Source organism: Pinus tabuliformis, chromosome 2_2 (genome assembly GCF_031772625.1).
Source record: "Pinus tabuliformis cultivar Carrire ecotype Pingquan chromosome 2_2, CPIR1, whole genome shotgun sequence".
Lineage (NCBI taxonomy): Eukaryota > Viridiplantae > Streptophyta > Pinopsida > Pinales > Pinaceae > Pinus > Pinus tabuliformis.
In genome coordinates, this window is record NC_142300.1 from 747,860,600 (window position 1) to 747,932,688 (window position 72,089).

Genomic DNA, 72,089 nt, shown 5'->3' on the forward strand with positions numbered 1-72,089 from the left:
ATTGTATAGTATGCTTTTGGGTATGGATTGGTTGTATCTTCACATGACCAAAATAGATTGTTATGACAAGGCTATTGAGTTCCTGGATGATAATGGAGAGAAGAGAATCTTGCAGGGGAAGAAAAATCCTACATCAGTGAGGATGGTCATAGCTATGCAGGATAAGCACAATTGTAGAAAATGGTGTGTGATGTTTGTAGTTCATATTTCCAGTGAAAAGGGAAAGGATGTTGAGAATGAAGAAATATTCAAGAGGTGCCCTATATTGCAGCAGTTTCAGGATGTGTTTGAAGCAGAGATTCCATAGTTTCCTCCACACAAGGAATTATAATTTTCTATTTAGTTGGTACTAGGGGAAGCACCAGCATCAAAGGCACCTTATAGGATGAGCACTCCAAAATTAATAGAGTTAAAGTTGCAACTGAAGGAAATTATTGTAAGGGATACATTAGGCCAAGTGTATTGCCTTGGTTTGCACCAGTATTGTTCGTGAAGAAGAACGATGGTACTCTTAAATTGTTCATTGATTACAAGCAGTTGGAAAATGTGACAATCAAGAACAAGTACCCATTGTCGAGGATTGATGACATTATTGATTAGTTGAAAGCAGAAACAATGTTCTCAAAGATATATCTACGATCAAGATATCATCTGATACACATCAAAGAAGAGGACATTTACAATACTACCTTCAAGATCAGGTATGGGAATTATGAGTGTTGTAGTTCCTTTTGGTTTAGCTAATTCTCCATCTACTTTTATGCATTTGATGAATAGTGTGTTGCGTTTTTATCTAGACAAGTTTGTTATTATATTCATTGATGACATCTTGATATATTCTAAGAATGAGGAAGAGCATGCTGAGAATTTAGCAGTAGTGTTGAGATTGTTAAGAGAGCATCAGTTGTATGCTAATCTTAGCAAGTACAGTTTCTTTCAAATAGAAGTACACTATTTGGGATATGTTTCCAAGAATGGCATAGCAGTAGATCCGGAAAAGATAAAGGCTATCATGGAGTGGGAAGCTCCTAGAAATGTGGAGGAAGTCAAATCATTCATCGGATTAGTAGGCTACTATAGGAGGTTCATTAGAAAATTCTCATGCATTGCATATCCTATTACATCATTGCAGAAGAAAGGTAAGAAGTTTGAATCGATAGAGGAGTGTGCAGCCGGGTTTGAGTAATTGAAGAAGTTGTTGAAAAATGATCCAATGTTAAATATTGAAGGTCCAAATAAAGAGTTTGTAGTATGTACAGATGCTTGCAAGAGAGGGCTTCATGGAGTCCTTATGCAGGAGGGACAAGCGATATGCTATGAGTCTAGAAAAGTGAATGAGTATGAGCATAACTATATGACTCATGATATTGCATTGGCAGTTATTATTCATGCCTTGAGGATGTTGATATCACAGTGGATTGTGATATCTTTTTTACCAGCTAAATCTGAATTCTAGGAAAACTAGATGGTTGTCTACAGTCAGTTGTTGGAAATAATACTGAGAGGGGGGATGAATCAGTATTATTATGTCAAATATTCCTTTTTCAAAATCAACTGCTATACACTACTTCAGTTAATTAAACCCGCGTATATACGCAATAATGCAGAAGAAAACCCACGTATACAATGCAAACTTTTAATTTACTTGATCTTTCTGATGTTGATTGTTAGTCTGTGATTCAGAAGCAAATAACCAGTAACCAGAAATAGTAAAGCAGAGCAGAAAGACAATCGCACACAAGAACACAAGATATAAGGTGGAAACCCAATGTGGGTGAAAACCACCTGCTGCAATTCGTCTCTATCTTTTCTTTAATTAGAAACTTTTTTTTACAAATGTACTGGTGCAGTCCTTTTACCAGTACGCAGGCTGCAACCTGCAGAGAGCTACAACTCTCTCTCGTTTTCCAGCTTCTCCTGGAAGGGAGCTACAACCCCCTTTAGCTCTTGCACTAGCCAAGATACTAGTACGTAGGTGCTGGCCTACAGAAGGCTACAACCTTCTCTTTCTTTCAAGGACCACGTTTCATAAAATTCAGACTGGATCCACAAATAACATCAATCAACCATCAAGACTTTCTGCATCAACCAATCACCTTTTCACCAAAACTAAATCAACATAAACACCTCTCTGACGACTGTACCCAGATCACAGTAACAATACCACACACCAAAACTGAACCCAGAACACTGCAGCAATAAACAGAAGCAGCAAAAACACAATTCAAAATGTATACGCTACTTTAATGGCCTAAAACCTGCGTGCATACGCTTCTGCGTATGGAACAACCTGCGTATACGTTGTTTTCCTTCACTGAACCTGCGTATATATGCGCCTTAGCTGAACTGAACCTACATACAGATATACAAACATAATTCACTCTTTCAAATATCCAGGCACTGATTAACCCAGATTATCAGATTTATAGATCACGCATGTGCCAGATATAACAGATCAAAATCATGCAAAGATATTATCATTCAAGCCAAGAGATTATGACCCATCAATAGAACTTATCCTTCTTTTCGCTAAGGTTCCTCCTTCATTCAGATCCAGATCTGCTCCACAATGCTAATCACCAATATTTCAGATCTCATACATTATCAGATATTCAATAATAATTCAGATGATACCTTGTCACATGATCTCCTTCCTCTTTTATAGTTTTAGGCCTTCCACAATACCACGGTCCAAAACCATAATAAACCAATACCAAGGGCCCAAAACCTAGGGTCAACACTTCTGACGAGATACCTTGGTCCAAAACCATAGGTTCAAATTCCAAGGACTAACAACCATGGACCAAAAATAAGTTTCCCGCCATGTACGCGCTTTTCTGTGCATAAAAGTGTGTGTATACGCATACGCGACTTCTGAATGTATAACCCACGTGTATACGCGTCTTCGGCAAGGTGAACCTGCGTATACAAGATTTCCTTCATTCTGAGCGCCTGAACTGAGGTCTGACACCAAAGTGAGTTGCCATCAAGGACAACACCTGTACCATAGGGCCACACCTGTGCCAAAATGCTAACAATCTCCCCCTTTGGACTTGATGGCAACCCCACGATCCTCAAAGTCATTCTCCCCCTTTGTCATCAAGGGAAAAGGGCTGTGCTCCTCCTGAGTACATGCTGATATCTCTGCTCTATTGAGCTGAACATGCTCCCCCTGACTGTAGGCAAGATCTGCAAAAAGATGTTCTTCAAGAAGAACCATATACATCATAAAAGACCTTCCTATCACCAAAAGACTCAATACATACAACCATCACCCAACAAAGTGGGGATCATCCACCCAACCAAGTGGGGATACATCAGAATTTTACATATGACAACCAATCACATCAATCATCCCAGGCATAGTGGGGAAACCAAAATAGGCTGTTACATGACCTTGATAAAAAATATACATGACATAGAGACGAAATATCAAGACTTATGCAAATGACCAATAACTACTATCAGCAGCTTCTGACAATCACTGTATATATCAGCAACCATGTTCTCCTTCTGATCGCCTTTCTACAGTTGATCCACCTGAACCAAAAACAGCTTGAGTACTAGAACCAAGAGCTTCTAAGGTAATGCCAACAATGCATTATTAGAAGATTATCTGCTCCCCCTGAACCCGTGCCTGAAGGTCTCTGACAGACCCATATCATACTCTCTTCAACCAGAGTCTGTCCTTGTTGATTTTCTCCAGATACGCGACTGCACCTGCATAAATCGGCGTATGTACGCGGATTCCCCTCATACAACTCGCGTACACCAACTTTTCTTTGATACATACAAGCTTCAACAGCAGGATGAAGCATCAAATATTCCCAGCTTATGTCTGAGATATTCAAAAGTTTCCCTGGGCAGTGGTTTGGTGAGGATATCGGCAATTTGTTCCTTAGAAGGAACATACTCCAACTTGACTTTTTGCTCAAGCACTTGTTCCCGAAGAAAGTGATATTTGATAGGTATGTGCTTGGTCTTTGAATGCATGACAAGATTCTTTGAAATGCTTATTGCACTTGTATTATCACATAAGATAGAGACAGGTGGAGTACATGTGATTTGAAAATCCTGCAAGGTTTGCATCATCCAAAGAAGTTGGGTGCAACAAGATGCAGCAGCCACATATTCCACTTCAGCTGTAGATAAAGCAATCGAACTCTGTTTCTTGCTGAGCCAAGATACTAATCTGGAACCCATAAAGAATGCACCACCACTTGTGCTCTTCCTATCATCCACGCTTCCGGCCCAATCTCCATCTGTTTAAGCATGAAGTGTGAGATCTGTATCTCTAGGGTACCATAAGCCATAGTTTTGAGTTCCTTGAAGGTACTTGAAGATTCTCTTGACTGCCTGAAGATGAGTTTCCTTTGGATTTTCCTGAAATCTTCCAACTATTCCCACTGCATGCATGATGTCTGGTTGGGTACCTGTCAAATAAAGAAGACTTCCAATCATAGATCTATAGGTTGGTTGATGCACTGTTGCCGATTCATCATTTGCACTAAGGCTGCATCCTGTAACCATGGGGGTACATACTGGTTTTGAATCTTCCATGCCATACTTCTTCAGAATCTGCTTGAGGTACTTGGTTTGGGACAAGAAGATACCGCCTTCATTTTGTTGGATTTGCAATCCAAGAAAGTATGTCAGTTCTCCAAGCAAGGACATTTCAAATTCTTTCTGCATCACCAAGGCAAAGCTTTGACTCATAGCTTCTTCATTGCTTCCAAAGATAATATCATCTACATACACAACAAGTATTAGCAATTTGTTATTTTCAATTTTTATATAGAGATTGCTATCTGCTGATCCTTTTGAAAAACCTTGTTGATGAAGATATTTATCCAAACGATAGTACCAAGCCCTTGGAGCTTGTTTAAGCCCATAGAGAGCCTTTTTAAGTCTGCATACAAGATTTGGATCATTCCCAAGGATAAAACCATCTGGTTGCTCTATGTACACTTCTTCTTCTAAGTCTCCATTCAGAAAGGTTGATTTTACGTCCATTTGAAATACTTTGAACTTCTGGAAGCTAGAGAGAGCAAGGAACATTCTGATGGCCTCAAGTCTAGCAACGGAGCAAAAGTTTCTTCAAAGTCTATTCCTTCCTGTTGAGCATACCCTTTGCAAACAAGTCTGGCCTTGTTTCTAATCACTTCCCCATTTTCATTCAACTTATTTTTGAAGATCCATTTTGTTCCTATGACATTTTTGTCTTTTGGTCTAGGAACCAACTCCCAAGTGTTATTCTTTTCGATCTGTTCAAGCTCTTCATCCATTTCCTTAACCCAACACTCATATTTTCATGCTTCTTTTACATTTTGTGGTTCAGTGGAAGAGAGCAATGCCAAATAGCTTGAAGCTTCTGCTATTGTTCTTCTTGTTTGTATACCTACTTCTTTCTGCCCAAAAATTTGAGATTCTGGATGATTCTTTTGAACGTACCTGGATGGAGTCCTTTCTTCTATCCTTATCTGTTCCTCTGGTGCCTCTTGGGGTTCTTCTTCATCATCTGTATGATTTAGAGAGTAGTCCTCATCCTCATTGATATTTTCATGATTCACTTCCCTAGGGATGTATCCTTTTTCATCAACCACTACATCAATGCTGTCAACAATTCTTCCAAGCCTTTTATTGTAACACTTATATGCTTTGTTGTAGGGAGAATAACCAAGGAGAATGCCTTCATCTGCTCTAGGTTCAAGTTTGCCAAGCTGCTCATCAATATTCTTAATATATCATTTGCTCCCAAAAATTTTGAAATGCTTTACCGAAGGAGTTTCACCATACCAGAGCTCATGAGGAGTTTGAGTGATGTTCACTCAGACATTAGTTTTGTTGAGAATAACAACCGCTGCGTATGCATCTTCACCCCAGAAGGTTGCGGGAGTTCGAGACTCATCAAGCATAGCACGAGCCATTTGTTGGATTATTCTGTTCATCCTTTCCGCACTCCTTTTTGCTGAGGAGTCCTAGCTGTAGAGAATTCCCTTCGTATTCCATGTTCTTCACAGAAATAAAAAAATTCATTTGAGGTAAATTCCCCACCTCTTCGAACCTGAATTCCCCACCTCTGTCGGACCTGAGGCACTTAATTTTGTAATCTAATTCATTTTCAGCCAAGGCTTTGAAGGATTTGAATTTTTCGAATGCTTCGTCTTTGTGCTTCATAAGTCCTAACCAAACAAACCTGGAGAAGTCGTCAATGAATAGTATAAGGTATTCTTCTCCTCGAGGTGACCTTGTCCTAAATGGACCACATACATCTGTATGGACTAGCTCAAGAGGCCTGCTAGCTGATCCTTCCTTCTCAGGAAAGTTAGTTCTGGTTTGCTTACCAAACTGACATGATTTGCATATGGTGTTGTCTGGAATTTTGATATCTGGAAGACCACGAACTGCCTGGTATTTGCATGTTTTCCTTATTTGTGAAAAGCTTAGATGCCCCAACCTCCGGTGCCATAACCAGTGTTCATCATCCTTGCTTAAATAGCATTGTTGTTGTCCTTCTTCAAATATGTATAGATTATTTGGAGTTCTTCTGCCTTTGATCACTGTTTCTCCTGTATCAAGATCACAAACACTACGTCCATTTGATCGAAAAATTACCTTGGTTCCTTGATCATACATCTGACTAACACTCAGTAGATTATGCTTCAAGCCATCAACATACAAAACATTTCCAGCTTTGACATGTTCTTTCAACTAAGCAGTGCCTTTTCCTTTTATGGCTGCAGGGGTATCATTTCCAAAAGACACCTTCTTTCCCTTTTCTAATGCAGTATATGATTCAAGTTTTTCTTTATCCCCTTTCATATGCTTTGAACATCCGCTGTCGATATACCATATATTTTCCTGTCCTTCTGCATAGAAGGCTATCCCACATCTTTCTGATTGTGGTTCCTTCATTCTCCATGTTCTGGCACTTGAGGTATGTTCCTTCTGAGTTGTCTTCCAAAACCTGCTCCTGCATTCAGAATCTTCATGACCAAAGTTATTACAAATAGAACATTCAACTTCATTTTCAAGGGCCGAAAAGTTGTTATAAGTCCTTTTCGTGATTCCATTCATATTCTTTGTTTTTGAGCTTCTCTAGTCATGATTGTCTTATAGGCAACACATTGAGCTACTTTGTGACCAAAATTATGGCAAGAGAAACATTGGCCATTGAAGAAACTCCTGCGATTATCAAATCTATCATCCAATCGATTGTAGTTTCTACTGACATCCATTCTTGAGGCAAATTGGGAAGATTTTACCTGTGGCTGATTGTAGCTTCTGTTTGTCCTTAAGGTAGCTTGTCCCCGATTTCCTTGATAGTCTTTATTCGTTCTTGAGGTAAACTATCCCTGATTCACCTGATGATTTCTATTAGGCCTTTGCTCGCTCCTTTTTGCTGCATCAATATAACTTTTGGAGGTAGAAGCTTGAGATGTTTCTCCATTATATCCCAGACCTGTCTTGATTAGTGGAGAACACTGCACATTGATAATCTCATCCAGATTTTCAGATCCTTTAACAAATTTAAGATTAATAGCTTTTGTTTTCTCAATCTCCTTTCTAAGACAAACAATTTCACATTCCAATTCTTCAAGATGTTTTTCCCTTTCAGCCAGTTGATATTGTAGAGAATCAATAATTGCACTTTTCTCTTCTAAGCAAATTTTGAGATTAGTCATCTCTTCAGAAAAACCTTCTACATCTATAGCATCCATGTAGTCATCATCTTCAAAAGCCATTAAAAGTTTATATTTATTACCTCGTTCATCTTCGTCACTATTTGAAAGTCCATCACTATCTTCATGAGTGTAATAGATTTTCTTGTTTGCATTCTGTTTCTTGTTCCATCTAACAGGTTCCTTCCCTTTGTCAATCTTATCCTTGTGAGGACATTTGGCAGCATAGTGACCGACTCTTCCACAAGCAAAGCATTTGAAAGGTAACTTACCTCGGAACCGTCCAGTACCCCGTTGAAGATTTCTGACAAAATTTGATTCTTCTTCTTCTTCTGACATGTGTCCTGACTCATAGTACTCGCCTTTGCCTGAAGCCTTGAAGGCAGCTTCTCTCTTGTCTGATGGTCCTCCTTTCGTCATTTCATAAGCAGTTAGAATACCGTGTAGCTGGATATTTTAAGGCTTTGTAGATTCTCCTTTTCTTCTATTGCAGAAACTTTAGATTCAAACCTAGGGGACAAAGATCTTAGAACTTTTTCAACCACAATAGCCTCTTTTATTTCTTCACCCAAATTTTTCATACAATTAACAATCTCATCTACACGAAGAAAATAGTTAGCCACACTTTCATCATTATACATCTTGAGATTTTCATACTGAATCCTGAGGGTTTGAAGTTTTGCTCGTTTTACCTGATCATCTCCTTCATAGCTTAGGACAATCTTGTCCCATATTTCTTTTGCTGATTTTAACTGCATAACTTTCACGAATTTTGATTGAGATAGACATCCCAATAGAGTATTGACTGCCTTTGCATTTGTTTCATATTTCTTCTTCTCAGCCGGATCTGTAGGAGTTGCTGCTGGAAAAGTATATCCTGTATCTATGATATCCCAGAATTCTGTACCCAACGATTGAAAATAGGCAGTAACTCTTACCTTCCAATATACGAAGTTTGTCCCATCAAAAACCGGCGGCCTGATTGATGCTTCCCTCTCGGAGTTGCTCATGATGAAGGATCTTCCTTCAAGTGATCAAGCTTCTTCAGAAGGACCTGCTCTGATACCAATTGTTGGAAATAATACTGAGAGGGGGGGTGAACCAGTATTATTATGTCAAATATTCCTTTTTCAAAATCAACTACTATATGCTACTTCAGTTAATTAAACCCGCGTATATACGTAATAATGCAGAAGAAAACCCGCGTACACAATGCAAAATTTTAATTTACTTGATCTTTATGATGTTGATTGTTAATCTGTGATTCAGAAGCAAATAACCAGTAACCAGAAATAGTAAAGCAGAGCAGAAAGACAATCGCACACAAGAACACAAGATATAAGGTGGAAACCCAATGTGGGTGAAAACCACCTGCTGCAATTCGTCTCTATCTTTTCTTTAATTAGAAACTTCTTTTTACAAATGTACTGGTGCAGTCCTTTTACCAGTACGCAGGCTGCAACCTGCAGAGAGCTACAACTCTCTCTCGTTTTCCAACTTCTCCTGGAAGGGAGCTACAACCCCCTTTAGCTCTTGCACTAGCCAAGATACTAGTACGTAGGTGCTAGCCTACAGAAGGCTACAACCTTCTCTTTCTTTCAAGGACCACATTTCATAAAATTTCAGACTGGATCCACAAATAACATCAATCAACCATCAAGAATTTCTGCATCAACCAATCACCTTTTCACCAAAACTAAATCAACATAAACACCTCTCTGACGACTGTACCCAGATCACAGTAACAGTACCACACACCAAAACTGAACCTAGAACACTGCAGCAATAAACAGAAGCAGCAAAAACACAACTCAAAATGTATACGCTACTTTAATGGCCTGAAACCTGCGTGCACACGCTTTTGCGTATGGAACAACCTACGTATACGCTGTTTTCCTTCACTGAACCTGCGTATATACATGCCTTAGCTGAACTGAACCTGCGTACAGATCTACAAACATAATTCACTCTTTCAAGTATTCAGGCACTGATTAACCCAGATTATCAGATTTATAGATCACACATGTGCCAGATATAACAGATCAAAATCATGCAAAGATATTATCATTCAAGCCAAGAGATTATGACCCATCAATAGAACTTATCCTTCTTTTCGCTAAGGTTCCTCCTTCATTCAGATCCAAATCTGTTCCACAATGCTAATCACCAATATTTCAGATCTCGTACGTTATCAGATATTCAATAATAATTCAGATGATACCTTGTCACATGATCTCCTTCCTCTTTTATAGTTTTAGGCCTTCCACAATACCACGGTCCAAAACCATAATAAACCAATACCAAGGGCCCAAAACCTGGGGTCAACACTTCTGATGAGATACCTTGTTCCAAAACCATAGGTTCAAATTCCAAGGACTAACAACCATGGACCAAAAATAAGTTTCCTGCCATGTACGCGCTTTTCTGTGCATAAAAGTGCGTGTATACGCATACGCGACTTCTGAACGTATAACCCGCGTGTATACGTGTCTTCGGCAAGGTGAACCTGCGTATACAAGATTTCCTTCATTCTGAGCACCTGAACTGAGGTCTGACACCAAAGTGAGTTGCCATCAAGGACAACACCTGTACCATAGGGCCACACCTGTGCCAAAATGCCAACATCAGTGAGTTTGATTTTGAGATGAAGTAGATTAAGGGAAAGAAGAATAGGTTGCGGATGCTCTCAGCAGGAAAGTACAGTTGAACCATGTTGCAACAGTGACCTCATATGGGATAGATCTACAGGATCAAATCTTACAAGTAGGATAACATGATGACAGGTACAACGAGCTTATGCACATGTTACAGCAGGGTAGAGGTGATCATGATGTATATTATCATCTAACGACATATGGCTTGGTGGGATTTAGGGATATGATATACGTGTCGGATGATAGTGAACTCAAGAAGCTTATCTTGAGGCAGCTTCATGTAAAACGATAGTCACCCAGGATACCAAAAGATGTTGAAAGTAGTAAATAATTTCCACTACTGATCAAATCTGAAGAATGAAGTGGGTAATTTTGCAGCAAGATGTTTGAATTATTAGTAGGTGAAAGAAGAATTTAAACATCCAGGTGGATTTCTTCAACCTATTCTGATTCGATAATGGAAATGAGAGGTTATTTCCATGGATTTCATTATAGGTCTTCTGAGGACATCGAGGTAGCATGATTCTTTCATGGTTTTGGTAGATAGATTAAGGTAGCTCACTTCATTCCAATAAAGACTACTTATTTATCTAGTGAGGTAGCATGTGTCTTCATCAGGGAGATCATGAGATTGCATGGTGTTCCAAAGAAGATTATGTCGAACATGGATGTCAAGTTCACTTCCAAGTTTAGGAATGAGCTATTTGCAAGTTTGGGGACAAATTTGGCCTTAAGTATAGCTTATCATCCATAGATAGATGGACAGGCCGAGAGGGTCAATAGGATCCTGGAGGATATGCTGAGAATGTATGTGATGCATTAGCAGAGGAGATGGGAGGAATAACTTCCATTAGTTGAGTTTGCATACAACAATGGTTATCAGTACCCACTGAGGATGAGTCCTTTTGGGGCACTGTATGGGTAGAGTTGTAACACTCCCATCAGTTGGAGTGATCGAGTGAACGAGGCACTTATTGGACTAGACATGTTGGAAGACATGAAACAAGAAATGTAGGTTATAAATAAGAATCTAAAGGAAGCACAGGATGGGAAGAAGATTTAAGTGACCAACACAAGGAATTTAAGGAGTTTCAGGTTAGGGATCATGTGTATTTGCACATCAATCCCAAGAAGATCTCCTTAAGGATCAGATCATGTGCCAAGTTGGCACAACAGTATTGCGGGCCCTTTTAGATCCTTAAGAGGATTGGACCAGTGGCCTACAGACTTGCACTGCCTTCGACAGTGAAAGTCCATGTTGTTTTCATGTTTAATTGCTTAAAATATATGTAAAGGATGTTGATCATGTAATTGATTGGTTTGTATTGCATGTGGAGCAAGAAGGAGAATTCTAGAAGGAACCCCAATGCATATTGCAGGGAAACATCTCATGCATCGAAATAGAGCACTCGAGCATGTTAAAAAGTAGTGGAAGCACTTTTAACCTGATGAAGCTATATGGGAGATGGTTAATGAGATGTGGGCTGTGTATCCTTCATTGTTTTCCAGTGAAGGAAAATGAGTCTTGGCATTTGTACATATTTATGTATGGTTGATATTGAAAAATAAAACAATGAGCTAAGTTATAAAGATCCAAAAAGTGTTATGGTTGTCATGTTGTGATGTTTTACATGATGGTTTTTCTTCTTAGAAAGATGTTATTGTAAATACTACAACGACATGGGTTATAAAGCAACATAGGCAGTATGTTTTTTCTATTTAGTGGTCTTTCTAGGTCTAGGTGTGGTTTAACACTGAGGACAATGTTCCCCTAATGGGGAGCAGTCTATAATAGCCCCAAGTTAAAAGTTCATGTAATAAAAGTTAATAAGACCATCAGAAAGGGACACTTATTCCAAGATGAATGTTGGGAAAAATATCCTATTGGGAATCACTTCTTGTGTTTTATGGCTAAGGGGAAAATGGAAAAGGAAATGGTTAAGGATTTGGAAAGGAGAAAAGGTATTTTTGGGACATTATTTATGAAAATAATTGAAAATAGGAGAAAAGGAAGGTGGAAAGTCACAGGTTGCATGTGAGGAGGAAAACAAAGGAAAATGATAGAAAATTGAAGAAATTAAAGGACTTGTCAATAAAAATACCTCAGAGTATTAGTTGGTAGGATTTTGTCAGTTTAGTGTTAGAATTTGTCTCATAGAGGAGAAAGCACCAAGAGGAGAAAGAAAGTAAGTAGGAAGGGAAAGGAAAGGAAAAACAAGGAAGTGAAATGAAAAACAAAGCAGGACAAGGAAAGAAATGACGGAAAGGATCAACCAGCTTCAACAGGAATACTTGTAGGTAACAGATCACATGTATGATTTCCTAACTAGTTTTTGCATGCATGGTATGTGAATGTTGGTATGTGTGTCTTTTGTTGGCATTGGCATGGATTTTTCCAGGATTCGACAGTGGATTTTAGTGTAGCCTTACCATTTTCAGATATCCATGGTGTGATGGGATTGTTCTCAGTTTAAGATTTGGATTGTCGGATGGTTTCAGAATCTTGTGTGAGGTGGTCTCAGAAAAATTTCCAAAGGCCTAGGAATCCCTTGACCGATAATGGTGGGATACATAGTAAAGCCTGAGTGTGGAGACAATAAAATTCCTAAAGGATGGTGAAGGAATCTGAAGGCATCCAAACTCAGTTTGGTTTCATGATCTCAGGACCAGTTTAGGTTAGATCACGGTGTGGTGAGGGTGGAGGTGGTTTAACCTCTATATTACCTTGGTTTTTTTATGGATTGATTTACCCATGAGATCCCACATTCATGCATGAAATATGACATGAGGGTGATTGGCTAATAGAAAGATCTGGTTTAGCCAATCTATGGTTGGGGGGGGATGTGGAAATCCCGAACCTAGTTGGCTTTTGCCTATGTTTAATGAAAGGTAAGTTTCTCTTGCTTTGATGAGTAAATGTACATGTTATTATATGAATTTAATGGTTTTTCTCTAATTGTTATTTTTGTAGTTATATATTGGTTATAAGCATGGTTCTATGACAGATCTTAGTCATGGTTATTTTCATGTTTTCACTCATAACCAAATGAATAATGGATACAAGACCTAATTGATGTTGTGAAAGCTAATGTAGGAAGGTAGAGACAGTTCTTGTTAAACCACAGATAAGTTTTTAGTCCCTTATGTTCAGACTTCCATTCATGACCTGTAGGTTGTATATTTACCAAGTGTTTGTCAGAAAGTCAGTCCTGGTTGGGGATAATTAGGTCAAGTCCCCGTTCCAGTTTTTATGTTACAAGCATCGTCTTAATGTTTTTTTATGAGTTGTAGAAGTTTCATAGATTTTTGGGCAGAGGCTAAGCCCCAACGCTGGAAAATAGCCTTAATTTTCATAGTCCCTGACACAAAAATGGAAGAAAAAGGCCATGATCGCATTGATGTAGGCTTATGGGAGCAAATGGGAACCCATAGTCGCATGGAGGCCTTAGAAAGGGAGTGACTATGGCCCTAGGTCAAAGAAAAGGTGATTTGTCTCAGGGATAGGACACCTCGAGAGGTTGGGTTACTCCTAGGGGTTTGGTGGCACCTGAGGGAAGTCAATAAGGTCTAGTTGTGTCGAGTCCATTTCCTTAAGGTCATCTAGGAGGTTAAGTCATATCATAGTAGCCCCTCATCTCATGTTCACCCCAGGTAAGCCAGTGAAAGTGGGTAGATGTGAGAGGAGGCATGTTACAACTATAGTAGTTTGGTATTTTTACTCCTCCCTTACATCCAAATTGACTTCTAGTCTAAATTAATAAGGACCTCCCCACTCTTATAATCCACTAACTTGGTTCAACTCCGTAACATAGGGTATTAAGTGAACTCTCCCAATCATAATTCCATTTTTTCCTCTCAATCACTACAATCACAAGCTATTATTTACTTTCTTTCTCTACTATGAATAATCCATCGTCTCAATTGTTTTTGTGATGCCTCCTCCACATCCTTAATATTCCTCTAATGGAAATTGGTGATGGTTTGGCTACTATTAAAATTTACACAAGGTCTTTGACATACTCTTTTGAACTACTCTTATGAATCATATTGCGGTGATTTGCGAGTTTCATCCTAGTTTACTTTTCTTCACCATGGGCAAACTCATAACCCTTTTGTCTCCTAAAAAGACTAGACTATCTGGTACAATTAAAGGCACTTCCTTGGTGGTCCTGAAAATGTCATATTCCAACACTATTACATGGCCATATATTGTAATAACCCTCAATTCCACACTACCAAACCAATCTCCTATTGGAATAGGTTCATAACATACAACACTGATGGGCACCTTCTCCTTAGAATTAACCATCTTGTAACTACTCTTATCCTTGTGTGGATCACACTAAAGGCACTTCACCATCCCTCTTGTTAAGCAATATTGATTAACATAGCCATCTTCCTTCTCAATATTGTTACATGTACAAAACAAAGGATCCACTTGTCTTCTTCCAAGGATGAAGCATTATCCTCTTTCTCTCTTTCTTGTGTGATAATTGCAAGCCTACAAACTATCTCAATAACCTCTTCTCATTATGGTTAAATTTCTTCCACAATAGAAACTTACCCTTTTGTTAGAGTCAATATGTTGTCCCTATCCTGCAGCAATTGAGAAAACATCCTTGTTAGTTGGTAGTCCTGCACATAATGCTTCTTGAAACATAAATAGCATTCCATCTACTACTCCATCATCATCTATCCTTATGAGCAATCCTCCTTGGGTGATAATTGACTTAGTGACACAACCCCCTCATTTGCATGAGCTTCCATATCTCTCCATGGATGCATGCCCTCTACCTGACTTTGTGAAAAAAAGGAACATGTAGGACTTTTACCCACCTCTCCGTCTAAGTGTTCCACATATCTACTTCTAATAACATGTACCTACATCTATTCTACACCAAAACAACCTGATCATGGTCATCTTGGACATCTTGGACCTCTCCTAGATTATCAAGTCTCATCTATTCCTTCTTTGGGAAAAATTTTATAAAGTATTCTTTGGAGCATATGTAACACTTGATCTCTTAAACTGGTGCCTTTTCTTTAATGAGGGACCCTATCTTGATTGTGTCCTATTTGGAATGCCTCAATGTCAACCAACAACTCAATCATTGAATTTCAATTCAACTAGCTTTAAGACTTCTCCAACTGAATAGACCTGTGGCACCTAGGCCAATTAAATAGACCTGTGACACTAAAGCCAACCAAATCGACCTACAACACTCAAGCCAACTGAGAGAAAACCTAAATTTCCACTCTACCCACATGCTCTACCCTCATTGCGTAGGGCACAACCTTCACCTCCTGCCTTGTCTCTTCATGGCAAATTGTCACACCATGCACTTTTAATAGAGTGCTCTATGGTACGGGTCTTGGCTTGTGTCTTATCTCTCCAATCAATTGTTCTGTTTATACCACCATTCCATATATATATATATATATATATATATATATATATATATATATAGATATATATATAGAGAGAGAGAGAGAGAGAGAGAGAGAGATTTGCCTCAATGCACACCCATTTACCTTTTACTCAGTTGGGTGGAACAAGTCAACATGCTCATTCACCTTCTATAACTTTTTTGTCATGTTTTTGTTGAACCCAATGTACACATCACACTCACACCCACCCTAGCCAATTTCCTTAATCTCATCACAAGTTCTTTTTGACCCACACTCTCACTAGGGGGAAACCCCATATTTGGTTGTGACGTCATGCCAATCAAGCATATGAGCTCCTTGCACGTCATGTCAATTAATTCAATGGTGAGTCATGGGATGTACTGCTTTGCCACTAATATGGGTGTGCCCATGCCATGCCACCATGTCTTTCACCTCACAACCTAGCATGACACTCAATCTTGTCCTATGTGACCTGTATGATTGTGCAACTCGTCTTGTTCGATCATCGTGTTCTATCAATGGTGTTGGACCTCCTCAAGTGCCAATCCATGTGTGCATCGACACCATGCGACCACCCAACATGCGATGGCATGTCGCCCATGTGATGTGAGGATAAGAAAACCCCAAAACATGTTTGGATAACTGAACCAAGCTTAACATCTCCAATGTGCTAAAGCGTTTTCATATTGCCAATGTGTGCCTCAAGGTGAGGGCCCTACAAATATGCGTCCAAATAACCTAACATATTTACACAAAGTGTAACTTCATTTGGAAATGAAAAATTAAAATGATTATTTTAAATGATATTCAAAGAAACAAGCATCTTGTTGAAACCCATGCATCTTGTTGAAACACATATCTGCCAAATACTTTGAGCCATCTAAAACCCAACTTTAAACAAAAAAAAATTCTATAATGTTTTATTTCCTTGAAATGAAATTGAAAAAAATCTCATCTAAAACTAAGTTAACATTTTAAATTTCCTCGTACATAATTCTCATTAAACAAAATAATAATAATTTCATAATGAACACCCTCCTCATCCACTTAACAAGCACCTAAAAATTCCCATCACTTAAATTTTGTGAACTCACTTTTGAATTGTCACCATGAAGACTAACTTGAAAGTTATAAGTTAACCTACGGGGAACATATAAAAATGAAAATCATATGAGAAAATAATTCACCCAAATAAATTACCCAACTTCACACAATTGATAAATCATCTCTGTAAAGCTTAACTTTAGTTATCACACTTTTTGTTATTATTATTATTAATAATGAAGAATTTTAATGTATTTAAATTTCTCACGTCATATATATATAACATTGATAGTAATTAAGAAAAGTGGAAATGTAATCATGGTTTACACAAACTGGAATAACAATAACAATAACAAACTGTTCGAAAAAATATCTTAACAGCATACTAAAAACATGAATCAATTAATTTGGAGAATATCTTATATTCAAATATATGTAACAACTTCCTAAATTTTGAAGATAACAAAATTCTCACTCTACCGTGTACACAATATAAGCAAGACAATCGCAAGCCTCAATGCCTTACATTACACTATATATATTCTCACATTATAATTGCTGAAAGGGTATAAAAATATAAGAAAAAGAAAACAACAGGACTTTGTTATGCTCTCACATTTTCATTACGGGAATAGGAAACAGGTTATGAAAGAAAATGACGCGGGACCACACGAAAAACTAGGAACTCATTAATCTTATCTCCAACTGCATAAGCTGAGCCAAATCGATATGCTTTTAACGTGTCCCTTCTGGTTAAATCGATATCCTTTTTAACGTGTTTCTACTGCTTAAATGGAAAATGAATGTACGGAGACACGGAAGCAAAGAGAGTTTAACACGTTTGTTTGCTCTTGAAATAAAACCAAGAACGAAACGGCTCTGAGGTTCAACGTGTGGATCTATTTACACATCTTCGGCGGCACACTCAGTCCAGGCTCTTGGAGGAAAAGGCTCAGCAACGTCAAAACGAAAGAAGAAATTCTTCCATTTTTCCCTAAAAAATGGTTCAAATTATTTTTTAACGTGTCATGTGATTGTGTTACAGAACAAAACAAATTGAATCACGTATCTCTTGGTTGTAGGCTTCATTCGTCACAACACACACGTATTCTCACCGTGCATTTCAATTTCTCAAAGCAAAATTCTAATTTAAAGCAGTCATTGTGGACTAGCAAAATTCTTCCTTCAAATTAATTAACCCTTCGCCATAATTGAAATCGCGCCGACAACCGTGTAACGTTGACGTTTACGGGATTATGGGGACGCGTTTGGCAATGTGAGCCGCAATGATTATTCCATTGACCCCACCATCGGATTTTTGTGTTTGAGTTTATTTTTATTCACATGTGGGAAAAGCTATTATAATTTAGTTATCGAATCAGTTGTCAATGTAAATATCTCTAGTTGTTATCTTGGATTATGAGCAAGTTCAAAATAAAAAGTTGGGTAGATGTTAAGTGAAACATCCGCGACTCATGTTAAAGCCACTTTTATGGTGTGGCTCCTAAGATATCTAAAAAGAATTGTGCAAATGGGAGTAGGTAGATAGCCTAATGTTATCTTCAATAAAGACATGAGTCAAAGAAAAATAACATGTATGAAACAAAACTACACATCGATGCAAAAATGGAATATCTACCTTAATCTCTGTCCCACAAATAGCAAGGAGCTAAAGAATTTTGTTATGGAGAAGTTTCATAAACGGGTATGGGGAAAAGATTTGGGTAAAAAGAACAAGTATGACATTGAAGAATTCAACCCTGTACGTAATTTACAACAAAAAGAGTTCAATGGAGTTAGTGTACTGTACTCAATTTAAACCAACTGGTATGAACTTCCGTGTGAAACAAGACGGTGGAAAATGTCCATTGAAGCTTGGGAAGAACGGGTGTGTACATTTTGCACCTTTGGAAAAGGTCTATTGAAGTTTGGGAAGAACCGGTGTGTACAGTTTGCAAGTTTGGGGCAGTGGAATCAGAAAAACATTTCATTTTGGATTTTGATGCATTCAAAGGCATCAGAGAAAGTTATGGGAATATATTAGCATCGGTTTCTTGGGATTGTCTTTTCACCCAAGGGATTGTTGGAAGGTTGGGCAAAAGGCAAAAAGTAGGGAACTAATGGTCTCATAATTTAGTCTCACGTTAAAATATCATTTCATTTCCTGGAACACCTCTTTATTCAAGGAAAAACACGCCACCTAGAATAACCTGGTGATCTCTAAGGCTTTCACTGTTGTCTAGGTCTTGAACCTTTAACTTGTTTCCTTACATCAAAAAAAAACTAGCTCTTAGCTAAGTAAAAACAATTTTAACCAAATAAAAACAAAAAACATATTACGATTTGAGTTTTGTTTTTTTTAATTAATTTGTAATATTTAAAATACCTTTTAAATATATAAATGATTAGACATTTTATTATACCTACACACCGTTAAATTATATAGATTTTACCCGTTAAGTTATGATTTCAACAAGTATTTTATCAAATTTCAACTAATGTTGACTAAAAAATATATTAACTAAAAAAATTTAAAGGACAGTCTGCACACTTGTAAAAATTAGATTAACCTTTTGGCCGCTTTATTCTTATTTTTACTGTGATTTGGAAAAGATCTTAATTAACTTTCTTCCTTAATTCTACATAGAGAGTTCTCAGTCAACAACGAGCCGCCAGTGCGATGTATTTAGCAATTTCACTTTGGGCCATTGTTTTCTTGTTTTATTTTAATATGATATCAAACAAATCCAGGACGAGGCAGCTAAAAAGGTCCATTAAACAGTCGAAGTTTACCAATTCCGTGAATTTTCCGCCAACCTTTAATTAATGAAAATTTTTAAAGACATATCACGTTTCCTGCTCGTTTTCCGCGCCACTCGATTTTTTCGATTCACGGGAATTTCTATCGACATTCGAAAAAGGTGAAAAATAGGAGTACAGTTGTATGTTGGAGACCAATCTATATTTCAAACTTTAGCCGTCACATGAGAACACTAAATTCACATTTTCAATAACAAACCATTAAAATCACGAGAATTATTTTTCAAAAGTGAACGAGAAGATAAGGTCTGTAGTAACGGATAAAAGTATAAATATAATCTCTATAGAGAGATGTTGTACACAATCGTGAGTAACCAATTTGCCTATAGAGCTTATAGCCCCAATACCAGTCCTTGGACTTATGGCTGGTAGTCTTGATACACACCAGGAAGGGAGTTCGAACTCAAACAGAAACAACATGTCAATATGGAGGCTTTTCAGATATGCCGATTGTGCAGATGTTTTGATGATGGTGTTAGGCACCTTGGGTTCAATCGCTGATGGAACTCTAGGAGGCGCTGGCGTCTTGATTATCCTGAGTCGACTAATAAATAGTCTAGGCTCTGATCCTCCAGATTCCAAGCATGGTGATCATTTCGTGAATATAATGAACAAGGTAAAACATTTGCAGATGATTTATCTCTGATTTTTTAACTGTTGGTTGGATTAAGGGAGTTAAAATTGAAGATTATTGCTGTGGTCATGGTGCAGCAAATAGTGCCTTTTCTGTATTTGGCTGCTGGAATATGGGTTGCAGCATTTTTAGGTGAAACCTTCAATACTCTCAATGAGCTTACTGTTTATTCTTTGTTCTTTAACGATCTAAGGTCTATGTGGGTTTAAAGTAGAGCAATTTTATTGAACATTCGCCGTGTGTTTCAGAGGGTTTCTGCTGGACAAGGACTGCAGAAAGACAGGCATCGGTGCTGCGCAGAAAGTATTTGAGAGCTGTTCTCAGGCAGGAAGTTGGATTTTTCGATACCAGCAGCACACATATTGCTGAGGTTGTTAACAGTGTTTATAACGACACCCTCGTCATACAGGACACCCTTAGTGAAAAGGTATGTTTTCCACATCTACCCATCCGAAAGCAGAGGTTCTTAAGTAACAATACATGACAAAGCTTGTTTTTTGTCCATTTGAAATTAAATCATTGATATTCTTCCTTAGAAATTCAATTAGGCAGATTAGAGTGTATTTGATGATCATTGTAACTGGATGGGTTTCTAATATGTCTCCAATGGGAGGGTTTTCAGGTTCCCAATTTCATCATGAATTTGTCAAATTTCGTGGCTAGCTATGCGGCCAGTTTATATTTGTCATGGAGGTTGGCAGTGGTGACATTGCCCTTAGCCAGTTTACTGATAGTAGGAGGATTGCTTTATGGTCGAACGCTCATAAGGATAGCTAAAAGGATGCACGCAGAATATAATAAGTCTAGTATAATTGCAGAGCAAGCAGTTTCTTCTATTAGAACCGTCTATTCTTTCGTTGGAGAAGCAAAGGCTATAGCCAATTTTTCATCCGCACTTGACGCGGCAGTTAAAATTGGGCTTAAGCAAGGGCTGGCAAAAGGGATTGCCATAGGTGGCAACGGAGCTGTAAGTTTTGCTTTGTGGGCATTCATTTCATGGTATGGAAGCAGATTGGTGATCAATCACGATGTCACTGGTGGAGCGATTTTTGCTGTGGGCTACTGCATAATCCTCGGTGGACTGTAAGACTTACTACATGAAATCTCTTTCTTTAACTGTTGTAATTTTATTTGCCCCTTGTTTATTCTTTCGCTGAAAATCATAACAATTGGTTTCAACTTCAGGTCTCTGGCCACCGCGCTTCCAAACCTTAAGTACTTTTCTGAGGCAAGCGTTGCGGCTATTCGCATATTTAAGATGATTGACAGAATACCAGAAATAGATTCAGAGGATGTGAAAGGAAAAGAACTGAAGAAGGTCTCGGAGAGATCGAATTTCGTAACGTCCAATTTGCATATCCATCCAGGCCAGATAGCATGATATTTCACAATTTTTGTCTCACTATTCCTGCACGGCACACCGTGGCTTTAGTGGGCGGCAGTGGATCTGGAAAATCGACAGCCATTTCATTATTAGAACGGTTCTATGATCCGCTTAAAGGAGAAATTCTTCTGGATGGAGAGAATATTAAAGGTTTGCAACTGAAATGGCTGCGTAACCAAATCGGGCTAGTTAGTCAAGAGCCTGCTCTGTTCGCCTCTTCCATTCGTGAGAATATTTCGTTTGGAAAGGATGATGCAACTCTGGATGATATCATTAGTGTTGCAAAAGCTTCCAATGCCCACAACTTCATTACCCAACTCCCAAAAGGCTATGATACGCAGGTTCCTTTTTAAAACCTTAATTCATCAGCATAGTTATAATATTTTGTTAATAGAAAATAGCAAGTATTCATTTCGTGATCTTTCCAAACGCAGGTAGGGGAAGCTGGCGGGCAGATGTCAGGAGGGCAAAGGCAGAGAATAGCCATAGCTAGAGCGATGCTGAAAAACCCTTCCATTCTACTTTTAGATGAGGCCACCAGTGCTCTAGATGCAGAATCAGAAAAGATTGTTCAGGACGCACTCGGTAAGGCTTCTATTGGGCGTACTACGGTGGTTGTCGCTCACCGTCTCTCCACTATTCAGGGAGCTCATAAAATTGCGGTGATGCTAAAAGGTGAAGTCATCGAATTCGGTGGACACCAAGAACTGATTAAGAACCCAAATGGGGCATATACAGCTTTGCTACAAACACAGGAGAAGGCCCTGTCAGATGAGGCTATTGCTCTTAACGCTGCATCAAATGCTTCAAGTCCATCCGGAATAGCTAGCCCATACTGTCAGCTAAAATCACCCACTAATTCAAACCAATGTGATAGTCCCATACCCGACCTGGAACAAGAAAAAGTGAAAGCTAATGCTGCGCCGAGATCTTCCTTCTGGAGGTTGCTTGCATTAAATGTTCAAGAGTGGAAGAATACTCTGATGGGCTGTGTAGGCGCCTTTGGATATGCAGCAACTCAAATAGCTTATTCCGTCACTGTGGCAAGCATGATTTCAGCGCTCTTTCTAAAAGACGGAAACGAGATCCGATCAAAAGTCGGAACTTATTGCATTCTTTTTATAGCCCTCGCAGTGCATGTATTTGCAGTGAATTTGGTTCAACACTATAACTTCTCAGTGGTGGGCGAGTATCTAGCAAAAAGGGTCCGCCAAAGAATGTTTTCAAAAATCCTGACATTCGAAGTTGGCTGGTTCGATCAGGACCAAAATTCCAGTGGAGCTATTTGTTCAAAGTTGGCCAAGGAAGCTAATGTGGTAACCACCCAATCCAAGTTCCAATATATTTCTTCTCAGCAAATATACTTATGAATTGTTTAACATTGTTCTGCTTTATCATTTCTCTAACATGATTAAAGCCCTATATATATGCAGGTAAGATCCTTGGTAGGAGATCGTGTTTCGCTTCTAGTGGAGTGTCTCTCTGGAGTAATTATAACAGTGACTCTGGGAATGTTTGTAGCATGGCGATTTGCTATTGTGTTGATTGCTGTGCAGCCGTTGATGGTTCTTTGTTTCTATACTCGAAGCGTCCTCCTTAAAAGCGTTTCTGGTAAATCTATTAAGGCGCAGAATCAAGGCAGCCAAGCGGCCTTCGAATGTGTCACTCATCATAAAACCATAGCGGCTTTTTGCTCTCAGGAGAGAATTATTCATTATTTTGACTCCACACAGGTTGCGCTGAATAAACAGTCATGGTATGCAGGATTGGCCCTGGGAACTTCCAAGTTTTTTGAAATATGCTATTGGCCTTTTGAGTTTTGGTACGGGGGGAAGCTCATAGCGCAGGGAGTTATGAGTTTCCATGGTTTTTTATTGAACCATTTTATTTTTGGAAGATTGGGTCGTATGATAGCCGATGCTGGAACTATGACTTCGGACCTGGCCAAAGGGTCCGATGCTGTCACTTCTGTGTTTGAAATTTTGGACAGAAAAAGCCTTATAAACCCAGAGGACGCTGACGGGGTTAACCCTGAGAAAGTCCAAGGCTATGTAGCCCTGAATAGTGTGGACTTCGCTTATCCAGCTCGTCCAAATACAATTATTTTGAGAAATTTCAGCCTTAAAATCAATGCAGGGAGTACCGTGGCATTAGTTGGAACGAGCGGGTGTGGTAAGTCTACCATCATCGGTCTGATAGAGAGATTCTATGATCCGCTGAAAGGGAGAGTACTCATAGATGGCAAAGATATAAGGAGCTTCAATTTACGGTCACTGAGAGAGCATATAGCTCTCGTAGGGCAGGAGCCAACTCTTTTTGCTGGGAGCATCCGCGAGAACATTGTGTATGGTAAAGAGAACGCAACTGAGGCCGAGATAATAGAGGCTGCCAAGGCTGCCAATGCCCATGAATTCATTTCGTAAGTTTAATGAAATAAAATTAACCGCAATTACTCTCTAAACCTGTCAATTAAGTGTTATTAATGAATGGTGCGCATTGTGAATATATGTTGCAGGTGCTTAAAGGATGGGTACGAAACGAACGCAGGGAATAGGGGAACGCAGTTGTCTGGAGGACAGAAGCAAAGAATAGCGATAGCAAGGGCAATTATAAAGAATCCAAGCATCTTGCTATTGGATGAGGCCACCAGTGCCTTGGATGCTCATTCCGAGAGGTTGGTTCAAGAGGCATTAGACCGAGTGACGGTGGGACGAACCACTGTTGCTGTAGCGCATCGATTGACTTCCATTCAGAATGCGGACCGTATAGTGGTTATTGAGAAAGGGAGCGTTGTTGAACAGGGGAATCACTTGCGTCTCATGGCTAAAGGCGAAGGCGGTGCATATTTTGGTCTTGTTAAACTGCAGCAACGTCATTAGGCAATCATATTTGTATTCAAATTGTATGGGACCGAAGTTGTAAGTACTGGAAATACCTTAGTTGATAGAGTGAGACTAATGGGACCGAAGTTGTATGTACTGGAAATAGCTTAGCTTATAGTTTGGGACTAATCACGATTTGTATGAATGGTCCGATGATGCCAAGGTCTCACAAGTCATAGTTGTAAAATTGATAACCATACTGATCTCTGTACCTGGCGTTGTTAAATGAATAGATGAATACTCATTACTATTTAATTAAAAATTATTGATTAATGATGGGTTGTTTTCTATGTTTTCTATACGTAATAACAACTCGATGCCATTGCAATCTATTCTTGTTGGCCTGGAATATCAATGATTCAAATCAATGTCGCCCGTCAAGTTTGACGTTTTATCGGGCTAATCATTTCTCGACATCGTTTAAAGCTGTTTGGTAACCTATACGCTGGAGTTGACGTTTATAAGCAAACTGTTCACCCTTTACAGCTGTTTAACGACGAATAAGCTGGGGTATTGGCCCTATTTTAAGCTAAATCGCCTTGTGACGATTTACCTGTCATTCCAGCGCTTCTGCAAACCTTTCTGTATCCGAATTGAAACGCCGACATTAAAGTCCGCTCTCCAATATTTTATTTAAATGCCGACATTAAAGTCCGCTCTCCAATATTTTATTGAAATGCCGACAATAAAGTCCGCTGTCCAATATTTTACCTTTCAGCTGGAATTGAAAGGCAACCAATATCTGTGGAGTTAGAGCGACATTAAAGTTAGGCAACCAATATTATTTGTGGAGTTGAGCGATATTAAAGTTACAGTTTAGTTGGAATTGAAAGACAACCAATATTTGTGGAATTAGAGCGTCATTACAGTCTGCTGTTCAATATTTTACAGTTCACCTGACTTGAAAGGCAACTAATATTTATAGAGTTGTAGCAGTATTAATCTACTTACCCAAATTATTCGCAAACTCCAAATTTAAGTCACTTCCCTTTTAGAGTTACAGCGGTATTAATCTACCTACCTAAAAATTTGGAAACTCCAAATTTAGTAACTAGGGATGGAGATTGAGGCGGGGTGATTTGATTGTTAAATATAGTGAATTTTTTTTTGTAAAATTGTTATATTTTTTTTCTTGAAATCGTAAAAAGAAATGAGAATGTGTGAAAACCCTCAATTTTTTTTGGTTGAAATTGTAAAATAAATAAACATGCGAAAAAAAATCTGTTTTGAAATTGCAACACTGCTTCCCTCCATAACCATTGTCCAATATTTTATAAAATTCCAATGCGCGTTTGTTCTGAAAAACAACCCTTCATTGTAGATGTGAAGCCGTACATGAGGACTGGGCTCCTCTTTATTGGTTCTTGCGTGTCATCTCCGGTACGTTAAGCGACCACACTCTGATTTTCAAAGGAGATCTCACCCATGGTGTCAATCTGTCTTGTTACATATTAAAAATTGCACTTTCACTCGGTTTTCATGTGAGCCCGGCCGGTTATGCGGATTTAATTCTGTTAAAATATTCTCCTGCATTTTAATACTCCTGGGATATTTATTAACAACATTCATTGACATTAATAGATGAATGGCTCCATTCATACGCTGCCCAGTATTCCGGCAACGAGACACTGTGGATTTTGTTCATTTTTTCCGAAAGTCGAATTAAAAATTAGGAGAATCATGAAAAGACAACATTACGATCTTACCGAATAAAGATATCAACCAATTCTCATCGTGACAATGTTGTCGGCGGACACATATTGTGAAACGCTACCCAGCCTTGCTTTGCGCTTTCCTTCTTCCTTTTTCGCATTATATTTTGTTGTCTCCTCTCTTCCATTGAACTCTCCGTATTGATTGTTTTTCTTTGAATTTGATTTGAATGCACAGAATTAGTAGGTGTATGGCGAAATCAACAAATTCAAAGGAGATGTATTGCCAAGCATATTTATTATAGTAATAAATAGGACTGAGATGGGTTATTTTTTATTATTTCTATATATTATGAAAGTCCAAAATGTTGTTGATTAATATATATTAACCATATTTATTAATGTGGTTTTGTTAGTTGACAAATTATACCAGGAGGATTAGTAGACTATAGTTAATTATGGTTGACAATGGTAAATATGTTCAAATTATAGTTGACTATGATAGATTATAAATTGACTATTATTGATCTTGGTTGTTCATGTTTGGTTATGGTCGACTATGGTTGCTCAGATTATGGTTAAGAAAGGTTTCTTGTGGAAAATATAGAGTTAACTATGGATGTCCATAGTTTTGGACAACTTAATAGTTGACTCTGATAGATTATTATTGACTATGGTTGACCATGGTTGTTCATGTTTAATCATGATTTCCCAAGGTTGAATATGGTTGGGTATGTTAACCATAGTTAACAATGTCAATCAAAAGTGAACATGGTTTCACCAATTTGACCATGTTTGACCATAGTGATGAGCCCCAAAATGGGTAACTATATGGACTCATTTTGCAGATTATTCTCATTTAATCCACCATTCTCAATAGTTTTATGCATGCTTTTGAATATATTTATGTTAATTGAGTGAATGGGAATAGTCACTTGACCACAAAGTCTAATATGTGTTTATTGCAGATTTTTGGATATTTTCTGACCAAGATCAGGCATTTATGAGCAGATTGGCAGCCAAATTCGAAGAAACAAGGTTGAGGATTTATAGGAGGGGTGTATTCTGCACCAAATGACCCCTTCCTCGAGTTCTCCACCATCAGCTCGGAGTTCAACAGTCCACCAAAGATGATTTCAAGGGGCAGCCGAGCAGGTCTAGTGAAGTGGCTGATTAACTGCAGTTTTGGGCAGCCAATCTCCTAAAGTTAAGGAGGACTGTTGGGAGTCCTCGTTTGCATAAGTAGGAAGGCTTCAAGCCTTAGTAGTTTAATCATTTGTTAGTCTATTTTCGCACTTTAGTGCAGCCTTGTATCAGCACATTCTCAAGCTTGTTCTTGCAGATAATTTTTTGTGATGTAACTATTATTTTTTTATTAATGAATATGAATCCAGCTTTGCACCAGCTCTGATCTTTCTTAGGAGGCTGTAGCTCTTGGGGTTGGGCCCAACTCAAGTGTCCAATGCCTCCTTTGTGTATTTTTATGTGTCTTTCTTGCATTCATAGAATGATTTCTGTTATTTAGATTAAAATCCGATTTTGTTACTTAGGTTGTTTTTTATGATTAATGTTGTTGTTCTTGCTTCAAGTTGATTTGACAGTTTGGTAACATAAAATATCCACAAAAAGGCTACCAAGCAGTCCATGAGCTCATTTTTCCCTTCTTTGGACCATGAATTGAGACTAAGGCACACTTGCTGCCACAGAAACACTGTTTTTGCCTTCCAATGCAATTTCCAGTGTTAGATTTTGAATTGGAAAAGTTGATATCAGTTGTGTTTCCATGCTTAGATTTGTTCTTGCTTAGTTTCCATAGCTTTCTTGCATGATTCCCTGTCTATAAACTTTTGTTCATCACATTTCTGGTTTCTAGGTTAGAATTAGGTTAACATAGATAAATCTCTGTTTGTTTAGCCTTTTCTTGGATCCGTTTTGGAAAGTAATGTGTAGAACACCTGTAAGACACTTTAGCCTATCCTTCCTCCATCATACAACCTGCTCTAGTCCCTCGCTTAAGGTATCCTTCACTCATTCGCCATACTTTCCCAACTTGCCTTATTTCTACATTTTTGTGCAACATTGCTTTCTTCATCTTTGAACAAATCCAACCATCTTTATCACTCCTAAGCTTCCTTTACCAAGTCCTAGACCTCTTAGCATCCCTACCCATCCTTCATCTCCACTTTCCCACCGTTTTTCCACCATCAACTCTCTAAAAACCACTTTCGGTCTGTTCTTGTAGAATTCCCTGTAAATCCGTTGCAGCCTCCTGTAGAAGTTCACGCGAGCGATTTTTCGGGATTTGAGTGTAGCGGAAATCTCCAGAATGGTGCTAGGGACCCCTTAGGTCCTCTTCACACCTTCCCAACCTCCTACAAATACCCACTCCATTTCTTTTCTCGCCAATAAACCTCTGCACAGTAAAAAATAGATAAAACACATGCATAATAATTCTGCATAAAATTGCTCAAGAATACAAAAAGATGATTTTTCCATGTTTACCTTCAAAAGTAGCTTAAACACATGCATTTTACCTTTTCAATAGTCAATGCCATCCATTTCAACAGCTTACATCTTTTTTCTTGCACGAATAGGGTTAGTTGGTACAACTAGGATTTACTAGGGTTTGCATTTCCTTTCATCTTTCATCTTTTTTCTGCAAGTAGACTAGCCTCTTTTGAGTTAGTTTTCATCCATCACAGTTAAAAGCTTCTTCTAAGAACTCATAGAAGTTGGCTTATGCTCGTAGCGAACTTGTGCCAGCTGATCAAGTGATAGCCTATAGTAAGAGCTAGTACTTGTGCATATAGCACCATTGCTTCCAAGTTTGTTATGAACTACCGGGTTGTTAAAAGTAAAGTAGGGAGTCCCAGGAGTTGTAGCATCATTACTGCAATACTGGAGCTCACCATCTTTTTGGCGTCGTTGCCGGGGAAGCGTCAGAGTATTTTGTGATTACTACTTTTCTTCTATTTTTTACTGCAACCTTCTGCTAAGTAGTTTATTTCAACAAGAGTAAGGTAGTTGTTTCATTTCAATTCTACAAAAGTAGATTAGACCATTTCATGCTTTCATTTCAATTCCACAATTTCATTTCAGCAAGCGTAGATTAACATTTCCTGCTTTCATTTCAATTCCACAATTTCATTTCAGCGAGCGTACATTAGCGTTTCCTGCTTTCATTTCAATTCTGCAATCTCATTTCAGCAAAACATATTAGTCATTTCTTGCTTTCATTTCAATTCTGCATTTCCATTTCAGCAAGATAGATTTCAGTTAGTTGCAATTTGTTGTTCAATCAATTTCAGTTTTGCAGGTACAAGCAAAAAAAAAAAACAAAATTCACCAAAAAAAAGAGATTTCCTTTCATGCCTCGTAGGAACAGGGACAATTCAGGAAAATTCCTACCCAACACCTCCACCACATCACTGAGTCACCCTTCTCTCTTCTTTGGTGGCAGTAATCCAGAAGAACCTATAGGTGAACCTCCAGAGATATACGAAGATCCTATAAGAGAAGAAGAACAAGAAACCATTCCTCTTGAGACCATGGCTGAAAATAGAAATGGTAGAGGAAATGGGGAGAGAGTAGAAGGTGCCTTTCCCATCCGAGAGACCAATGGGGACACAAAAATGAAAAACCTAAGTCCCTCAGCTTACTTCACTTCCATAGATTGACCACCAAAGACCCTGATACCTTCTTGTTTGAGTTTGTTGTCCTTTGTCGAACTTATGACTATGTAGAAGACGAGAAAAAGTTGAAACTATTTCCTTCTACCCTCAAGGATGCAGCATTACACTGGTTCATGAGGCTACCTATAAACAGTATCACAACTTGGGCTCAAATGCTGCAAGCCTTTAATAACAAATACCGAGACTATTGTAGGTCAAATGATACAAAATAAGAAATCTTTCGAAAGACCATCGGAAGTGATGAATCTTTAGAAGACTATGAAGAGAGGTTTCAACTCAATTATAAAAGGGCCATGTGCACACTTGACCCCAAATCTCTGAAGTTTGTTCTGCTCAGAGGAGTCCCTGAAGACCTTCTAGATACCCTCCATTTGCTAGCCAGGGGAGACATCTACCAGCTACCTTATGATGACATAAAAACTGTGTTTAGAAACCATTCTAAGGCAGCCAGAAAGAAAGGTAAGGGAAGTCAACTCTTAGTCAGTACCCCCTTATCTAGTTCATTCCTTAAAAACGAGTTTGTAAATCAGAGGGAAGATTTCAAAAGCGAGATGAGAAAGACCATTGCCATGCAAATGGATACCTTACGAATCGAAAAGAAGAAAGAGGAAGCTGAGAGGGCTTTGGCCATCTTTTGTCCCAGGTGCACCAGAAAGCATCCTAGGAACAAATGTCCATTGCACTCTGTAAAAGTGTGTTTTGTCTGTGAATAAGACCATAATACAAATCAGTGCCCTTCCATGCCTGGATTTAAAGCTATGTACCAAGGGGCTGAAGGAGCCACTGAACCACTATACTTCATGAACCAAAGGAGGCCATGGACCTAGACCTTATTAGCAGGGAATGCAAGGTACATCCCAGATTTATTACAACTCCAATCAAGCCACTTCAATGCCTTCTTGGGGTCCCCCTGCTCATCCTTCCTGGTCCACACCCCCTCCTTGGTCGTATCCTCCTCAATACCATATTCAACTAGCTGCTCACTCATTTCATTCTCACACTCAGCCACAACCTCAGTGGACTACACCTCATTAGGGGTGGAGACCCCAGTACAATTCTCCTCTCGCTCTTTTGCCTCCACCACCTGCTCAACCACAACCATTACCTCCTGCTCCTCTGAGACAACCCCAGATACATGCTCAACTGAACCCAAACCCCAATAACAGACAAGCCCAACAGGTATATACTGGAAAAACAACATGCCCTACCTATGCTGTGGAGATTTAGGAGATCAACCTACGATCTGGGAAGGTCCTCCCAGATAGCCAACCTCCTCCTAAGGAGGATGAGGAAGAGAAATAGGAAAGTGAACCCAAAGCCATTCCACCCTTTCCTGGGAGACTAACTGGAACCACACAACCAAACCCAGAAGAAATTGAACTTCTGGGAGAACTTAATCAGTTGTGTGTGAAAATACCACTTCTTCAGGCCATAAAAGATGTACCAATCTACAACAAGTTGATCAAAGAGAAGTGTTTCAGGCACCTAGGCAAGCGCAAGAGAGATGCCCCAACTATCAATGTCATAGGACAACTGTCTGACCTGATGTTGGGACAGGTAATCTGTCCAAAATATCTGGACCCTGGGAGTCTTGTAGTCGATGTACACATCAATGGCACCATAATCCCCCACACCTTGATTGATCTAGGGGCTACCATTAACGTAATGACCAGGGACACTATGCTCAAACTCAACCTTCAGAGTTCCCTAAGAAAGACCTCAACCATACTGCAGTTGGCAGACCGCTCCACTGTGACTCCTGAGGGGATTGTGGAAGATGTCATGGTCTCCATTGATTCCTAGGAGTACCCTACTGACTTCTTGGTCCTTCAACCAAAGGAAAAACTCATGGGTATCCCCTCATCTTGGGAAGGTCTTGGTCAGCTATCGTAGATGCTTACATCAGTTGTTGAGTTGGGAGCATGACTATCAAGAATGGGCATATGTCCAAATAGCTAGTCCTATATCCTCTTGCCCAACCTCTGTTAGAACATGACTTACCACTCTGGTTGGAGGAGGAAGATGAGGATGAAGTCTACTCTGCACCATTGTGCACAGTGGAAGCCACTAGGGGAGGTCCTCAAACTGAGGATGATTTTATTGAAAATTTGATTCAAAATCCGCCCCCCAATGTGCTTCCATTAGAAGAGTTGGTGGGAGAAACCCAAGCTAGTGCTTTAGTTGATCTCTGTGTAGTTGATCCGACCTCCCTCCGAGTTAATACTGTGGAATTTGGCCATGAAAGAACCTTGAAGATCAACTCATCCCTAAGCACCTCTCAAGAGAAAGAGCTGTGTAGCTTATTGAACAGCCATTTGGATGCTTTTGCTTGGAGCTATAAGGAGATGAAAGGAGTCCACCCTTCTGTCTGTACCCATCACATTTACATCAAAGAGAATTGTAAACCAGTCAGGCAGCCTCAAAGGAGGATGAATCCAGCCCTTAAGGACATTGTCAAAGAAGACCTAAAAGCTGTTGGATGCAGGATTCATCTACCCCATCTCTGACAGTGAGTGGGTTTCTCCTTTGGTGCTTGTGCCCAAGAAAAACGGGAAGTGGAGAATCTATGTATATTATCGAGAACTTAACAAAGCCACCAAGAAGGACCATTTCCCTTTGCCTTTCATAGATCAAGTGTTGGATGGCCTGGCAGGGAAGAAGTTCTTTTCATTCCTAGATGGGTTTAGTGGGTACAATCAGATCCAAATCAGCCCGGGAGACCAAGATAATACCACTTTCACTTCTCCATGGGGTACCTTTGCCCATTGGGTCCTTCCCTTTGGGTTATGCAATGCTCTTGACGCTTTCCAGAGAGCAGTACTGAATATATTCGCTGAGTTGGTTCATGATTCAATGGAAATCTATATGGATGACTTTACCCCTTATGGTTTTAACTTCCAAGAAGCTTTGACTAAGCTGAGGAAAGTTTTAGCCAAGTGTATTGAAATGAACCTGTCCCTTAGTCCTAATAAATGTGAATTCCTAATGACTGAAGGGACCGTGCTAGGTCATACAATTTCTCAGCAAGGTTTGCAGGTGGATCCCAACAATATTGCTATCATACAAAGGGTCCTGCCTCCTCGAAAAGTAAGAGATGTTCAGAGTTTTCTAGGCTTAACAGAATATTATAGAAGATTCATTAAAGATTTCAGTAAGCTAGCCTCTCCATTATTTGGTATTTTGGGAAAAGATGCTAAGTTCATATGGACTGACAACTGTCAAGAGGCTCTAGATGCTTTGAAAGGTAAGCTGATAACCGCCCTAATCTTGAGAGGTCCAAACTGGGCCTTACCTTTCCACACTCACATAGATGCCTCGAACAAATCCATAGGGGCAGCCTTAGGACAAGTTGAAGAGAAGCTACCGTATGCCATATATTTTGTCAGTAAAAAGTTGTCTAAGGAATATTTAAACTATACTATAACCGAGAAAGAGCTCCTGGCTATAGTCCATTCCCTAAACAAATTCATACACTACATCACTGGCTATCAAACATTCGTGCATACTGATCATGTTCCAATTAGGTATTTTATGAATAAACCTAATGTAAATGCTCGTATCATTAGATGGTTATTTTTATTGCAGCAATATGATTTGACCATTGTTGATAAGCCAGGTAAGGAAAATGTTGTTGCTGATTTTCTGTCTAGACTAGATCTACCTGCAGGTGAAGAAGGGATGGTGGATGATCAAATGTCAGATGAACACTTGTTTGCTATTTCAGTACTCTCTCCATTGTTTGCTGATATAGAAAATTATTTGGTTTCAACACAGATCCGCCATACCTGTCCTCAAAAGAGAAGAGCAAGATCGTGAGGAAAAGTGCCCCATTCACTTGGATTGGGGCAATATTTTTAAACTTGGCCCAGATCAGATTTTGAGGCGATGTGTCAGGGAGGAGGAAGTTTTTTACATCCTCATAATCTGTCAAGATGGGACCTATGGAGGCCACTTTGCAACAAAGAGAACCGCCTTCAAAATTCTACAGGTGGGGTACTATTGGCCCACTGTTCATCAAAATGTCAGAAGATACATAAGCCAATGTGACAGATGTCAAAGGATGGGGAAACCTACTCTAAAGGATGAGATGCCCTTGTAGCCTCAGGTGACTTTCTAGCCATTTGAGAAGTGGGGCTTGGACTTTGTGGGTCCTATCAACCCTCCTTCAAAACAGAGGTCCTACATCATTGTGTGCATAGATTACTTGACAAAGTGGGCGGAAACAAAGGCAATCAAAGTAGAAACAAAGGAAAAAGTAGCTGAGTTTTTGAGGGAAAATATCTTCTACAATTTTGGCTACCCAAGAGAATTAGTCACAGATCAAGGAAGTCAATTTACCTCTAACCTGATTGAAGACCTGCTCACTCATGACAAGATTAAGCACAAAACTTCCACCTCTTATCATCTGCAAGCAAACGGACAGGTGGAAGTTACTAACAGAGCTTTGGAAGGGATTTTGATTAATGTAGTGAGCAATAGTAGAAAATATTGGGCAGATCGCTTGGTTGCGGCCACCTGAGCCTATAACACTACTTGGAAAACTACAACAGGTTTCAACCCTATGAGCTGGTCTACGAGAAGAAGGCTTTGCTATCCATAGAATTTGAATATAACACATTGAGGTTGGCAGCTCAGTTGGACCTAGATCTCAGCCATGCACAACAGGAAAGATTGCTTCAGCTGAATGGATTAGATGAATAGAGAATGCAGGCCCTTCTCCACTCAGAGGTAATCCAACTTCAAAGAAAGATATGGCATGACCGACACCTAAAAAAAAAAGCAATTTCATCCAGGAGATTGGGTGTTGCTATATGATTCAAGATACAAGGATTTCAAGGGCAAGCCGAGGACAAAATGGCTGGGACCATATACAGTGGAAACATGTAATGACAATGGTTCAGTCTTTTTTTAGACCATTGACAAAGAAGTCATCCAGATGCTCGTCAATGGGCATAGATTGAATATCTACAAGAAGCCACTTTCCAAGCAGGAGTTCATTGAGACTCTTGGTAAATCAATATTGGTAGCAGAGTAGGTCCCTGTCTCCACTCCACCTACACCATGAAAAAAAACAAACAAAAAAAAAGAAAAAAAAAAACAAAAAAAAACAGAAAAAACACAGAAAAAAGAAAAAAAGGAATAAAAGATCTTTGTGTGAAAACCTCTTGGAGGGGCCCAGGGCAGAAAATGAGGGTGAAAACCTCCTGAAGGCACCCCAGTTGTCTCAGACCAAAAAAAAAATAGAAAAAAGAAAAAGAAAAAGATGAAAAAAAGAGAAAAATAAACCTAATTTCTATTGAATAAATTGCAGGTTGCAGGAAGGTCATTACAGGTTTTAGGAGGATCGCACAAGACAAAGACAGAGGACATGACCAGGCTGCATGCATCCCTCACAGTCCATTCCTCCATCACTATTACCCTTTCCCAAGATTTGGTCTCATTTGGTCTGAAATTTCACATCCTACAGGAAGCTCTGTATCTTCTATAGGAGGATCCTGTAGAATCTACAGAAAAGCCAAAATCGATTTCAGAAGAGGACCCAATGGGTTTGGAATCTGTCTATGAGGCCTGTAAACCTCCCTGCTTCCATCCATCGCCATATGTCATCCTTTCTCATCTCTGTACACCTCCATTGCACTCGTTTTTATGTTCCTGCACAGTCACACACAGAAATCCTGTTTTTCTTTATGTTGCAAATAAAAAAAAAATTAATGACAAATCAAAGCAACAACCTTTTCACTCACCATACCTACTACCCTCCATATGTGATTCCTTGTTATCCGAGACCCTTGTTAGCAGTTGTAGCCCTAGTCATTTCAGCTTGAATTTCAGAAGGAGAAGCAACTACAAGAAATCCTAAAAGATTCTTGTAGCAACTGATCCCTTTGAAAAACATACTCTAGAGACAGGGAAAACAAAGTATGGCATATGAAACGTGCATGGAGCTCTATTTGAATGTGTGAACATCAGCAAAAGCCCGAGGCTGAGCATGCAGAGCGTAAGCAGCAACAACAGCGAAGAAATGGGTTCCAAAATCTGAAATATGCATAACACGATCGTGACTGCACAGGTAAGTGCCTAAACATATTCCTGAATTACATGAGTCATATTTCAAGGCTACATGACTATGGGAATGGTTTGGATTGAATGGAATCGGTGGCCAGTTAACTGGCCACCATTGTTCAGTTACACATCCTCGTGGAATTCAAACGAGCTTCGTCAAATTCAAAACGATCGATTAGATACGCAGCCAGCACGTGTGGTGTATCTATTCAGGAAGAAATATTCGGGACTGGTAGTGGTGGTGATAGATAACGAGAGTAAGGGAGGTGATGGCGGTCAGACGACATGTAGAAACATTATCACTGTGATGTAGGATCAAGGGTCCGGTCTGGCCACTTCATCTCCTCACCACGAATCATGCCCGCAGTTGAAAGACAACTCGGTTGAGACATTCACCACCCTTTGTTCATTTTGCATTCACGATGTTCTCGATTGGAGTACGCACCTACCACTTCCAGAGCAGCTAACGAGTGGTCCTCTGCTAGTTCTCTGCCTGTTTTTCAAAAATATCCTGCTTATCGAGCTCTATAGGAGCACAGTTTCATTCTACAGGAGTCGGGTGACTTCTATAGGAAAGGCAGAGAATAGCTCTACAGAAAGAAAATCTGGGATTTTTGTCGGATTTCAAGCTCAAAACGAGGTAGGCTCGAGAAAACTTCTCTGTGCATGATTTGTTTGAAGTAAGGTGGTGAGTTGAATACGGCATGAGATTGAAAAAGAAAGTAAAAGTCTGCTTGTGCATTGAAAAAAAAAGTGAAAGTCTGCTTGCATATTTTCCTGAGTCTACACATTTTTTTCTTTGCATCTGAAATCTCCTCATCATTTTTCAAATTCTCTTGTAAGGAAGATACATGCAGTAGTAGAGGCCAGCCTCTGTGTGTGGAAAAAATCGAATTTGCATATATATCTATGTGTTGAGAAAAGAACCTGTGTCCTTATCCTCTGTTCTATAGAAAAAAAAATTCTATTCATAAATAGACAATCAAATTCAGGGTGAAAGCAGTTTAAAACAGGGGAATTATTGCCAGTTGATGTTGTAAGGGAGCACACGGTAAATTCCTTCTTGAGTTAAAAAAAACTGAATTCAGCTATCCTCTGTTTCAGTGATTGATTGTTTTTTCTACCTGAGCATTTTCTTTTCTGGTTAAAACACAAAAAGAGCACTCAACACCATGCCAGGAGGATTCATGAGAAAAGAACCCTTAAACTCTAGCAAATTGTAAGAGCAACCTGAGGTGGTGAACCTTTTCACCAGGGCAAACTAGACATCCTTTTTGGTAGAATTCAGGGTTATGATGTGGAGGTAACTGAAGAGTTTTTGATGTCCCTAAGACCACATTCGAAGACACATGCCACAACTAGTTTTAGGGGTTTGACCCTAAAAATTACCCCTGATTTCATCAGTATAATTACTGGTCTCCCATTGGGGCTCCCTTGGAGAAAAGAGGAGAAATCATTGGGATAGGTTGCTAAGAAAACATTTTTTCTGCCTGAGGAGCATCCTGTAGAAGACAAAAACGGGGTAAGAAGGACAAGCTTGCCTCCTCTCTAGAGTGAAGTCAGTTATCAAATAATGAAGTATATCACATGTGAAGGGAGGTTTAGCATCATCTATGGTTATCATTTCAGGTTGCTACATGAATTGAGGTATGGGATGGACTTGCCTCCAGCTAGAAAACTGAGCATCCCATATTTCCTCCTTTAGTCTTTAATTGAATGCGGTACAAAGCTTAATGCAGGGGTCCCAGATCAGTTGGCCCACCATGGGCTCATCAAACTATTAGTGGAAGATGCTTTACACACCTATATTGTCCCCATAGCTTGGTAAATCTTCAGAAATATGTCCATGGATGATAACATCAGAACTTTGGCTGAGAACATCAGCCCATCTAGCAATGATGAGGGGGAGAAAATGGAAGAAATTGAGAAGAAAAATGATGAGGGAGCACAAGACATTCAAGCAGAGGGCAAAATAGAGGCAAAAAAAGAGGAAAAAGAAGAATTTGACAACACTGCTGAGCCTAAGAAAGAAAAGGAGACAACAACAAAAACAAAGAAGGGAAAAAGGACAAATATTGAAAAGAGAAAGGCCAAGAAAACCCAAAAGAAGACTGCCACAGCCAAGGCAGGCACCTAGCAAGAGAAAGAAAAGACAAACCTTGAGATATCAGTGACACAAGCAGAAATAGGGGGCATAGAGATTTTTACAGGAAGTGAAGGAAAATAACAACAAAAAGAAAAATCCCCTAAAATGTTGGCAAGGGAAGCAGCAGCTGCGCTTGCTGCATTAAGCACACCTACAAAACAAAAAGGAAAAAGAAAAAGGCAAATATCCATGTATTTTAAAGCTAGAAAAAGCACAAGGATCAAAGTGGGCAACCCCCAGCCACCATCCAAGGAACCAATTGTCATTGAGGACACACCCACTAAACAGAAGGAAGAGTCTCCTTCTAGGATATCTATCACCTATGAAAGAGGAAGCCCAAAAACCTCCACTTGGAAAGAGAGAATTAAGTTGATGGACTCAAAGGTAATTCTACAGGAAGCTGAAACATCTCTATAGGAAACTCTAGCCAAGTTAAAATAAATCGAGGAAATGGAGGAGAAGGTAGCCAAATAGTCATAGGGGGAGAACAAGGCTAAAGAAATACCTGAAGCTACCCCTCAGCCTAATTTGCACTCATATTATAATCTATTCGAGGGTGGGAAAATCATCCCACAAAAATTTGTTGTACTTTTATTCTTTGAATTAGAGAAAGAGAGGGTCAAAACACACACATGGATGAAAATCCCCAAATCTAAAGGAGTTGAGGACATAGGCCACATGGAGGACAAGCTAAAAGAGGGAATTGGCCATGTGAGGCACATAGAAATCAACAAAAGAGCCTAGCTACAGGAGGAGAATGAGCTGCTGAAAAAGCAGTTGCAGCTACAGGAAGTTCATAAGGGAGATAGGTTGTATATTTTGGGAGGGAAGTAGCAGCAAGAAGGCCCTCAAATAGACAAGGAAACAACGAGAAACAACAGAAAGAGGGAGAGCTACAGGCTGAGGTTGAGATGCTAAAGAAACTGCTGCAAGAAAAGGAGTCTCAGGTAGCAGAAGAAGTACAGGTTTTAAAACAGCAATTGCAAGAAAAAGAAGCCCAAATGGCCTGCATGGCCAGCTGGGCAGTAGAAGCCTTACAATGTAGGAAACTTGCTAAATCCTATGCATTATATCTTAAAAACCAATGGTTGCAATTTCAAATTAGCACATTGGCCCAAAGGGTCACCAATCCATTTGAGAATTACAATCAGTTTATGTAATTGTGTGACAGTAGCTCAGCTGAAGATAAGGCCAAGTTAGCAGAATTCTATTTACACAAATTTGTGCTTCCTAACATGAATATATGGGACCCAAACACTACATTAGGAGATCTCCAACTCATGGCCATGGCTTCTTGGTTAAGCCATGAGGAAAAGAGGGCAGTAGAGATTCAAAAGATTATGGCTAAGGGACTAAGTGAGCCACTCATGAGAAAGGCAGAACCAGAAGATCTCTCAACTCTTATATATTTCCATCAGTACCTTGCAGACAACCCTCACATTGCACCTGACTACGTTGAAAGGCAAGCTCAGGCCATTGCCCACTTTGAAGACATGGAAAGGTTGTTTGGTGATAATTGCATTCATGCTTGCACAAGGAGATGGAACACATTGTCCCATTGTCTGAAAATAAGAGATTGCCACTCCCCAACCAGAATGAGGGAGGCTATGAGAAGAGTACCCCTATACAAACAATCAATGTAGAACTTGAAAGCCAATTGGATTGGCCTTAAGTTCAGCCCTCCACTACTGCTAGGGCTGTTAGAAGGGGTCAAGGAAGAAGAGGAACAAAGACAATGGAAGGAAGTAGACAGAAAGACAGGTTTTTATGATAGAGAAGAGGACATTACCTCAGAGGCCTGGGATGTTAGAGAGGCAGTCAAAGAAATCAAAGATGATAAACTAGATTAGTTGCTCAGATGATGAGCAACACATTCACTAGGGGGTGATGATGAGCCCAGGAAATGGGTAACTATATGGGCTCATTTTGCCTATTATTCTCATTTAATCCACCATTCTCCATAGTTTTATGCATGCTTTTGAATATATTTATGTTAATTGAGTGAATGGGAATAGTCACTTGACCACAAAGTCTAATACGTGCTTATTGCAACGTTTTGGACATTTTTGGACCAAGATTAGGCATTTATGAGTAGATTGGCAGCCAAATTCGAAGAAAAAAGGCTGAGGATTTATAGGAGGGGTGTCTCCGGCACTAAATGACCCCTTCCTTGAGTTCTCCACCATCAGCTCAGATTTCAATAGCCCACCAAAGATGATTTCAAAGGGCAGTCGAGCAGGTCTAGTGAAGTGGTTGATTAACTGCAGTTTTGGGCAGCCAAGCTCCTAAAGTTAAGGAGGACTATTGGGAGTCCTCGTTTGCATAAGTAGGTAGGCTTCAAGCCTTAGTAGTTTAGTCATTTTTTAGTCTATTTTTGCACTTTAGTGCAGCCCTGTATCAACACATTTTCGAGCTTCTTCTTGCAGACAGTTTTTTGTGATCTAACTATTATTTTTTGATTAATGAAGATGAATCTAGCTTTGCACTAGCTCTGATCTTTCTTAGGAGGTTGTAGCTCTTGGGCTTGGGCCCAACCCAAGTGCCTAGTACCTCATTTGTGTACTTTTATGTGTTTTCTTGTATTCATAGAATAATTTCTGTTATTTAGGTTAAAATCTTGCTTTGTTACTTAGGTTGTTTTTGATGATTAATGTAGTATTTCTTGCTTCAGGTTGATTTTATAGTTTGATAACAGAAAAGATCCACAAAAAGGCTACCAAGCAGTCCTTGAGCTCATTTCTTCCTCCTTGGGACAATGAATTGAGACCAAGGCACACTTGCTGCCACGAAAACACTGTTTTTGCTTTCCAATGCAATTGCTAGTGTTAGATTTTGAATTGGAAAAATTGATATCAGCTGTGTTTCCATGATTAGATCTATTCTCACTTAGTTTCCATAGATTTCTTGCATGATTTCTTGTCTATAAACTTTTGTTCATTACATTTCTGGTTTTTAGGTCAGAATTAGGTCAAAATAGATAAATCTATATTTCTTTAGCCTTTGCTTGGATCAGTTTTGGAAAGTAATGTGGAGAACACCTGTAAGACACTCCAGCCTATCCTTCCTCCATCATACAACCTGCTCCAGTCCCTCTCTCAAGGTATCCTTCACTCATTCACCATACTTTCCCAACTTGCCCTAATTTCTACATTTTTGTGCAACATTGCTTTCTTCATCCTTGAACAAATCCAACCATATTTATCACTCCTAAGCTTCATTTACCAGGTCCTAGACCTCTTAACATCCCTACCCATCATTCATCTGCACTTGCCCACCATTTTTCCACCATCAACTCCGTAAAAACCACTTTCATCCTATTCCTATAGAATTTCTTGTAGATCCCCTGCAGCCTCTTGTAGAAGTTCACGCGAGCGATATTTCGAGATATGAGCATGGTGGAAATCTCTAGAATGGTGCTAGGGACCCCTTAGGTCCTCTTCACACCTTCCCAACCTCCTGCAAATGCATACTCCATTTCCTTTCGCCAATAAACCTCTGCACAGTAAAAAATAGATAAAACACATGCATAATAATTCTGCATAAAATTGCTCAAGAATACAAAAAGATGATTTTTCCATGTTTACCTTTAGAAGTAGCTTAAACACATGCATTTTACCTTTTCAATAGTCAATGTCATCAATTTCAACAGCTTACATCTCTTTTCTTGCACGAGTAGAGTTAGTTGGTACAACTAGGGTTTACTAGGGTTTGCATTTCCTTTCAGCTTTCATCTTCTTTCTGCAAGTAGACTAGCCTCTTTTGAGTTAGCTTTCATCCATCATAGTTAAAATATTTTTCTATGAACTCATAGAAGTTGGCTTAAGCTCCTAGCGAACTTGTGCTCGCTGATCAAGTGAGAGCCTGCAGTAAGAGCTAGTAATTGTGCATATAGCACCATTGCTTCGAAGTTTGTTACGAACTACCGAGTTGATAAAAGTAAAGTATGGTGTCCCAGGAGTTGCAGCATCTTTGCTACAATACTGGAGCTCACCACATAGTTTTCTATCATAGATTATGGTCATCCATATTGACAATAGATGGCCATGGTTAACCATGATTGACCATTCTAACCATTGTTTTCAAAGGCTGACTATGGTAAACCATGGATGATCATGGTTGGTCATGGTTGATCATCATTGACAATGGCTCACCATGGCTAAGTAATGTTGATGGTTGACAATGGTTGGTCATGATTGATTACAGTCAACTATGGTTGATGATAGTTGACTTTATAGACCATAGTTATCTACATGCTACCATAGTTTACAAGGTCAACCATAATTAAACATAGTAAACCATGGTGAATATAGTTAAGTATGCATGATGAGGTTAACTATGGTTGATAATGATTGACTATGGTCAACTATGGTCAACTATGGTCACTATGGTTGATAAAAAATTTATTGAGGTTGACAATATTTGACTATATGTTGACTATGGTTAATCGAAGATGATCATACTTTCTTATGGCCAACTAAAGCTGACCATGATTGACTATGATTTCCATGGCTAACTATGGTTAACTCAGATTAACATGGATGACTATGGCTAAGTACGGTAAACCTTGGTCAACCATGCTTTGATTTTTGTTTATCACGTGAGTGTTTGTCACATTATGATGTCTATTCTTGTTTGTCACATTACAACCTTTATGCTTCTTTGTCGCATTGTGATGTGATTTTTTTCTCATCACACGTGACGTCAATTTTTTTCATCACATTGTGATGTTAAATTTTGTTTATCATATCATAACATTGATATTTGTTTGCTACATTGTGATGTTGATATTTACTACTAATATTGTGATGTCAACTTTTAAACATGGTTGTCTATGGTCAAATATGGTTGAATATGGGCGAACACCATTGACCATGGTTGTAAATGTTTAATTTTAAATGAATATGGATGACCAAACTAACCATGCATTACTATGGTTGACCATAGTTGAACTCGTTTAACCATAGTTGAATATGGTTGCATTATTGATAAAACCTATAAAAGGCATATTAAAAATAAAGGTTGAAAAAACCTAAGCATTAAATAAACTTTAAACTTTATTAAATATAAATATTAAACATATTTTAAAATCCCTAATATTAATATTATTAATAAACCTTATTAATATTAATGATATTAATATTAATATTATTAATATTAATATTAATATACTCAACCTTGATAGTAATATTAATATTATGATTATTATTAATAGTCATCATTATTAATATTATTATTATTATTATTAAATAATTTACAACTTAGACTACGACTAAGTAAGGTTGACTATGGGTGACCATCGCTGACATTGGTCAATGATGGTTAACTTTAGTTGAACCATGGTTGACTATAGTTCAATGTGGTTGATTAAGTTTGACTATGGATGACTATGAGTGAACAAGATTGACTATCGTTGACTATGGTAAACATATGTTTAGCTAACTTTGAGTGTGATTAACTATTTCAATATTGAGTATAAAAGTTGACTATGTTTGACTATGTCACCACGTTGTAACATTTTTATTTTTTTGTCACTATCCGACATCATTTTTTTATTCGCCGCATTATGATGTTGATTTCACTTCATCATATTCTAATTTTTTTTGTTTGTCACATCGCAACATAGATTTTTGTTTTTCATATTGCAACATTGACTTTTCATTCATCATATTGTGACATTGTGATTTGTTCATCGAAATACGTAGTGGAGATGTCAATTTTTGCCTATCACATTGTGATGCCTCCTCAATCAGTTTCCTGAATTAGTTTCCTGTCCCTTGTTCATCCCTTTTTAAAAATAATATATACAATTTAAGCTCCATTAATAATCAAAAGTATCTCTCTATTTTAACTAGCTCAAAGAAGAAAATTAATATAGCAAAGATTAGAACGAATTCTCATGAGCTCCATAGTGAAACAGTTCGTTGGGCAGTTCCTAAAACACCATGGACAGAAAGGATCTGCCATATATGTGAGAATAGGAACATCGAGGATGAAAACCACTTCCTCTTAGAGTGCCTCGCGTATAACCACATTAGATCTCAGTTTCACAATCTTTGTTACAATACTGACCTTCCTAGCCTTTTACAATGTCAAAATTATAGTGAGCTCGGGAGGCTTCTCTCCAAGCTTTTTGAGCATAGGAATAAAATCTTAAATCAAAATAGATAATTTGTTTCTTTAGGTCTGATAGACCATTATTTGGTCTCAGCAGACATTAACCATCATCATCATCATCAATAATAATAATAATAATAATATGTATTCTAATATTAATCATAATTTTCAAATTAACTCTAATAATTATAATAATGATAATTCTTTGTATGAAAGGAATTCTAATAGTAGTATTATTTTTTTTTAATGATATTTATGATTAGGACCATCTTAATAATAATATTTTTAATTTTAGCCTTAATAATAACAATAATATTAATAATTCTCTTATATTCCCCTCTTCTAATAATAAAAGGGTGGTTAATCTTTCTAAGTTGTCTTTTGATTCCTCAGTTTTTTATCTTTTCGAATAAGGGCTATATTTCGCCCTTGCCCCAAGAAGAATCCCTATTGAGAATATTATTTGTAGCATAGAATTTGGCGTTAAGGATGTATCTCATAATTTGAAAGATGTCATTAGGTAGGTGGTTTTTAGCAATGCAAAACCACCTAAATATAATATTAGTAGAATTGAATTTCAAGCCCTTAAATTGCTTAACGAGAACCCTGACATTGCTATTCTAAAAGAAGATAAAAGTGGTGCGGCGGTTATTATGGATATGGATGACTATAGAAGAAATATGTTAGACCATTTGTGTAACATTAATAGTGACAGGAAGCTCTAGAAAAACACCATTAAAAAAGTTTCTAAAGTTGTGGTTACTACTATGAAATCTAGTAGCACCATGTGCTCCATAGGTCATAAGCTTATTAAGAATAACCCTATCGCACCTAGGATTTATGGGCTTCCCAAGATTTATAAAGGCCTTCCCTTAGATGCACTGTTAATACAGTTGGTGGGCCTACTTATCTCCTAACAAAGCATTTAGCTCGTAAACTTAAGCCTCTTTTTGGTCGTTATAATTCTTTTGTGGAGGATTCGTCCTCTTTCCTCAATGAGCTGAAGGGTTCAAAATTTGAACCGAATGACACTCTTGTTAGCTTTGATGTTGTCTCACTTTAAACTAATATCCCTACTAATCAGGTTATTGATGTCATCAATCGCACCACGAATCCAAACACAACCAAATTGGTAGATATTTTCCTTACCTCCACTTTTTTTAGCTTTGAAGGTGAGTTCTATGAATAAATGCATGAGGTTGCCATGTGTTCCCCAATCTCCCTCATGGTTTCCAACCTTTTTATGGAATATTTTGAATCCAAAGACTTGGCTTCTACTCCTTTCAAGCATAATCTTTAGAAGAGATTTGTGGATGATACCTTCATCAACTGGCCTCATGGTCGTGAGAAATTATATGTTTTCCTCCAACACCTTAATAATCAATCTAGCTCCATTAAGTTCACAATGGAGACTGAAATTAATGGTAGCCTTCCTTTTGATGTCATTCTTATCTCCAAGAAATATGATGGCTCTCTTTCTGTCACCAGGTCTTTCAGAAGAAAAATCACATAGAGCAGTATCTTCACGCTAGCTCCCATATTTTTTCGACTCAAAAGGTTGGTGTTCTCAACACATTGGCCACTTAGGCTTTCAAGGTTTCACATGGTGAACACTTAGAAAATGAGAAAACCCATCTCCATAAAGTTTTTGAGAATAATTCTTATAATAAGCTCCAAGGTATGAAAGCTTTCTTAAATGTGAGAAAAATTCCAAAACCAAGAAAAGACCCGAGTGATTTGGTTGGCAGTGTTCAAATTCCATTTATCTAGGGTACTAATCACAAGATCACTCATATTTTAAGGAAGAATAAGATCTCTTCAACCTTTATACCCTTGAACACCATTTGTGGTTCTCTTAGATCCATTAAAGACCCATTGGACCCAAAGAACATGAAAGGTGTCTATTTGTTCCCTTGTTCTTATGGGACCCCCTAAATTGGGGTAACAGGTCACTTTATAAATCAGAGAATTCAAGAGCATGTTGATGATACCAAGAACTATAGGACATGGTCCTTAGCTCTAGTTGAGCATGTTTAAAAGGAAAAAACACCACATTTGTTTGGAAGAGTCCAGGGTTATTGCTAGGATTGACCATTTCCATCATTGAATGTTTACGGAGGCCATCAAAATTGGAAAAAGGTCTCATACGATGAATAGGGATGAGAGGTGGAAAAATAACAGTTGTTGGATGTCGTCTCTTTTCTCCTAGAATTGTTCCTTCTCCTTCACCTTTTCCCCTTTGTTATGTAATCTCTCCCCCTATTTGTTTTTAAATTTAAATTTATTTTTTGTTTCTCTCTTTTTATTAATGAGTGGTAGATGTTAATTTTTATTTGATTTTTTATTTCTTTATTTAGTTTCATTTTATTTTTATTTTTATTCACTTTGCTTTTCTTATATTATGTTATTTATTTGGTTATATTTTTAATTCTTTGTTTTTTACATTTTCATTTATATATATATTAATTATTGTCTTGATTATAGTAGTATTAAAATAATTGGTGTTGGTCTTTATTAATCATCATTATTTGGAAATTGATTCTAATAATAATATGAATAGTTAAAGAAAATAATAATATTATTATTAATTAAATATTAAATGTTAGGGGAATACTTTTATTAATAGCAATATTAGCAATTTCTCATTAAATAATATTTTATTAATTTTTTTATAATTGAAAATATTTTATTAAATTTAGCAATCATATCCTTAATTCTTTCATGTTCAATTTAAATATTTTATTATTTTTCTTCAGTGTTCATTCTCTAACCATTGTGCATATCTGTAGACTACAATATATATCAGCTTGTATGGATCAGAACATTCATCAAAAGTCCTGATGATGAACCACACTTGACGCGTGTCAACTGAAAGATTTGAAATGTGATTTACAAGAAGAATTATCTTGAAAAACTGCCATGAATCACAGAAGTTTGCATTCTAAAATATTAATTAGTTTTATTTATCCTATTAAATATAATAACTAAGTAATAAAACCTTATTGAAACTTATTAATAAACTTTAATATTAATCATATTAAGAAACCTTATTTTTAATTTTTTTATTACTTATTAATATTAATAAATATTATTAAAAAAATTAACCCTTGTAAATAAAATCTTATTGAACCCTATTAAGATTAGCGAATGTGTTTTAAAATGTATTAATATTAATATTATTAAACATTTTTAAACCTTGACTATGGGTGAGCATGGTTCAACCATTGGTGAACATGGCTTGACCAAGTTGACCATGAGTGGACATGGTTTGACCAATTCAACCATGGCTGACCATAGTTTCGTAAGATAGATTATAGTCGTCCATGTTGATAATACATGGCTACAGTTGAGCATATTTTGCCTTAATGACACAGGTTAACCATGCTTGACATTATTAACTATAGTTGGCCATGTTGAGCATGGTCTAACCATGGCTTCGAAAGGTTTATTATGGTGACCATGGTTGCCCAACAATGACCATGATTGTCCATGGTTGACCTAGGTTTTCCATGGTTGACTATAATTGACCATACTTGACTATGACTAACTAAGATTGATTATGGTTGATCATGGTTGACTATGGTCAATGATGTTGACTAGAGTCAAATATGGTTGACAATGGTTGACCATGGTGACCATAATTAACTATGGTCAACCATAATTAATGATAGTCAACCATGGTGGATGATGGTTGACTATGGTGACTATGGTTTATTAAAGATGACCAATCTTTCTCATGGTTGACTAAGGTTCACCTTGATTAATCTTAGCCAACCGTGATCAATTATGGTTAACCATGATTGACCATGGTCTACACGGTAAATGATGATCAACTATGACATATTTCATAAACATTAGTTACCAATAGACATCATGGTCAACCATAGTAAAACATGGTAAAGAATGTTCACCATATTCAATGTCATATTTTGTTCATTGTGTCGTGGCATTGTTATTCTTTCAATGCATTGTGACATTGTTTTGTTTTTGTCACACTGTGACATTGATTTTGGTTTGTTAGCTTACAATGTTGGTTTTTATTTATCACACCGCAATTTTGACTTTTTTTCATCTCATATTGATGCTTAATTTATAGTTCATAATAGGCAATATTGAATAGTTGACTATGGTTTGATTATGGTTACCGATAATTAACTATAGTTGGTCATGTTGGCCATGGTTGACCATCATTAACTATGGTTGCACTATTGATCATGGTTGAACATGATAATGATAGATGGTCGTAGTTAACTATGGATGACAATGGTTAATTTGTATTCACCATGGTTACCTATGGTTAACTATTGTTTATCACGATTTGACTATGGTTGACCAATGTTTAATTATTGTGGACCATGGTTGACCATGATTGACTATAATTTACCATGATTAAACTTGGTTGAGCATGGTGACTATAGTTAAAATGTCGTCGACTACGTTTTTACTATGAATGACTATGGTTAACAATTGTTTGACTATGGTTGGCCATGGTTGACAATTGTTGTCCATATTCACAATGTTTGACCTTGGGTGACCATAAATGGCCATAGTAGTCCATGTTGAACATGGATAATTTCCATTGTTGACAATGATTGACCATTGTTTGATTACTTTGTCCATGGTTGACCATGGCTAAGTATCAGTAAGTATGGTTTTCCATGCTTTACCTTGGTTTGACTATGAATAACCATGGTTTGACTAACATTGACCATGGTTTGACTATGCTTGAAAATGGTTTGGTTATCGTTTGGCTATGATTGATCATGAATTGACTATGATAGATGATGGTTGACAATAATTTAGTTGTAGCTAACCATGATTGATTATGATCAAATATGATTTAACTATGGTTAACTATTGTTTGGCTTTGGTTTGACAATGTTCAACCATGATTGATTATACATTATGATACTTTAAATATTGCTTGGTTATGGATGACCATGATTTGACTAGATGGTTTCTCTATGGTTAAACATTATTTGACTATGGTTATCATTGTGATGGTGGTTGTTGATGGTTAACCATGGTTTGATTATGGTTTAATTTGGTTCACTATGGTTTGACCATTATTGTTGTACATCAACTTTGTAAATCTTATATCTTAGTGTGGTTCATGATGGATGTTTGCGATGAACCGTGGTTAGCCATGGTTTAGATATCACTATGGTTTGATTGTCACCATGGTTTAATTGTAACTATCATACATGAATTCTATAAATCTTATATGTCACTATGGTTTGCTATGGTTGACTATAGTTGAACTATGGCCAACCATTGCCATTGAATAAAGGTCACCATCATTAACCCTAGCCATCCACCAGAGGACATCATGATGAACCATGACCATCCAATATGGTTCAATATAGTTCATTATGGTTCACTACTTGGTAGACATCGACTACGTTGACTATGATGCCCATGTTAGCTTGGTTGACAATGTCAATTGTTATCAACTGTAGTCAATATGTATTAATGTATAGTTAACATGGCCAATATATAGTTAATATATACATGTGGACAATGTTTAACCAAATTAATCATGGTTAACATGTGTTAATATTTAAATTAACATATTAATGTATCTATTGATATTTTAATACATAAATTTAAATATATAATTTATTAATATATAATATATTATTTATTAATTTATTATTATAAAGTTATTTATATTTAAATAATATTATTAAGTTTTTAATATTCATACTAATAAATTTATTATTAAAATTTGATATTCATATTGATATTATTCAATTTAGTATTAATATTAATATTATTATTATAAATCTTACATTTAATTTTGATTTTTATTTGATGTGGTAAGAGGCACATTCTACAATCCAATATGAAGGTGAATATGGTATTTATATTATTAATATTTATACGAATATTTATATTGTTAATCTTAGTATTAATATTAGTATTATTATTATAAATCTTAATTCGTATTTTGATTTTTATTTTTTGTGTGAAGAGGCATATTCTACAATCCAATATGAAGGCGATGTAGTATTCTACAACCCAATATGAAGGTGATGTATGATTCTCTCCGTGTTAAATGTGGAGTTCACACATGTCCTTTTATTAATATTACAACCTAGTATAAAGGATACGTGGTTAAAATATTTCACTTGCATCCTCAAGGCAATAAATAAAATATTTTGATATCTATGTTAAGTAACATAATCTCATTAGAGAGATAAAGTAATTAAAGGTAAAATATAAAATAAAAATAAAATATAAAATCTTCCATAGTAAAATATTTCAATGCCTAAAAAAGAAGAAGTAATTAAAACTATACCATTATAGATTCATTTCAATTGCTCATCTACCAAGGGCCCAGAGGGTTCAAACATCTCAAAATGAGAATTTTGTTTCGAGTGGAAAACTTGAGGAAAGATTTGTACATTGAAAATTTTGATTCCTCTAGGCTCTTCGTATATCTTGAGTTAAAATGGATCTATGCTAGTTTTGAGAAACACATTAATAAACAATTTATTTTAACTATAAGATTTTTTTGTTTTATATGATATATTAGTAGTTTATATTGAAATATTTTATTTATGATTCATATTCTCAATATACTCTCTTAATATGTATGTGTGGATGGATGCATACATTAAATTATTTTTATTATCAATGTCATTTAAAATGCTACATATCAAATCCATATTTAATATTGAAAGAATTATAAAGTACTTATTAATGGTATAAGAATTCTCTCACCCTCTCTCTATATATCTTTGATATTAAAATATTTTTCTTAACATGTATATTAAAATAATTATTTCATAAACTATATTAAACTTTTCTTTGTTATTAATATTTTGTAAATCTTATAGATCAACTCCATATTAATAATGGAATAAATTAGCTATTAGAAATAAAAAATAAAAAGCTAAGAAATTTTTTAATTTAAATTACTTTATTTTTCTCTATATAAAGTGGATATAAAATTATGTTTTTTTAATATGTACATTTAAATATTTTACTTATGGTTGACAATAAAATATTTTTAATTATTAACATATTTTTGTTTTAAATATTATATATAAACTGAATATAGAATAACTTACACATCATGGAATACTAGTAATATTAATATTCCATATTAAGTAATGAAGAAATTAGATATTTCCCTATTGATGGTGTTGGACCCACCAACATGTCAGGGGATCTCCCTAGTAAGAAGTCCCAACTAGACCTTAGACTGTTTGGTGTAGGAGTCCCAGCAGTGGGTCGTATGGTATTGCCTTGACCGCGGTTGTGTGTAGAGGCAAGCACGATGTCCTTGTTGGTAGCAAGGGTGTGACCAGTGCAAAAATCCAAGGAAGGTGCATGAAGGGTTATAACACATGGAAAGTGGAATGAGTGCGTCCATTAGAAACCTGTGGAAACACGTGGCTTGAAAGGGAACACACGAGAAAAGATACATCACAAGCTGGAAGTCAGGTGAACCAACAATCCAAAGTGATGGTTAAACCAACAAAAATTTCAATAAGATTCATACATACATATATAGGAAAGTCCATACATACATGTGTAAGCAAAACAGATACATATATCATTAGAGTAACCAAGGCAGTTAAAATACAGTAATGACATATGCATGAAACGTGCTGGCTTTGTTATATTAAGAAAGTGAAAGTTCGAATAATACATACAACCATGTCCAACTATTAGTCTTGACAACAAAATGTTATAGTCACTGCCACTTGCTCCTCCAAAGAGATATACTAGCTCTGCATTGTGGAGAAGCCAAGGCTCGTTACAATACACTCCAAGCTTTCTCTAAGATACACCTATAAGAAGCTTGGTAGCCAAAAGCCTGTGCAATGAGTTATGAGGTTCTATAAATAGAAAAAGGGGAGGTGACCCTTGACATTCCCCTTTGTGACTCTTCACCTACCCTCACAACTCTTCAACTAGTACATGATTGTTACATTCTAATATCGACATTTGGTCTTTCACTTTTACAAGATGTTACATTACAATCTGCACATGTACCCATGTGAGACAAAATAGGCTTGAGCAACCCAAACAAGCTATCACTAATACTCAGACAATTGTGGGAAGACAAACTCTTTGACATCCTCATGATGGTTCACTGTGGCAAACTGATGTCAAGCTTGGTAGTTCGCTATGGTGTCTACATGCTCAATGGTGACATCCTACTGGAAGAAAACTCTCACCTTTGTTGCATCTAAGTACACTGATTTGGCATCTCTGTCCAACTCATCTGATAACATGCACATCACAGTCTTGAGTGTAGCCAGACCAGCAACATACTGATGTATAGTGTCTGCGCTGATCTCCAAGTCTGCGCTAGTGGCTACGTGCATTAACTCATCAAAGTACATGTCCAGCTTCATTTTGACACGGTTCTTTGACTCTGCCTTGGTGAGTGTGCCAATAGATGGGATCACATGCATGTGCATAATGACATCTATTCTTCTGGACACTCGTGCATGTGAAGCTTGCAAACTGGTGATGAACTGCGGGAGTTCCTCATAGTTCTAGATCTGACTCTGGATGTGTGCCTTCAACTCTATTGCCTTGGGATTCATCATCTTTGGTAAGTGCAATGGGGCTCCTTTGTACCTCATTGTCCATGTTTGCATGCAATCAACAATAGTGGGTAAGTTTGACAAGATGTGTGCTCTCCTAACACAACACTGTTGCCAACCATTGAGATATACAACTGACTTGTGCACGGTGCCAAATCTAGAATATAACATTCGTATGACTACTTCAAGATATGATACTTCTTCCAATATCTCTCTCCTCAGATCTACTAGGGTGGATGATGTAATTTGTTGTCCTCCCTGCTTGGTCGCCTGTAATTCCTTAGCCATTTGCCTATTCTCTGCTATCAAGAATTGAACACTCGATCTAGTGGCTTCAGCATCTGCTCTGGTAGCATCAACCAATGCTACTGGATGTTTGCTCACGTCATATACAATCACTCATTCTTCAAACTGCACAGGATATATGTGGACATCTGGAGTAGGAACTCTACGTGATTGCACAACTCTGTGTTGTGATTCGTTGAAAGATATTTTGTGCATCTCCACCTCTGGATTTTCTTCAAGGATATCTGTGTTTCCTTGATCTCTTGGGACTTTCTCTGCTTCTGGATCTAGTGAAGATGGTGGAGTGACCTCTCGGTTATGAGGAATGATGTTAATATCCTAATCTTACTCTTGCTACACCTTATCCGTATCCATATGTTCTAACATCTATTCAATCTCTTGGGCTAAGTCATGCTCTCGTGATTTCTCACCTTGTTTTCTCTATGCCAGTTGCTCGAATGAGTCTATAACATGTATGGATGCAGTTTCATCAATCTATGCATGTTGTGCCTCCTACTGTATCTATCCCTGCTACACTTCCTTCTCTCCTTTGCGCAACTGTTGTTCTCCCCAGAGTTGCTGCTTCAACTCGTACAACTACTTTTTTGTTTCCTCCATCCTCTGTTTCTCTCTTTACCTTTGTGTGATCCTCATATCATGTTGTTGCCTTTTAGCCTCAATCTCCAAAGCCGCTTTCATCAAAAGTGGATCTACTTTGAACTTGTGGCTTTGTTCTTCCTCTGCACTGTCAACAACCTTTCTCTTGTCTTTGTCATGCACAAGTACGCTACCCTCTGTTACTGCTAGTGATGGTGCTCTCTGAGCTGTTGCTTCCCTCGGCTTTGCTAACCACTCTACAAATATTCTGACCGGTTCATTGAGCCTGGAGAAGTGATAAAAATATCTCCATGGGTCTTCCCAGGCCATTGACATGCCTAGTGGATCCAAGGAAATTTCACTCTTGCATAGTGGTCCTTTACCAAGAAATGCGGGTCATACAGATTGAAACTTTTGGTGTCAAAGGTGAATCTCTTGAACTCCTCCATTTCGGCCTTAGCATGCTTGAGACTGTGTATCTTGTACAACTTGATCCGTAAAGGAAGAGGGGGTCAAGGTGCCTTCTTCTTCATATGTAGTCTATTTGATAAGCCTGTCGAGATGTGGTATGACACTTCTTGCATGACAAGCTTGTCCATGGAAAACTTGGTAAAACATGTAGAGGTTTCTCCACATTGTACATTTGTATGAAGGTGCCAAGGAGTGAGGCATACTAATCTGCTATGTCGACCAATGCCTCCATCTCTGCTTATGATAGGTAAGGTGGATCCTGCTCAAATATCATTTTATACACTGTGGTGACAAAGTGGTCTAACAACTGTGTGATAACTTCGCGGAAGTTGCATTCGAAGAACAATTCGCAATAAGTGTGCACAACGGTTTTTGAAGGTGTCCATGCCCAACTCAAACCTAGGAATTGCTGACAGGCATGGACTACATCCAATATGTATGCGGACATGTATATCTCCACTTGTTGACCTTTGGGCAGATGTCGGGATTTTGTCACCTGTTCCTTCAACCTGAGAGCCAACATGTCAGATGAGTTGCATGGCCTTCTTTCATTGGCCAGTTTGTCCAATGCAATCGCCCCTCTGTGGGAAGGTCTCTGTGTTTTCTTGGCCATATAAGTGGCATGCATAGATGACCAAGTATTGATATGCCTTCCACAGTATCTTCATCTTGTAAACCAAGTTGGGTGTTTTCCTAAACTTTCCTGGCTCTTTCACCCAGCTCTGTAATATATCTTTGGAGTTTGTGCTTGCTACTAAGTTTATTGAAGGGTTTCTCCATTGTGATCACCGGTGATGGAAAGTGATACATCTCCTTAAAATCCTTCACCCTAAAGGTAGCAAGATTTGTCCCACCGACAATGCTCAATGTCATCATCTCAAGATCAGTGTGTGAGATAATCTAGTGGATCATGTCCGCGCATGGAAACGCGAGATACTTGCATGCGATCCGGTACAAGCCAGATTTGTGGATGTTGACATAGACGTTGTGGTCTTTTAGATCTTCATCAAATGTGCCTGAGAATGTGTCATTGATGTCCTTCCATTTCATCTTTATGTCTCTATCTATGAACAAATTGGGGTCTTCGTAAATGGGCAAGCTCATAGACACTTGTTCAACTGCATATCTAATTGCACTTCCAACGGTGTCCTTTGAACCTGCTCTCCTGGAGGCCATTGTACCTATACTCCTGAGAGATGGACAAACACCTACTATACCTAAAGACAAAGTGACACTCATGGCATTAAATATGTCAGTTGAAAATAATAAAAAGAATTGAGGACTGACTGGTGAGCTCTAGTATTGCAGCAATGATGTTGCAACTACTGGGACTCGCTACTTTACTTTTATCAACCCGGTAGTTCGTAACAAACATGGAAGTGACTGTGCTATATGCACAAGTACTAGCTCTTATTGCAGGCTATCGCTTGATCAGGTGGCACAAGTTCGCTAGGAGCTTAAGCCAACTTCTATGAGTTCTCAAAAGAAGATTTTAACTATGATGGAAGAAAGCTAACTCAAAAGAGGCTATTCTACTTACAGAAAGATAATGAAAACTGAAAGGAAACGCAAACCCTAGCAAAACCTAGTTTTACCCACTAACCCTACTTTTGCAAGAAAAGAGATGGAAATTACTGAAATGGATTCCATTGACTACTGAACAGGTAAAATTCATATATTCAAGCTACTTTTGAAGGAAAATATGGAAAATTCATCTTTTTATACTTTTGAGCAATTTTATGCAGAATTATTATGCTTGTGTTTTAACCATTTGTGATTGTGTAGAGGTTTGGTGGCAAAAGGAGATGGAGTTGGCTTTTGCAGGAGGTTGGGAAGGTGTGGAGAGGACCTAAGGAATCCCTAGTACCCTTCTGGAGACTTCCACTGCAATCAGACTTCGAAAGATCACTTCCATGCACTTCTATAGGAGGCTGCAGGGGATCTAAAAGAAGTTCTACAAGAGGTTCTACAGGAGGAGGCTGAAAGCGGTTTTTGGAGGTTTGAAGGTGGAAAAATGGTGGGAAAAGGGAAATGAAGGCTAGATAGATATGTTAAGGGGTCTAGGACCTTGTAAATGAAGATTAGGAGTGAAAGATATGGTTGGATTTATTCAAAGGGCAAGGAAGCAATGTTGCACAAGAACGTAGAAATTAGGGCAGTTTGGGAAAGTATGGCGAATAAGTGAAGGAAATATTAAGAGATGGACTGGAGTAGGTTGTGTGATGGAAGAATGGTAAGTTGGAGTGTCTTACAAGTGAGTTGCACACTTCTTTTCAAAATTGTCCCAAGAAAGATTAAAAAAATAGAGTTTTACCTTTTTTTGACCTAATTCTGATCTAAAAGCCAGAAAAGTGTTGAACAAAACTTTATGGACAGGAAGTTATGCAAGAAATCCATGGAAGATGAACAAGAATAGATCTAAACATGTAAATACAACTGATATCAACTTCTCCAACTCGAAATCTCACACTAGCAATTGCATTGGAAAGCAAAAACAATGTTTTGGTGGTAGCAAGAGTGCCTTGGTCTCAATTCATGCTCCCAAGGAGGGAGAAAGGAGATCAAGGCCTACAAGGTAGCCATTTTGTGGACTTTTTTCTATTATTATAGCAAACTATCTAATCAACCTGAAGCAAGAACGACGATTCTAATCATCAAAAACAACCTAAGTAACAAAGCAAGATTTAACCTAAACAACATAAATTATTTCATGAATGCAAGAAAAACACATATAAATACACAAAGGAGGTGTTGGGAACTTGGGTTGGGCCCAACCCCAAGAGCTACAGCCCCCTAGGAAAGATAAGTGCTGGTTCAAAGCTATATTTATCTTCATCGATCAAAAAGATAATAGTTACATCACAAAATTGTCTGCAAAAAGAGCTCGAAAATGAGATGAGTACAAGGCTGCACTAAAGTGCGAAAATATAATATCAAATGGCTAACCTATAAGGCTTGAAGCCTTCTTATTTATATTGGTGAGGACTCCCAACAGTCCTCCTAAACTTTAGGAGATCGGCTACCTAAAACTGCAGATAACAACAACTTCACTAGATCTGCTTAGCTGCCCCATGGAATCATCTTTTGTGGGCTATTGAACTCCGAGCTGTTGGTGGAGAACTTGAGGAAAGGGCCATTTAATGAAGGAGACACCCCTCCTATAGGTCCTTGGCCTTGTTTCTTTGAGTTTGGCTGCCAATCTGCTCATAAATGCCTGGTCTTGGTCCAAAAATGTCCAAAAATATGCAATAAACACTCATTAGCCTTTGTGCTAAAGTGACTATCCCCATTCACTCAATTAACATAAATATATTCAAAAACGTGCACAAAATTATGGAGAATGGTGGATTAAATGAAAATAATAGGCAGAAAGAGCCCATATAGTTACCCATTTCTAGGGCTCATCATCATCCCCCTGCTGAATGTGTTGCTCATCCTTTGAGTAACTAATCCAGTTCTTCATCATTGATAGCTTTAACAGCCTCTCTGACATCCTAGGCCTCTAAGGTGATGTCCTCTTCTCTATCATGAAAACCTGCCTTTTTGTCCACTTCCTCCCATTGTTTCCGTTCCTCCTCTTCCTTAACCCCTTCCAACAATCCTAACAGTAGTGGAGGACTGAACTTAAGACCAATCCAGTTGGCTTTCAAGTTTTGCATTGACTGTTGTCTAGGTGTACTCTCCTCATAGCTTCCCTCATTCTGGTTGGGGAGTGATACTCCCTTATCTTTAGGCTATGGGATAATGTATTCCATCTTCTTGTGCAAGCATGAAGGCAATTATCACCAAATAGCCTTTCCATATCTTCAAAGTGAGCAATAGCCTGTGCTTGCCTTTCAACATAGTTAGGTGCAATCTGAGGGTTGTCTGCAAGGTGCTAGTGGGCATATATGAGAGTTGAGGGATCTTCTAGTTCTGCCCTTATCATGAGGGGTTCACTTAGCTCCCTGGTCATAATATTTTGAATTTCTCCTGCTCTCTTTTCCTCATGGCTCAACCAAGAAGCCATAGCCATGAGTTGTAGGTCTCCTAATGCAACGTTTGGATCCCATAGATTCATGTTAGGAAGTGCCAGGTTGTGTAAATAGAATTCTACTAACTTGATCTTATCTTCAGCTGAGCTAATATCACATAAATGCATAAACTGATTATAATTCTGGAATGGGATTGTTCCCCTTTGGGCCAATGTTTTAATTTGGAATTGAAGCCATTGATCTTTAAGATACAATGCATAGGATCTAGCTGGTTGTGTACATTGCAAGGCTTCCATTGCCCAGCTGGCCATGCAGGCCATTTGGGCTTCTTTTTCCTGCAACTGTTGTTTTAGAATCTACACTTCATCTCTACCTGAGACTCTTTTTCTTGCAGCAGTTTCATTAGCATTTCAACATCAGCTTGTGGCTCTCCCTCTTGTTGTTGTTTCTCTATTGCTTCATTTTCTATGAAGGGACCTTCTTTCTACTGCTGCCCTCCCAAAATGGACAACCTATCTCCATTGTGAATTTCTTGTTGCCGTAACTGTTTTTTCAACAGTTCATTTTCTTCCTGTAGCTGGGCTCTTTTACTGCTCTCTATGTGTCTGACCATGGCCAACTCCCCTCTCAATTCCTTCAGCTTGTCCTCCATGTGCCCTATGTCTTCAACTCCTTTAGATTAGCAATTTTCATTCCAGGTGTGGGTTCTGACCATTTCTTTTTCTAATTCAAAGAATAAAGGCACAACGAATTTTTGTGGGATGATCTTCCCACCTTCTAGCAGATTGTAATAGGAGCCTAAATTAGGCTGAGGGCTTGGTTCAGGTATTTCTTTGGCCTTGCCTTCCCCTTGTGACTGTTCTACTGCCTTCTCTTCTAATTTTTCAATTTCTTTCAACTTGGCTAGTGTTTCCTGTAGAGATGTTTCAGCTTCCTGTAGAACTGCTTTTGAGTCCATCAACTTGATTCTTTCCTTCTAGGTGGATGTTTTGGGACTTCCTCTCTCATAGGTGATAGAGATCTTGGAGGGAGATTCTACCTTCTTTTCAGTAGGTGTATCCTCAATGACAATTGGTTCCTTTGATGGTCGCTAGGGCTTGCCCACTTTAATCTTGGTGCTTCTTCTGGCTTTAAAATACATAGAGGTTTGTCTTTTTCTTTTTCCTTTTTGTTTTGCTGGTGTGCTTAATGCAGCAAGCACAACTACTACTTCCCTTGTGAATGTTTCAGGGGATGTTTCCTTTTGTTGTTCTTTTCCTTCATCTCCTGTAGCCTTTTCTATGTCTACTGTTTCTACTTATGTCTCTGCTATCTCTGATGGTGTATTCTCTTTTTCTTGCTGGGTCCCTACCTTGCCTGTGGCAGTCTTATTTTGGGCTTTCTTGGCCTTTTTCTTCTCAGCCTTTGTCCTTTTTCTCTTCTTTGTTTTTGAGGTTGTCTTCTTTTCTGCCTTAGGCTTAACAATAGTTTTGTCAAATTTCTCCTCTTCTTCCTGTTTCTCCTCTGTTTTTCCTTCTGTTTGAATGTCTTGTGCTTCCTCATTACTATTCTTCTCAAGTTCCTTGGTTTACTCCTCCTCTTCACTACTAGATGGGCTAATGCCTTTAGTCAAAGTTTTGATGTGATCATCTCTGGATATATTCCTGAAAATTTCCCAAGCTATGGGGATGGTATATGTGTGTAAGGCATCTTCTACCAACAGTTTGATGAGCCCATGTTGGGCCAGCTGGTCTGGGACCCCTACATTTAGCTTGGTGGCACATTCTATCAAAGATTGGAGGAGGAAATATGGGAGTCTGGGTGTTCTAGCTGGAGGTAGGTCCATCCCATATCTCAATTCATGCAAAAACCTGAAGTGATAACCATAAATTAGGCTGAACCTCCCTTCACATGTGATATAATTCATTATTTGGTAGCTGAATTCAGTCCATAGAGGAGGCAAGTTTGTCCTTCTAAGCCCATTTTTATCCTCTATAGGATGCTCCTCAGGCTGAAAAAATGTCTTCTTAGTAACCTATCCCAATGATTTCTCCTCCTTGCTCCAAGGGAGCCCAAGTGGAAGACCTGTGATTCTACTGATGAAATCAAGTGTAAGCTCTAGGGTCAGACCCCTAAAACTGACTGTAGCATGTGTTTTTGAATGGGGTCTTAGGGACATAAAAAATTCTTCAGTCACCTCCTCATCATATCCTTGAATTCTTTCAAAGAAGGATATCCATTTTGCCCTGGTGAAGAGGGCCACCACCTCAGGTTGCTCATGCAATTTGCTAGATTTCAATGGTTCTTTTCTCATGAATCCTCCTAGCATGCTGTTGAGTGCTTTTTAAAATTTCTCAGGTGAGAAAGCAGGCAAAACTGAAAACAAAGGGATAGTTGAATTTTTGTCTTTTTTTGAAACCAAATAAGGAATTTCCCGTGTGCTTCTCCTTACAACATCAAATTGCAATATTTCCCTTATTTCAAACTTCTTTTATCCTGAATTTAATTCTTCTTTTGGAAAGAATTTTTTTTTTGACAGAACAGAGGACAAATAACACAGTTTTTTTTAGAGAGTATACAGATACGCAAATTTGGTTTTTTTTCACACAAGCTAGTTTCTACGGTTGCATGTATTTCTTTTTAGTAGAATTTGAGAAAGAAGGAGACAAACTTTGAAAGAAGAGAAGAAAACAGAGAACTGTGTAGAACTCAGGGAAAATATGCAGGTAAACTTTTAAGCTTCACTCTCCTTTTTTTCAATCTGATGTTGTGTTTTTAATCCACCACCTTATACAAATAAGTCATATGCAAAGAGGTTTCCCGAGCCTACCTCATTTCAAGCTCGAATTTTGACAAAAATCCTGGGTTTTCCTTCTGCAGAACTGTTCTCTGCCCTTCCTGTAGAAATCTTCCTGTAGAAATCTCCTAGCTCCTGTAGAATGCAACAGTGCTCCTGTAGAGCCCAATAGGCAGGAGGGTTTTGAAAAACTAACAGAAAACTAGCAAAGGATGACTGGTTTTCTTCTCTGGAAGTTGTAGGTGAGTACTACAGTTGGGAATGTCATGAATGAAGAATAAAACAAAGGGTGGCAGAGGCTTCGACCACACGGTCCTTTAACTGTTGCAGTCATCCGTGGTGAGGAGATGAGGTGGCCCGATGGGTACGTTATTCCCATACAGACCATTGGTCCTACATCATGGTCATAATGGTTCTGCATGCCGCCTGACTGCCATCACCTCCCTTACTCCTATTATACACCGCCACCAGTACGAGTCCTAAATGTTTTTTACCTGAATTGACATACCATATGTGTTGGCTGTGTATCTGATCGGTAGTTTGAATTTGACAGGGCTCATTTGAATTCCACGAGGGTGTGTAATTGAATGAGGGTGGCCAGTTATCTGGTCATCAATTCCATTCAATCGTGACCATTCCCACAGTTCATGCAGTTTTGAAATATTATTCATGCAATCGAGGAATAGGTTTAGGCACTTACCTGCTTAGTCACTGACATGTTAAGCATATTTCGGACTTTGGAACTTCCTTTCTTCGTTGCTGTTGCCGCTTGCGCTCTGCATGCTTGGCCTTGGTCTTATGCTAATGATCTCTCATTCAAGCATTGCTCCTTGCATGTTTCATACGTCCTGCTGTGCTGACCCTGTCTCTGGAGTATGTTTTTCAAAGGGATCAGCTGCTACAGGAATCCTGTAGGATTTTCTGTAGCTCCTTCTCCTTCTGAAATTCAAGCTAATATTTGAGTAGGGCTACAACTACTGAAGAAGGTCTCGACTGAAAAGAAATCACAGCTGGAAGGTATTAGGTAGGAATGAGTAAAAAAGCTGCTGCTTTTATTTGTCATCATTTTTTTTTGGTTTGCAGAATGAAGGAAACATAATTTCTCTATGTTGTTGTGCAGGGACACAAAAAAGGCAAGTGAAATGTAGGTGTACAGGGATGGAATGGTGAAATAGGAAGATGGATGATGGCAGGGAGGTTCACAACTCCCAGACAAATTTCCAACCCTCGGGTCCTCCTCTAAGATTGATTTTGGCTTTTTTGTAGTTTCTATAGGATCCTCCTGTGGAATACACAGAGTTTCATGTAGGATGAAAATTTTTAGAAAAAATGACACCAAAATTTGGGAAATGATAATGATGATGGGGAGATGGACTGTGAAGGGTGCATGCATCTTGGCCATGTCTTTTTTCCTCTTGTGTGACCCTCCTACAACCTGCAATGACCTTCCTGTGACCTGTAATTTATTCAAAAGAAGTTAGGTTTTTCTTTTTTCTCTTTTTTTCTTTTTTCAATTTGAGACAGTTGGGGCGCCTGCAGGAGGTTTTCATCCCCATTGCTTGCCCTGGGTGCCTCCAGGAGGTTTTCACATAGGGATATTTTATTCCATTTTTTTTCCTGTTTTTTCTGTGTTTTTTTATTTATGTTTTTTTTTTTGCTCAGGGTGTGGGTGGAGTGGAGAGAGTGACCTATTCCACTACCAACACTAATTTACCCAGAGTCTCAATGAACTTCTACTTGGAAAGGGGGTTCCTGTAGATCTTCAATCTATGCCCATTGATGAGCATGGGGATGGATTCTTCATCAATGGTCCGGATAAGGACTGAATAATTGTCATTGCGTTTTTCTACTGTATATGGTCCCAGCCATATTGTCCTCAGCTTGCCCTTGAAATCCTTGTATCTTGAATCATACAATAGCGCCCGATTTCCTGGCTGAAATTGTTTCTCTTGGAGGTGCCAATCATGCCATATTTTTCTTTGAAGTTAGACTACCTATGAGTGGAGAAGGGCCTACATTCTCTATTCATCTAATCCATTTAGCTAAATAAATCTTTCTTTCTGTGCATGGCTGAGATCTAGGTCCAGCTGAGCTGCCATCCTCAATGTGTTATATTCAAATTCTATGGATAACAAAGCCTTCTTCCCATAGACCAGCTCATATGGTATGAAACCTGTGGTGGTTTTCCCAGTAGTGTTATATGGCCAGGTGGCCTCAACCAATTGATCTGCCCAGTCTTTTCTACTACTGCTCACTACCTTAGTCAAAATCCCTTCCAAAGCTTTGTTAGTGACTTCCAACTGTCCATTTGATTGCGGATGATAAGGGGTGGAAGTTCTGCGCTTAATCGTGTGATGTGTGAGTAGGTCTTCAATCAGATTGGAGGTAAAATGACTTCCTTGATCTGTGACTAATTCTCTTGGGTAGCCAAACTTGTAGAAGATATTTTCCCTCAAAAACTCAGCTACTTTTTCTTCTGTTGCTACTTTGATTGCCTTTGTTTCTGCCGACTTTGTTAGGTAATCTATGCATAGAATGATGTAAGACTTCTATTTTGAAGGAGGGTTGATAGGACCCACAAAGTCCATGCCCCACTTCTCAAATGGCTCGAAAGTCACTTGAGGCTACAAGGGCATCTCATCCTTTGGAGTAGGTTTCCCCATCCTTTGACATCAGCCACATTGGCTAATGTATCTCTTGACATTTTGATGAAGAGTGGGCCAATAGTAACCTACCTGCAAAATCTTTACTGCAAAGTGGCCCCCACAGGGCCCATCATGACAGGTTAGGAGGATGTAAAAAACTTCCTCCTCCCTGACACATCGCCTCAAAATCTGATCTGGGCCAAGTTTAAAAAGATTGCCCGCAATCCAAGTGAATGGGGCACTTTTCCTCACGATCTTGCTCTTCTCTTTTGAGGATAGGTGTGGCGGAAACTGTGCTGAAACCAAATAATTTGCTATATCAGCAAACCATGGAGAGAGTACTGAAATGGAAAATAGGTGTTCATCTAGCATTTGATCATCCACCATTCCTTCTTCACCTATAGGCAGATCTAATCTAGATATAAAATCAGCAACACCATTTTCCTTACCTGGCTTATCAACAATGGTCAAATCAAATTACTGCAATAAAAGTAACCATCTAATGATACAATCATTTGCATCTGGTTTATTCATCAAATACATAATTGCAGCATGATTAGTATGTAAAATTGTTTGATAGCCAGTGATGTAATGTTTGAACTTGTTTAGGGAATGGACTACAGTCAGGAGCCCTTTTTCGGCTTTAGTGTTTTTTTAATTCTATCTTGGACAAGTTTTCACTGAAAAAATATACGGCATATGGTAGCTTCTCTTCAACTTATCCTAAGGCCGCTCCTATAGCTTTGTTAAAGGCATCTGTGTGAATGTGGAAAGGTAGGGCCCAGTTTGGACCTCTCAAGATTGGGGCAGTTATCAGCTTACCTTTCAAGGCATCCAGAGCCTCTTGACAGTTGTCAGTCCATATGAATTCATCATCTTTTTCCAAAAGACCAAACAATGGAGAGGCTAACTTACTAAAATCATTAATGAATATTCTATAATACCTTGTTAAGCCTAGAAAACTCCGAACATCTCTTACCTTTTGAGGAGGTGGGACCCTTTGGATGATAGCAATATTTTTGGGATCCACCTGTAATCCTTGCTGAGAAATTGTATGTCCTAGCACAATCCCTTCAGTAATTAGGAATTCACACTTATCAGGACTAAGGGACAGGTTCATTTCAATACACTTGGCTAAAACTTTCCTCAGGTTAGTGAAAGCTTCTTGGAAGTTAATACCATAAGGGGTAAAGTCATCCATATAGATTTCCACCGAATCATGAAGTAGCTAAGCAAATATGCTCAGTACTGCTCTCTGGAAAGTGGCAGGAGCATTGCAGAACCCAAAGGGAAGGACCTGGTAGGCAAAGGTAGCCCATGGAAAAGTGAAAGTGGTCTTATCTTGGTCTTCCGGGTTGATTTGGCTTTGATTGTACCCGCTAAACCCATCTAGGAAGGAAAATAACTTCTTCCTTGCCAAGCCATCTAACACTTGATCTATGAAAGGCAAAGGGAAATGGTCCTTCTTGGTGGCCTTGTTAAGTTCTCGATAATCTACATAGATTATCTACTTCCCATTTTTCTTTGGCACAAGCACTAAAGGAGAAACCCATTCACTATCAGAGATGGGGTAGATGAATCCTGCCTCTAGCAACTTTTGTAGTTCTTCTTTGACAATGTCCTTAAGGGATGGATTCATCCTCATTTGAGGCTTCCTGACTGGTTTACAATCTTCTTTAATGTAAATGTGATGAGTACAGACTGAAGGGTGGACTCCCTTAATCTCCTTATAGCTCCAAGCAAAAGCATCCAAATGGCTGTTCAATAAGCTACACAACTCTTTCTCCTGAGAGGTGGATAGGGATGAGTTAATTTTCAAGGTTCTTTCTCGGCAAAATTCCACATTCTTAACTCGGGGAGAGGTTGGATCAGCCACACAGAGATCAACTAAAGCATTGGCTTTGGTTTCTTCCACTAACTTTTCTAATGGCAATGCACTAGGGGGTGGATTTTGAATCAAATTCTCAATAAGAGCATCCTTGGTTTGAGGACGCCCCGTGGTAGCTTCCACTGTGCACAATGATGTGGAGTAGACTTCATCCTCATCTTCCTCCTCCAAACAGAGAGGTAAGTCATGTTCTATTAGAGGTTGGACAGGAGGATATAGGACTAGCTATTTAGACATATGCCCATTTTTGATGGTTATGCTTCTGGCTCGACAACTGATGTAAGCATTTGCAATAGCTAACCAATGCCTTCCCAGGATGAGAGGATACCCAGTGAGCTTTGCCTTTGGTTGAAGAACCAAGAAGTCAGCAGTGTACTCCCAGGAATCAATGGAGACGATGACATCTTCCACAATCCCCTCAGGAGTCACAGTGGAGTGGTCTTCCAACTGCAGTACTGTTGTGGTCTTTCTTAGGGAACCCTGAAGGTTGAGTTTCAGCATAGTGTCCCTAGTCATCACGTTAATGACAACCCCTAGATCAATCAAGTTGTGGGGGATTATGGTGCCATTGATGTGTACATCGACTACAGGACTCCGAGGGTCCAGATATTTTGGATAGATTACCTATCCCAACATTAGGTCGGATAGTTGTCCTATGACATTGATAGTTGGGGCATCTCTCTTGCACCTACCTAGGTCCCTGAAACACTTCTCTTTGATCAACTTGTTGTAGATTGGTACATCTTTTATGGCCTGGAGAAGTGGTATTTTTACACATAACTGTTTTAGTTCTCTCAGAAGTTCAGTTTCTTCTGGGTTCAGTTGTGTGGTTCCAGTTAGTCTCTCAGGAAAGAGTGGAATGGATTTTGGTTCACTTTCCTATTTCTCTTCCTTATCCTCCTTAGGAGGAGGTTGAATGTCTGGGAGGACCTTCCCAGATCGTAGGTTGATCTCCTGAATTTCCACAGCATAGGTAGGGCATGTTGTTTCTCCAGTATATACCTGCTGGGCCTGTCTATTATTGGGGTTTGGGTTCGGTTGAGCAGGTATTTGGGGTTGGCTTAGAGGAGCAAGAGGTAATGGTTGTGGTTGAGTAGGTGGTGGAGGCAATAGAGTGGGAGGAGAGTTGTATTGAAGCCTCCACCATTGATGAGGTGCATTCCACTGAGGTTGTGGTTGAGTGTGAGAATGTAACGAATGAGCAGCTGGTTGAGTATGGTATTGAGATGGATACGACCAAGGAGGGGGTGTGGAGCAGGAAGGATGAGTAGGGTGTTAAAGGGAAAAGTGTCTATATAGAACTGCTCTATCCCACTAAGGTGTGACAGCTGCCTTAGAAACAAACAGAGAAAAGCTACTTTCGTTTTTCCCTTATGAATTATAGATAGAGAGGAACAGAAAGACCAACCTCTGTCTTGCGCTAATCTCCTGATTTGATTCCTCTCTTCTTTGATAGTCTTTAGCTACCTGCTCCCTTGCACGCACAGCTTCACAAAGTACCTGTAAGATCGCAGTAGCATAGCACTATACAAAGACATGGATCTATAATTATAAACAATCTAGGATCAGATGTAAATTGACTATACAAATGTAGCAAACATCAATGACACAAGAGCATGGAGGAAAACTGTAATAGCTTTTATTGATAAACAAGAAAGAGCCAAGAGGAGTTACAACCAGTTGTTCTGACCCAGCATCAACCTCTCAGCAAGGAAGCCCCTCTTCACCTCAAACAAAGCTTAGATCACCCAACAATCTGATGTTTGTCTTAAGAAACCAACAACAATTCCTTACAATATGCAAAATTCCAGCCTCCAGATCTCTGGGATGAGGGATCCATATATAGATATCTGTAATGGAGATGAGTCAGCTTATGATTTGATTAGTGTCTTCCCTCTGATAGTTCTTGCTTCCACTTGGAGATTGATGATCTCTTACTCATCCTTTGTCGAATTCAGAGAGGTAAGTGTCACAGGAGAAGATTCTGGAAGCTTCCATTGCCTCTCCACCTCGCGGAATGACACTTCCATTTGTCATTTCTCGCCCATTGCACCCCATAGAAGGGCTTTTTGAAATGCAATGCACCCACATAGTGTATTTAGGTGAGATGCAATGCACTTGGCCAGTGGAGCAGCTGAAATGATCATATTTTGACCAATTCTGAGCAGTTTTTTCATGGAGAACTTCTGGGAGAAGCTGTAATCTATTGACCTTGTTCCTTTAGGGGTTAGAACAACACTTTTAGGGACTTAGGAGCCCTTGGTTTATGGACATTTCATGCTTGGGGTTGTAGTGCCCAAAAATTTCTATAACACAGGGGACCCCAAGAAGGCATGAGAGTGGCTTGATTGGGGTTGTAATAAGTCTGGGATGTCCCTTGCATTCCCTGCTGGTAAGGTCTAGGTCCATGTGGCCTCCTTTGGTTCATGAAGTAGAGTGGTTCAGTGGCTCCTTCAGCCCCTTGGTACATAGCTTTAAATCCAGGTAAGGAAGGGCACTGATTTGTAGGATGGTCTTCTTCACAGACAAAACACACTTCTACAGAGTGCAATGGACATTCGTTCCTAGGATGCTTTCTAGTGCACCTGGGACAAAAGATGGCCAAAGCCCTCTTAGCTTCCTCTTACTTCTTTTGGATTCACAAGGTATCCATTTGCATGGCAATATTCTGTCTCATCTCGCTTTTGAAATCTTCCATCTGATTTGCAAATTCATTTTTAAGGAATGAACTAGATAAAGGGGTACTGGCTAAAAGTTGACTTCCCCTACCTCTTTTTTTGGCTGCCCTAGGATGGTTTTTAAACACAGTCTTTATGCCATCATAAGGTAGCTGGTAGATGTCTCCCCCAGCCAGCAAATGGAGGGTATCTAGAAGGTCTTCAGGTATTCCTCTAAGCAGAACCAACTTCAGAGATTTGGGGTCAAGTGTGCACCTGGCCCTTTTATAACTGAGTTGAAACCTCTCTTCATAGTCTTCTAAAGATTCATCACTTCCCATGGTCATTTGAAAGATTTCTTCCTTTGTATCCTTTAACCTACAGTAGTCCCGGTATTTGTTCTTAAAGGCTTGTTGCAACTGAGCCCAAGTTGTGATATTGTTTCGAGGTAACCCCATGAACCAGCGTAGTGTTGCATCTTTGAGGTAGAGGGAAAGAATTTCAACTTTTGCTTGTCTTCAGCATAGTCATAGGTTCGACAAAGGACAACAAACTCAAACAAAAAGGTATCGGGGTCTTCAGTAGTCAATCCATAGAAGTGAGGTAAGGTTGAGGGACTTATGTTTTTCATCTTTGTGTCCCCATTGGTCTCTTGGATTGGAAAGGCACCTTTTATTCTCTCCCCATTTCCTCTACCATTTCTGTTTTCAGCCATGGTCTCAGGAGTAATGGCTTCTTGCTCTTCTTCTATTATAGGATCTTCGTATATCTCTGGAGTTTCACTTATAGGTTCTTCTGGATCACTGCCACTAAAGAAGAGAGAAGGGTGACTTAGTGATGTGGTGGGGCGTTGGGTAGGAATTTTCCTAAATTGTCTTTGTTCCTACGAGGCATGAAAGGAAATCTGTTTTTTTTTGGGTAATTTTTTGTTTCTTTTTCTGCTTGTACCTACAAAAATTGAAATGGGTTGAACAACAAATTCAAACTAACTAAAATCTATCATTTTGAAATGAAAATGCAGAATTGAAATGAAAGCAGGAAATAACTAATCTACGCTTGCTGAAATTATATTGCGGAATTGAAATGAAAGCAAGAAATGTCTAATCTACGCTTGCTGAAATGAACTTGTGGAATTGAAATGAAAGCAGGAAATGTCTAATCTACACTTGCTGAAATGAAATTTCGGAATTGAAATGAAGGCAAGAAATGTCTAATCTACTTTTACAGAATTGAAATGAAACAACTACTCTACTCTTGCTGAAATAAACTACTTAGCAGAAGGTTGTAGTAGAAAATAGAAGAAAAGCGGTAATCACAAAATACTTTGACGCTTCCCCGGCAACGGTGCCAAAAAGATGGTGATCTCCAGTATTGCAGCAATGATGCTACAACTCCTGGGACTCCCTACTTTACTTTCATCAACCTGGTAGTTCGTAACAAACTTGGAAGCGATTGTGCTATATGCACAAGTACTAACTCTTACTACAGGTTGTCACTTGATCAGATGGCACAAGTTCTCTAGGAGATTAAGCCAACTTATATGAGTTCTCAGAAGAAGCTTTTAATTGTGATGGAAGAAAGCTAACTCAAAAGAGACTATTCTACTTGCATAAGATAATGAAAACTGAAAGGAAATGAAAACCATAGCAAACCCTAGTTTTACCCACTAACCCTACTTTTGCAAGAAAAGAGATGGAAACTACTGAAATAGACACCATTAACTACTGAATAGGTAAAATGCATCTATTCAAGCTATTTTTGAAGGAAAATATGGAAGAATCATCTTTTTGTACTTTTGAGAAATTTTATGCAGAATTATTACGCTTGTGTTTTAACCATTTGTGATTGTGTAGAGGTTTGGTAGTGAAAGGAGATGGAGTTGGCTTTTGCAGGAGGTTAGGAAGGTGTGGAGAGGACCTAAGGAATCCCTATTACCCTTATGGAGACTTCCACTATGATCGGGCTTTAAAAAATCACTCGCATGAACTTCTACAGGAGGCTGCAGCGGATCTACAGGAAGTTCTATAACAAGTTCTACAGGAGGAGGCCAAAAGCGGTTTTTGGAGGTTTGAAGGTGGAAAATCGGTGGGAAACGGGAAATGAAGGGTGGATAGAGATGTTAAGGGGTTTAGGACCTTATAAATGAAGATCAAGAGTGAAGGAGATGGTTGGATTTGTTCAAAGGTCAAGGAAGCAATGTTGCACAAGAACATAGAAATTAGGGTAGTTTGGGAAAGTATGGCAAATGAGGGAAGGAAATATTGAGAGATGGACTGGATCAGGTTGTGTGATGGAAGAATGACAAGCTGGGGTGTCTTACAAGTGAGCTACACACTTCTTTTCAAAACTGTCCCAAGCAAGAATTTAAAAAACAGAGTTTTACCTATTTTTGACCTAATTCTGACCTAAAAACTAGAAAAGTGTTGAACAAAACTTTATGGATAGGAATTTATGCAAGAAATCCATGGAATTTGAGCAAGAATAGATCTAAGAATGTAAATACAACTGATATCAACTTCTCCAACTCGAAATCTCACACTAGCAATTGCATTGGAAAGCAAAAACAATGTTTTGGTGGCAGCAAGAGTGCATTGGTCTCAATTCATGGTCCCAAGGAGGGAGAAAGGAGATCAAAGCCTACTTGGTAGCCTTTTTATGGATCTTTTTTTATTATTTCAGCAAACTATATAATCAACCTGAAGCAAGAACAACGATTCTAATCATCAAAAACAACCTAAGTAACAAAGCAAGATTTAACCTAAACAACATAAATTATTTCATGAATGCAAGAAAGACACATATAAATACACAAAGGAGGTTCTAGGCAATTGGGTTGGGCCCAACCCCAAGAGCTACAACCCCCTAGGAAATATATGTGCTGGTTCAAAGTTGGATTCATCTTCATTGATAAAAAAGATAATAGTTACATCACGAAACTGTCTGCAAAAAGAGCTCGAAAATGAGCTGAGTACAAGGCTGCACTAAAGTGCCAAAATAGACTATCAAATGGCTAACTTACTAAGGATTGAAGCCTTCTTATTTATACAGGTGAGGACTCCCAATAGTCCTCCTAAAATTTAGGAACTCAGCTGCCTAAAACTGCAGATAACAACAACTTCACTAGACCTGCTCAGCTACCCCTTGGAATCATCTTATGTGGGCTGTTGAACTCTGAGCTGTTGGTGGAGAACTCGGGAAAAGGGTCATTTAATGCAGGAGACACCCCTCCTATAAGTCCTTAGCCTTGTTTCTTTGAGTTTGGCTGCCAATCTGCTCATAAATGCCTGGTCTTGGTCCAAAAATGTCCAAAAATCTGCAATAAACACTCATTAGACTTTGTGGTAAAGTGATTATGCCCATTCACTCAATTAACATAAATATATTCAAAAACATGCACAAAACTATGGAGAATGGTGGATTAAATGAAAATAACTGGCAAAATGAGCCCATATAGTTACCCATTTCTGGGGCTCATCACTAACATGCAACACACCTGGGTGACTGGTAGTAAAGATTTCACAATTTTCATGGGGAGGCTCGGAGACTGACTGTCGAAATTGTGCAAGGCATAGTCCGGGATATTAGGAAGCTGACTGATTGCTGGAACTGCACAATGAATAGTCGAACTTTCCTGCTGAGGACTGAAATTGCACAATGCGCAGTTTCAGTCAGCAAGGGCATGCAAGTCCAAGGACTGCATTGCACAATTTTATGGGTCAGTAGGGCACTGCCTCCGAGAATTGCACAATGAAATCCTGTAGGTTAGTGTTGGCTAAGTTTGTGCAATTTCTGGAGGGAAGATAGAGCCTTCACTTCTAGAAATGTGCATTATTGTTTGGGTAAGGTAAGGTCCTGGCCAAGGCAACCCAAACCCATTGACGGGCGACTGAAAACTTGAAAAGGTTTGGATGCATGGAAAGATTGAATGTAATAAAGAGTGAATGATCATGTAGGATTCAGAAAATGGGAACACATAAATGTTTGTGAAATGAGTCGCCGCAACGATGACCGTCAGTGCAAAACAATGTCATGCATGTGACAACAGTGAGATGC

The 72,089-nt window shown here is 38.6% G+C and overlaps 1 pseudogene across 1 annotated transcript; it reads left to right on the forward strand.

Moving 5' to 3' along the window:
* The first annotated feature begins 19,897 nt into the window (after window positions 1-19,897).
* LOC149194842 (putative multidrug resistance protein) lies at window positions 19,898-24,782 on the forward strand (annotated as a pseudogene). Its single transcript, XR_016254569.1, has 8 exons — window positions 19,898-20,225; window positions 20,321-20,375; window positions 20,492-20,670; window positions 20,866-21,326; window positions 21,429-21,968; window positions 22,062-22,943; window positions 23,061-24,046; window positions 24,143-24,782. The product of XR_016254569.1 is annotated as a putative multidrug resistance protein (transcript).
* The last annotated feature ends 47,307 nt before the right edge of the window (window positions 24,783-72,089 follow it).